The 72,089-nt window shown below is 45.8% G+C and overlaps 5 non-coding genes across 5 annotated transcripts; 2 read left to right on the plus strand and 3 right to left on the minus strand.

Moving 5' to 3' along the window:
- Nucleotides 1-7,974: 7,974 nt before the first annotated feature.
- On the minus strand, nucleotides 7,975-8,048 carry trnan-guu (transfer RNA asparagine (anticodon GUU)). Its single transcript has one exon. It is a non-coding gene; the product is annotated as a tRNA-Asn (tRNA).
- Nucleotides 8,049-14,981: 6,933 nt separating this feature from the next.
- Nucleotides 14,982-15,054, minus strand: trnaa-ugc (transfer RNA alanine (anticodon UGC)). The gene has a single exon. It is a non-coding gene; the product is annotated as a tRNA-Ala (tRNA).
- Nucleotides 15,055-30,290: 15,236 nt separating this feature from the next.
- On the plus strand, nucleotides 30,291-30,363 carry trnak-cuu (transfer RNA lysine (anticodon CUU)). Its single transcript has one exon. It is a non-coding gene; the product is annotated as a tRNA-Lys (tRNA).
- Nucleotides 30,364-42,132: 11,769 nt separating this feature from the next.
- On the minus strand, nucleotides 42,133-42,204 carry trnaw-cca (transfer RNA tryptophan (anticodon CCA)). Its single transcript has one exon. It is a non-coding gene; the product is annotated as a tRNA-Trp (tRNA).
- Nucleotides 42,205-48,346: 6,142 nt separating this feature from the next.
- trnak-cuu (transfer RNA lysine (anticodon CUU)) lies at nucleotides 48,347-48,419 on the plus strand. The gene has a single exon. It is a non-coding gene; the product is annotated as a tRNA-Lys (tRNA).
- Nucleotides 48,420-72,089: the final 23,670 nt, after the last annotated feature.

Consider the following 72,089-nt stretch of genomic DNA (forward strand, 5'->3'; position numbering starts at 1 on the left):
GCAGAGAATTGTTGATGCCAGTTCATTTGATATATTCCAGGGGGAATTAGCTGTGGCCTTTATGGCAAAAGGGCTCAATGGATCTGAAGAGAAAGTAGGAAAGGGGTACTGAGGTGAATGATCAGCCATGATCTTATTGGAATGTAGAAACATAGAAAATAGGTGCAGGAGTAGGCCATTCGGCCCTTCGAGCCTGCACCACCATTCAATGAGTTTATAGTTGAACATGCAACTTCAGTACCCCATTCCTGCTTTCTCGCCACACCCCTTGATCCCCCGAGTAGTAAGGGCTACGTCTAACTCCTTTTTGAATATATTTAGTGAATTGGCCTCAACAACTTCCTGTGGTAGAGAATTCCACAGGTTCACCACTCTCTGGGTGAAGAAGTTTCTCCTCATCACGGTCCTAAATGGCTTACCCCTTATCCTTAGACTGTGACCTCTGGTTCTGGACTTCCCCAACATTGGGAACATTTTTCCTGCATCTAATCTGTCGAAACCCGCCAGAATTTTAAACGTTTCTATGAGATCCCCTCTCATTTGTCTGAACTCCAGTGAATCCAGTCTTTCTTGATATGTCAGTCCCGCCATCCCGGGAATCAGTCTGGTGAACCTTCGCTGCACTCCCTCAACAGCAAGAACATCCTTCCTCAAGTTAGGAGACCAAAACTGTACACAATACTCCAGGTGTGGCCTCACCAAGGCCCTGTACAACTGTAGTAACACCTCCCTGCCCCTACACTCAAATCCCCTCGCTATGATGGCCAACATGCCATTTGCTTTCTTAACCGCCTGCTGTACCTGCATGCCAACCTTCAATGACTGATGTACCATGACACCCAGGTCTCGTTGCACCTCCCCTTTTCCTAATCTGTCAACATTCAGATAATAGTCTGTCTCTCTGTTTTTCAACCGAAGTGGATAACCTCACCTTTATCCACATTATACTTCATCTGCCATGCATTTGCCCACTCACCTAACCTATCCAAGTCACTCTGCAGCCTCATAGCATCCTCTTCGCAGCTCACACTGCCACCCAACTTAGTGTCATCTGCAAATTTGGAGATACTACATTTAGTCCCCTCGTCTAAATCATCAATGTACAATGTAAACAGCTAGGGCCCCAGCACAGAACCTTGCGGTACCCCACTCGTCACTGCCTGCCATTCTGAAAAGTACCCATTTACTCCTACTCTTTGCTCCCTGTCTGCCAACTAATTTTCAATCCACGTCAGCACACTACCCCCAATCCCATGTGCATTAACTTTGCACACTAATCTCTTGTGTGGGACCTTGTCGAAAGCCTTCTGAATGTCCAAATACACCACATCAACTGGTTCTCCCTTGTCCACTCTACTGGAAACATCCTCAACAAATTCCAGAAGATTTGTCAAGCATGACTTCCCTTTCACAAATCCATGCTGACTTGGACCTATCATGTCACCTCTTTCCAAATGCGCTGCTATGACATCCTTAATAATTGATTCCATCAATTTCACCACTAGTGATGTCAGGCTGACCGGTCAATAATTCCCTGCTTTCTCTCTCCCTCCTTTTTTAAAAAGTGGGGTTACATTGGCTACCCTCCACTCCATCGGAACTGATCCAGAATCTATGGAGTGTTGGAAAATGACTGTCAATGCATCCGCTATCTCGAAGGACACCTCCTTAAGTACTCTGGAATGCAGACCATCAGGCCTGGGGATATATCGGCCTTCAATCTCATCAGTTTCCCCAACACAATTTCCCAACTGATAAGGATTTCCCTCAGTTCCTCCTTCTTACTAGAACCTCTGACCCCTTTTATATCCGGAAGATTGTCTGTGTCCTCCTGAGTGAATACCGAACCAAAGTACTTGTTCAATTGGTCTGCCATTTCTTTGTTCCCAGTTATGACCTCCCCTGATTCTGACTGCAGGGGACCTACGTTTGTCTTTACTAACCTTTTTTTCTATACATATCTGTAGAAGGTTTTGCAGTCCATTTTAATGTTCCCTGCAAGCTTCCTCTCGTACTCTATTTTCCCTGCCCTAATCAAACCCTTTGTCCTCCTTTGCTAAGTTCCAAATGTCTCCCAGTCCCCGGGTTCGCTGCTATTTCTGGCCAATTTGTATGCCACTTACTTGGCTTTAATACTATCCCTGATTTCCGTTGATAGCCACGGTTGAGCAACCTTCCCTTTTTTATTTTTACACCAGACAGGGATGTACAATTGTTGCAGTTCATCCATGCGGTCTGTAAATGTCTGCCATTGCCTATCCACTGTCAACCCCTCAAGTATCATTCGCCAATCTATCCTAGCCAATTCACGCCTCATACCTTCAAAGTTACCCTTCTTTAAGTTCTGGACCATGGTCTCTGAATTAACTGTTTCATTCTCCATAGTGGTGCGGCTTGAAGGGCCGAATGGCCTTTGCCTGCACCTATTCATTTCTGCACGCAGAGGGTTGTGGGGGTCTGGACCTCACTGCCTGAAAGGGTGGTAGAGGCAGAAACACTCACCACATTTAACAAGTGCTTGGATGTGACCTGAAGTGCTGTAACCTGCAGGGTTATGGACCTAGATCTGGAAAGTGGGATTAGGCTGCAGAGCCTCTTGTTGGCCGACGCGAACACGATGGGCCGAATTGGCCTCCTTCCGTGCTGCAAACTTCTATGATTCTATGAACTCCTTCACAAAGAGTTGAGGTGCGTGTGGGGTTATTTGGGCACATCTTTACTCACGTGACAACATTACAAAAGTAACTCAACGGCTGTAAAGCGCTTTGGGGCGTTATGAGCTCCTGACAGACGCTGCAGAAATGCAAGTCCTTCTTTGCAAAAGTTCGATGCAAATTCAAAATTCACAGCAAAAATAAGGCTCGCCCGGGATCGCTCGCAAATTTCAAGCAACAACCCCAAATTGAGAATCATACAACTAGACCAACGAGCCAACTGCTTAGCAAATATGGAGATAAAGGCCTTACGAAGTGCTATCTGTTAATAAACCTCCAGTCAAATCTTCTCAGATTATTAAAAGCATTGCCAAAGGAAAAGCATGAGTTTTACCCGATATCTCAAGGGATATCTTGGTGACTGCAATCAAGAGTTGCCACAACAAAGTAGCACAAATAGAATTTTGATGGGAAGAATGTATTCGCACTACCGTTGTGGTGTCTTTAGACTGTAGAGGCTGCCCGAAGATAAAGTGTAACCATTATTGAAGCATTTTTAGTGTGTGTTGTTATTCTTGATCGGAGGAGCACATGAGACGGAATCAGTGACTTTGCCTTTTCGACATGTTTTCTGAAGTGCCGCACGGTCCCACTACTGCAGTCAATGAGCTGTTGGGACGTCAATGTATCCATAATCATCATCATCATCATAGGCGGTCCCTCGAAACGAGGATGACTTGCTTCCACGCTGAAAAATGATGAGTTCACAGGTGTTTCAATGAAGGACCCGAACAACATCCCGAAGGGTGGAAGATATCTGTGCGTGGATTGTTTTAAATTGTGATGACCGTTGCATCCCAGCCATCAAACGGGCTTGACAGAGCGAGGTCTTGGTCCAGTGGCAAGTGTTAAGCAGGTCGACTGGAGACCAGTTCTGCTGCACAGACCCAGTGCACACACATATCGCAATGTGGGCTGGCCCGTGCTGCCCCTGGGCTCCTAGCCCCGAACTCATGCCTCCCCTGGGCCCTGATCACATCCCTCTACAGTCTCTCGCCGCTCCTTCGCCCCGATCTCGCCGCTCCTGCGGTATCTGCCCACGTTCCAATCACTGACCTGGACCTTGATGACGTCACTCTTCGCTGCCGCCGCCCTCCTGCACCAGCTCGCGCTGCTCCCTGGAGTAATCTCCCGGGACCTCCAAGCTGCTCCCAGGGCCGCTCGCCGTTCCTTTTATGGCCCCGACCTGCCGCTGGTGTTCTCCCGTTAGTGTATCCAGGCTGTGGGTGGCCACCCAGAGCACAGCAGAGGGGTTTCTGCATTAGTTCTGGGTGGGGACAGTATCTTTCCCCTACTCTCTTCCTCTTGTCTTTATCCCTGTGCCTTTATTTCTCTATTTGTTCCCCCTGTCTTCGTTTCTAGTGTTTAAAAGGGAACAAAAGATGAAATGGGTGTCACTGTGGAACAATTTCTCTCACTCAAAGTTAGACGCACTATCGGTGCACCATGAGGTCTAGGTAGCTAGCCGTTGATATTCAGGTTCAAATAAGAATATATATAAATATATCGACATGTATCATAATTGTTCCCTGGTGGTTGAGGGGTTAAGATCCGGCGCACTAACCTGGTTTCAATTGTCGATCAATTCATCGCATAAAAATAATTGAGGTTTGTGAGATGATTAATAATTGCTGTAATCACCAGGAATACCAATACTTTCTGCGATAGACCGAGCTCACAGACTATCTGGCTTCTCCTGCCCTTTACCGGGCACGTGTTCGGGGTTTAATTTAGTAAACAGGGCGAGTTCGCTGATCGCGGGGAGACGGTAGGAGCCTCTGTGGCCACTCTGTGAGGATGTGGAAGTGAACACGGTGGCTGGGTGATCCGTGACATTTCTGTAAAGGGCAGTGGAGGAGAAGGATTGAGAACTTTCAGTGTGGGACAGAAGTTGTTTCAGGTGAGTCGACACATTCCTGATCAGCACAGAGGGAGCTCACTGGTCAGCTCCCCTCTGTTGTGCCAGCTGTGCCAGAGGTTTCTGTAGTGTAGTGGTTATCACGTGTGCTTATCACGTTTGCATTACACATGAAAGGTATGAGGTTCGATCCCGGGAAGGAGCATTATGTTCAAACTTGCTGTAGAGGAACAATCAGAGGCGAGTTTCATCTCCTGGCAAATGCTGCCTGACCTGCTGAGATTTCCAGCATTTGCTGCTTTTATTTGCTATTTATTCTCCTGGCAAAAGTGATCCCTTATTCCTTAAGTGCTCTTTATTTCACTTCAATAAATAGATAACTTTCAGTGAGAGAAAACGGATCCACCGGGGACCTTTCGCGTGTGAGGCCAACGTGATATCCGCTACACTGCAGCCCATCAAAGGGCGAGAAACCACTGAATATAAAGGATGAGCTCACAAATATCAGGGGCAGTGCAGTCTGGTCAACGTCCAACTCTCCTTTCTTATGCAGCAGAGGCATGAACGGGAGACAGACGCCACAAAGTTTAATTAAAGACACAAATGCAAGTAACACTTCCAAATGTTTTCACTGTAAAATTCTTAAACGTTATTTGAAATCCTACTGCGTTGAATCTGAAAATGAGCACCATGTGCTTTTATCTTCACTGCTGATTCTATTTTCTGTGCACGGTAGGATTATCCGGTGCTGTTAAATTTGACAAAAGTTGCCCCAGATTCCTGGCGTTATCGGCAATGAAGGTTTTGAACCAGAATCCTAAAATACAGTGTGTAAAATGGGTTAATATCCAAAAGAACATAAGAAATAGGAGCAGGAGTCGGCCATACGCCCCTCGAGCCTGCTCCGACATTTAATACGATTATGGTCGATGCGATCATGGACTCAGGTTCACTTCCCTGCCCACTCCCCAAAGCACAGGACAAATGATTGAAGTATCGACTGTCCCTCAGTTAGCATTTCTTTCATTGTGCAAAAAAAGGTGAGGGGTTAATTAATGATGCTTTCCCATGAAAGCAACACAAAAGTTTAAGAAAAAAACATACAGTGACTGGGAGGTGAGCGTTGCTTCTGACACCAGGTGGGAATGGGCGGAGATTTTAAAGCTCCTTGTATTGTGACACCTTCATATAGACGAACATCTGAGTCTTATGATGTAGACCTCGTGGCGCAATGGTAGCGTGACTGATTTCAGTTCCGAAGGTAGCGTGTTTAAATCACATCAGGGTTACTGTACTTTTAGATATTGTTCTTCCAGAATTAATATATTCTTTGCTGTTTGGCAATAACCAGCCCCTTGCTCCAAGGTTTGTCTCACTGTTTCCCCGGTGTCAGACAGAGATACGCCTGCTGCCCTCATTTATTTCATGTGACAGGACACAAAAGTTCAAAATCAACCTGCAGATGGCCACATGCAGCATTAAATAGTCAGGATGGCCGACCGGTCTCAGGTGCTGTGTTCAGGTTGCAGTCTTCTCTCGAGGTCTGTGTTTAAATCTGACATTTCTTATTTTTAATCATTAAGTGAAACTCATTGTTTGACACCACGATCAACTCCTTCAAAGTGGGATTCAGCAGTTCACCTGCTCGCTTAACATTTCCGTCTGACCTGGTGCTGAAAGTGGAGATGTTTCCGCAGTGTAGCGGTTAACACGTTCGCCTCACACGCGAAAGCTCACCGGGTGGGAATATTTTCTGGAGCTATCTCCTCATGCATGCTCAGGGGCGAGTTTGTTCTCCTGTGAAAGGTCATAAGGTCATAAACATGTAAGGATTAGGGGCCGGAGTCGGCCATTCGGCCCCTCGAGCCTGGTCCACCATTCAAGAAGATCCTGGCAGTTCCTTGACAGCAAGTTTAAACATCTGGGGCGGAGCCAACAGGCACCTGGCTGCAATCAACGACAAAAACGTCTATTTGGTCGAAGCCCCGTGAGAATAATCATTCGAGCATGAGAATATTAATCTCGAATTTGGGGGTTCGAGCCCCACGTTAACTGTTAAAGCATGTCCCAATTTGCACAGTGTGTTTTCGGTGTCTGGTTGAAAATGTTCATTGCTGGTACATCAACAGGAGACTGGGCAAACAGTGAGAAAGACTTTAGAGCAAAGGTCTGGTTATTGTGAAACACCAAAGGAAATATAAATTCAAGAAACATAAAAAACATAGAAAATAGGTGCAGGGGTAGGCCATTCGGCACTTTGAGCCTGCACCGCCATTCAATGAGTTCATGGCTGAACATGCAACTTCAATACCCCACTCCTGCTTTCTCGCCATAGCCCTTGATCCCCCTAGTCTGAAGGACTACATCTAGCTCCTTTTTGAGAAGAATAACCTCGAAAAGAAATGTGACCCCGACACCCAGGAAGAAGTGTTAAGGCAGAAGATTAAATGCTGCATTCCCCTGTTCAAAAAATTCCTTTCACAAACATTTCTCTAACCGCAACTGCACAAAACAAAAATGTTCCTTTCAAAGTCATTAAACTCTCCAATTTCCGCGCCCCCCGAATCTCCTGAATCAGATGCCTCTAGTTTTGCCGACTCAATCCATGTCCCTTTGCAATGTTCTGCTTCCACCCACACTATGAAATGTGCCACTAACTTATAGAATCATGGAATGGTTACAGCACGGAAGGCCATTCGGCCCGTCGAGCCCATGCCAACTCTCAGCGAGTCCCACTCCCCCGCCCTTTCCCTGTAGCCCTGCAGCTCACACTGCAGACACTGATCCAGCTCCCGTTTGAAAATAAGATTGAGTCTGCCTCCACCATCCTTTCAAGCAGTGCATTCCAGATCCTAACCACTCTCTGCTAAATGGCCATCTCCTGTTCCTATGTGTAAAGTCTGGGAAACACTCGATCAATTCCTGCCACACTCACAGCCTTCCTCAATATAGCACCATCACTCTATTCTCATAAAACCAAGTCCTGAAGTATAGGCCAGCTGTGTAGTTTAAAGCTCTGGTTATGTTCCGAACATTGCTGCAGTGTTTCCGTACTGTAGTGGTTATTAGATTCACCTCACACGCGAAATGTCCCTGGTTCAAAACTGCGCGGAGACATTTTGAAAACATGTTCAATTAAATATTTGAAGAAATGGATTTATTCATATTAGTGGTTCAATATTAACAAAAATCAATGTCCCACAACCTTGTTAAATTTTCTGATATCTCTGTTCAGTTCTGTATACAGTCAAACTGAATGCTCATAAAAATACTGGAGTGGGAACTCACTGGATAACAGCACAGCTGGCAATGTTTGTGGAATATATTCGCGCAGCCAAAACGCATAATGACAACCTGGAATCGTGCAGCACCGAATCCACAGGGAAAAACAGTTAAACGCTTCGTCCCTGGGTGGGCTCGAACCACCAACCTTTCGGTTAACAGCCAAACACGCTCACCCATTGCACCACAGAGACTGCCACAATTACATACTGCAAGACATCCCAAACCAGGGTGTCAGTCAGTTAAAGCTTCAGATTGCTCTGACCAGGATGGAACTTGTCCACTCTCAGTTGTACTTTTCCCAAGTAAAGGGTGGGACATTCATTGTGGATGTGTGGAAGCAGTCTGATCCCGCACACTGCAGACACTTCCATGTCACCACCAACCAGCTCTCCCACAACCTGAGTGATCTACCTTCCAGCCTTCCGGTGCCTTGTCTGTGACGAAGTATTCTGATTGTCCCGAAGCAGGTATTAGGTATTAATTCCTTTTCAGCTCCTGACTGCGGATATTGCTGTGATTAAATGCGAACACAATGCTAACAGGGACAGTTCGATTCACAGTTTCTTTGCTTGGTGAAATTTCAAAGATTGAAAGCGACGCACATCAACTCCAAACCTCGTCACCTACTCGCTAACTCGACAAAACTTTGCATTTTCTTTCCATGCCAAGCATTTTACATTAATACATTGCAATGCCAACGCACTTTTTAGCTGTCAAGACTGAAGTACAAGCTGTGATGAACAGTGTGAAACAGAAACAGCTACTTGTAAAACCATAGCCACGATGGCATCTGTGTGAATTGTTCTGCATCGATAATTAGCAGAGAGCAAAGAGAGGAAACTGATGGTGTGTATGAGAAAAGGCCGAGACAAAGTGTACTGTTGGAGATGATTTTGTTGTTTTTGAGAATTGTTTCAAAGATTTTACTGTGGTTGGTTCCATAGTGTAATGGAGAGCACACTGGGATCTGAGTTCAAATCTCGGTGGAACCTGATTCCTTGTTGTCCCAGCTGCTGAAAACTTGGGACAAACAAGTGAAAGACACCTGGTGCTGGTGGGCAGTTTTGTTGCCTTTGTCATTGATGCTTGATCTACAAGTCTAGTTATCAAATCGTGTGCTCAACCATCAGTTACCTGTTACAAAATGTTGTAAACGGCTGTCTTGCTCTTTTTGCTTCTTTGCTTTTAACCTCGAATTACCCGCACACATTCAGTTGTAGTAAAGGCAGGATCGGATCTTTTATTTAAACATTCATACCAAACAAACCAAGTATGAAAGTTACTGAGAACACTTCACAAAGGCAGCTTGCTTCGATTTCCGTGGCTGCTTGAGACACACACCTTCTGAATGTCCACTGTCTCTGGTGTCTGCGTGTGTGAGTCTCATCTTTGTACTCTTATTTCTTTACATTTAGACAATCACAGCTAACTGCTTTGTGAATTGTTTAACATACAGACTTAATATTGCTTGTTTAACCTACAGATGTCATTAAATAGTAACAAAGGTACAATCAAATATTTAACATACAGACAATGACCAGTTACTCATTTCAATGGCTGAAGGCACCACATTGTCTAACAGTCTCTTTCGATCCAAACTTCAATCTTCCTGTTTTTTAATTCAAACTTCAGACCACGTGATGAAGCCAAGAGTTCAGCAATGCGGGACTGTGCTCCCACATTTCCCCACTTCTTCTCCTCACCTCTCTGCAGGTCTTATCTTGGTAACATACATTTGCATGGTGGCTCGAGCTCGTTCAACAGCATTGTCCAGTTGTTGTCCTTGTTTTCCAACACAACATCCACAGTAAATCAAAATGACCAGCACGACCATCTGAACCAGCACCAGCATAAGGACAGGGTGTTTCATTGTGTTCATCACGCCTGTTGGCCTTCGGGCTCCATCCCAACAATGACTCCCACCAGCTTACATGTTCAATCTGGTCCAAATTTGTGTGAACCTTTTCGATTTCCGCAGTGTGATGGTTAATGTCCACAACGATTGCTTGATTCAAACTCTGCAGCTGTTGAAATGTTGTATTCCATTGCCGTATTTCCTTCTTCCAAATAGCAGCACGCTTCGGGTCAAAGTAGGTTTCTTGTAGATTCAGGTTCTCAGGATGCCATTTTAAAGTCCTTTAGTCTGTGATCACCATATCCATTTTTACTTAAAAGTCAGTTTTCAATAATTGATGTTTCCAACTGAATTCCATGCTGTTTACATTCAGAAATATAAACTCACAATCGGTGACTTCGACTCAGCCTGTTACCCTCTGCACAGCTTTTAACAATTTCCTCTGCTTTGTGGGAGAAGTGTAACAACAAACAGTAAAGGATGACGGAAATGCTGAATAGTCAGTCGAGAGACCCAGTCCTTCTTTCAGTTCACCCTTCGGAACTGCTGTAATTCACTCTCTCGACATTTGCAACAATCCAACTTCTATTTCGCATCCTTTAAGATCATGTTTGTAACTCCCACATTTGAGCTTTTCACTGAACATCTCATCAGTTCTGAGACAGCCCATTCCTGCAGAAACTTTAAATGTTTGTGAACAAGCTTCTCCCACTGCTTTCATCGCTGACTGTTCAGTAACTGCTCCTCGTGTATCTGGGGTGTTGGGGAACTGTCTCTGAAGAGGGAAATCCCCTTCCTGAGTGAGTAACAAAGATTGCAGCTATTATTCTACCAAGCATGAGACCGGGAAGTTGTTTCAAAACCTACTACCTTTCCCCGGTGATTCCCTAAAGCTCACAGAAGCATGTGAACCCTCGGTTTCTCTGATATGTTCCCAGACTGTCACCATCCCAGAATATTACACCACCACTGGGCAAACTTATTAAGATCCTGAAGGTTTGCGGGTCCCACTTCACTAAGGATAGCTCTCATGTCCTGTAACTTTACCCCTCCTCGCTCATACCAGGAAACCCCAAAACCACTTAAGGTCGTGTTCCCTCCACGAGCTCCATAGGGAGTAGAGGAATCATGATCCTGCTCTCGCCTTGTCCGCTCGAGCGTGCTTCCCCCACTCTCCACATTACCGGAAGGTCGTGTGTAATGTTGTGGGGTGTTAAGCGGCTGAGTAACCGAAGAGGCATTTAAGTGCTCCGCCTCCGATCCTAACGTTGCCACGTGAACCACACGGGTTCGAGGCTCCGAAGTAAGAGAAGACAAAGGAGCTGTGGATGGGAACGGTGGGCATTCTCCCTGTCCTTTAATTCCCTTTTCAACTCACAGACCCGGGGAATCCTCCGAATACCACCCAGCTTTATCAATTGTTGTCTCCGTTGGCAACCTAATAACACCATCTGCTGCAGCTTAGATATTCCTTTCTCTCGATCTTGATTACGCTTCAGTTCATCAGCAAGATGCTGATCCAGTGTCAGAACAGTCCTGGCTGCCCCGAGTGCCTGAAATCACCAATTCTCTACTTCTTTACTCACTGCTGTTAGCTGCTCTCTGCGTTCTGAGACTTCCCTATCTCGAGCCTCAGCCTCTTCTCCTAACGTTTGAATCCCCAGCATGAGACACTGCAACACGAACGCTTTTCTCTTTTTATCACTTTTTAACCCAAACACTCTAATCTTTTTTAACTGGACACTCTCCACTAAGGACTGCCGTGTCTCTCTCCATCCTCCTGTCATTGTTTCCTGTCTTATCCCATAAATTCCCCCTTTCGACTCAATCCACTCATTTAGAAATGGCTGGGGCTCAACTGGAATATCCCCTGAGCCTCCCATTACTAACTGAAGATCCCTTTAATCACGACAACTAAGAGAATGCTCACATCTCGAACTGATGTGTGGGAAACACTTCTCCCAAAAAATCAGCCAACTTTCTGCTTCATGTCGGGGACTTCGAATAAGCCAACGAACTTTTGAAAATCACTAAAATGTTGTAAACGGCTGTCTTGCTCTTTTCGCTTCGTTGCTTTTAATTTCGAATTACCCGCACACACTCAGTTGTCGTAAAGGCAGGATCGGGTCTTTTATTTAAACATTCATACTAAACAAACCAAGTATGAAAGTTACTGAGAACACTTCACAAAGGCAGCTTGCTTCGATTTCCGTGGCTGCTTGAGACGCACACCTTCCGAATGTCCAGTGTCTCTGCTGTCTGTGTCTCTGCAGTCCATAAAAGTCTCATCTTTATACTGAAAAAGCCTTTGAACTCTTATTCTGTCCATTTAGACAATCCTGACTAACTGCTTTCTGAATCTTTTAACAGACAGACTTAATGTTGCTTGTTTAACCTGCAGATGTCATTTAATAGTAACAAGGGAACACTCAAATACTGAATATAGTCAAATCGTTTAGTCCTGAGTTTCCATTATTCCCACCGTAACAAGGTACTCAAATATTTAACATCCAGACAATGACCAGTTACACATCTCACTGGCTGGAAGGCACAACATTGTCTAACAGTCTCTTTACCATCCAAACTTCAATCTTCCTGTTATTTAATCCAAACTTCAGACTGCGTGCTGAAGCAAAGAGTTCAGCAATGCGGGACTGTGCTAACACAGAGCACAGGATTTGACAACTAGACTTGGAGATCAAGCATCAATGACAAAGGCAACAAAACTGCCCCCCAGCACCAGGTGTCTCTCACTTGTTTGTCCCAAATTTTTAGCAGCTGCGACAGCAAGCATTCAGTTTCCACCGAGATTTAAACTCAGATCGCTTGATTCATGTCCAGAGTCCTCACCATTACACCATGGAACCAACGATGCCAAATTCTTTGAAACATTACTCAAAAATAAGATCATCTCCAACATTACACTTTGGCTCGGCCTTTTCTCATCCACACCGTCAGTTTACCCACTTTACGCTCTGCTAATTATCGATGCAGAGCAATTCACACAGATACCGTTAAGGCTGTGGGTTCTCAAGTAGCTGTTTCTGTTTCACACTGTTCATCACAGCTTGCACTTCAGTCTTGTCAGGTAAAAACTGCGTTGGCATTGCAATGCATTAATGCAAAATACTTGGCATGAAAAGAAAATGCAATTTTTTATTGAGTGCAAAACATGCAGTGCCTGCATTTCAAAAAACGTTGCTTTTATTCATCCTGCTGATTGCATATTGCACAGATAATCTCAGCACACATTGTGCAGGTAAATGCAGCATTAGACAACAAACTGATTTCTCCTCCGCTGATTTATAACAGGTAACTGCTGGTTGAGCACAGGATTTGACAACTAGACTTGGAGATCAAGCATCAATGATAAAGGCAACAAAATTGCCCACCAGCACCAGGTGTCTTTCACTTGTTTGTCCAAAATATTAAATTATTGACTCTCATTCAGTTAGCATTTCTTTAATTATGCAAATGAAGATCATCGGTTAATTAATGATCCATTGAATGCAGGATAACCTTGAACAAAAAGCCCCAACGTGGGGCTCGAACCCGCGACCCGAAGATTAAGAGTTTCATGTTCTCCCAATTGATCGAGCGGGGCTTCTGCCAAATGCGGGTTTTTGTCGCTGATTGCAGCCAGGCGCCTGTTGGCTCCGCCCCAGATGTTTAAACTTGCTGTCGAGGAACTGCCAGGATCTTGAATGGTGGACCAGGCTCGAGGGGCCAAATGGCCTACTCCGGCTCCTAATCCTTACATGTTTATCATCTCATGACTTTTCACAGGAGAACAAACTCGCCCCTGAGCATGCATGAGGAGAAAGCTACAGAAAATATTCCCGCCCGGTGAGCTTTCGTGTGTGAGGTGAACGTGTTAACCGCTACACTGCGGAAACTTCTCCACTTTCAGCACCAGGTCAGACGGAAATGTTTAGCGAGCAGGTGAACTGCAGAATCCCACTTTTAAAGAGTTGGTCGAGGTGTCAAACAATGAGTTTCGCTTAATGATTAAAGCAGAAAGTGTCAGACATTGGATTTGAACCCACTCCTCCACATGCAATTGCAATCCAAGCAAAGCACATTTGACCGCTCAGCCACCCTGACTCGGTGTTGCTGTGTTTGGCCCCCTGCAGGTTGATTTTGAACTTTTGTGTCCTGTCACATGAAATAAATGAGGGCAGCAGGCGTATCTCTGCCTGACACCGGGGAAACAGTGAGACAGACCTTGGAGCAAGGGTCTGGTTATTAAGACACAGTAAATAAAATATTGATTCCGGAATTATCCTAATGGTCAGGAACCCTGACATGATTTCGATAGCAATGTCCTCATCTCGAGTGAGATGTGTTACCGTTGCACCACTAGCTCTACACAACGAATATGAGATGTTTATCGATATGAACGTTCCTCAAAATAAGGGCTTTAATATCCCCGCCCATTCCCACTCGGAGTCAGAAGCAGCGCTCACTTGCCAGTCACCGTCCGTTTCTTTATTGAACTTTTGTTTTTATTTCACGGGAAAGCATCATGACTGAACCCACTGCCATCTTTTGCACAATGAAAGAAATGCTGACTGAGGGACAGTCGATACTTCAATCATTTCTTCTGTGTTTTGCATGTTAACTGTTAAACCAGATCCCATTTTACACAATTTTTGTCGGGGATTCTTTCAAAATCTTCATTGCTGATGACACCAGGAATCTGGGGCAACTTTTGTCAAATTTAACAGCATCGGTTATTCCTTCCGTGCACAGAAAATAGAATCAGTAGTGAAGATAAAATCCCATGGTGCTCATTTTCAGATTCAACACAGTAGGGTTTCAAATAAAGTGAAAGAATTTTACAGTGAAAGGATTTGGAAGTGTTACTTGTATTTGTGTCTTTAATTAAACTTTGTGACGTGTGACTCCCGTTCATGCCTCTGCTGAATAAGAAAGTAGAGTTTGACGTTGACCAGACTGCACTGCCCTGATATTTGTGAGCTCATCCTTTATATTCAGTGGTTTCTCGCCCTTTGATGGGCTGCAGTGTGGCGGATATCACGTTGGCCTCACAAGCGAAAGGTCCCCGGTGGATCCGTTTTCTCTCACTGAAAGTTATCTATTTATTGAAGTAGAATAAAGAGCAATTCAGGAATAAGGGAGCCCTTTTGCCAGGAGAATAAATAGCAAATAAAAACAGCAATTGCTGGAAATCTCAGCAGGTCAGGCAGCATTTGTCAGGAGACTAAACTCGCTTCAGATTGTTCCACTCGAGAAACTTTAAACATAATGTTTCCGCCCAGGATTGAACCAGGGACCTTTCGCGTGCAAAGCGAACGTGATAACCACTACACTACGGAAACCTCTGGCATAGCTGATACAACAGAGGGGAGCTGACCAGTGAGCTCCCTCTGTGCTGATCGGGAATGTGTTGGCTCACCTTGAACAACTTGTGTCCCACACTGAAAGCTCTCAATCCTTCTCCTCCGCTGCCCTTTACAGAAATGTCACGGATCACCCAGCCACCGTGTTCACTTGCACATCCTCACAGTGGGGCCACAGAGGCTCCTACCGTCTCACCGCGATCAGCGAACTCAAAATTAAACCCGGAACACGTGTCCAACAACGGGCAGGAGAAACAAGAGAATCCGGAAGCTCGGTCCGTAACAGAAAGTAATGGGGTTATTCATGGTGATGACAGCAATTACTAATCGTCTCACAGACCTCAATTATTTTTATTTGACAAATTGATCGAGTATCGTTACCAGGTTAGTGCACCGGATCTTAACCCCTCGAGCACCAGGGAACAGCTACGATGCATGTAGATATATTTATATATATTTGTATATGACCGTGAATATCAACGGCGAGCTGTCTAGGCCTCATGGTGCAACGGTAGCACGTCTAAATTTAAGTGAGAGAAATTATTTTCTACAGTGAAATCCATTTCATCGTTTGTTCCCTTTTAAACACTAGAAACGAAGACGAGGAATAAATAGAGAAATCAAAGCACAACGATATAGACAAGAGGAAGAGAGAAGGGGAAATACTGTCCCCACCTAGAACTAATTGCAGAAACTCCTCTGCTGCGCTCGGGGTGGCCACCCACAGCCTGGATACACTAACGTCCCAACAGCGCATTGACTGTCGGAGTGGGACCGTGCGGCGCTTCAGAAGACAGGTCGAAAAAGCAAAGTCACTGATTCGGTCTCATGTGCTCCGGCTACAAAGAATAGATACACACAATAACATGCTTTTATAATGGTTACACTTTATCGCCATTCTTGTCAAGCAGTTGTTTCGTTGGTCCAGGGGTATGATTCTCACTTCGGGGTTGTTCATGGCAATTTGCGAGAGATTCCACGTTTAAATACCGAATGAGACCTTTCAATTTGCATAGAACTTATGCAAACAAGTGTTCTATCTGTAAACCTGTAAATGCCTTGTTTAACCATCAGAGGGCTCATCCCCTGGAGTCCCAAGAGATCCCACAATCCCTTGGGAGCCCTTGTACTTAAGGAGGCCTCACAGGCTGGAGAAGCACTCTGGAGACCTGTAATAAAAGACTAAGGTCACAAATTACTTTGAATTCACAGTATCTGGACAGACTCTTTATTCATGCACTACATCTGGTGATGAGATACAGATGACGAACCCCACCACAACGATGCAGAGACCAATGGGCATCCTGGAGAAATTTTCGGAGGGAGATGATTGGGAAACCTTAGTGGAGCGACTCGACCAATACTTCGTGGCCAGCGAGCTGGAAGGAGAAGCGAATGCTGCCAAAGGAAGGGCGATTCACCTCACTGTTTGCGGGGCACCATCTTATGGCCTCATACAAAAGCTGCTTGCTCCAGCGAAATGCACAGAGAAATCGTATGTTGATTTGTGCACACTGGTCCGGGAGCATCTTAACCTGAAGGAAAGCGTTCTGATGGCGAGGTTCCGGTTCTACATGTGCAAAAGGTCTGAAGGCCAGGAAGTGGCGAGCTATGTCATCGAGCAAAGACACCTTGCAGGCATTTGGAATTTGAAGGACATTTGGAGCACATGCTCAGGGACTTCTTTGTACTTGGCATTGGCCATGAAGTAATACTTCGTAAACTAATTTTGACAGTCGAGACCCCAACCTTGAGTAAAGCCATAGCGATAGCCCAAGCGTTTATCGCCACCAGTGACAATACCAAACAAATCTCTCAGCACACGAGTGCTGTACAAGTACTGTGAACAAAGTAATGTTGTTTTCAAATCGTTACGTACAGGGCAGGCCTCACATGCCTGTAGCTGTACGTCTGCAGATGTCTGAGAGTCCACCATCAAGGGTGATGAATGCTACGCCATTAACATCTTGTTGGCGCTGCGGGGGTGATCATCGTTTCCATTCATGCCGCTTCAAAGGATTCGTTTGCAAGGGCTGTGGAACAATGGGACACCTGCAACGAATGTGCAGGCAAGCTGCAAACCCTGCTAATCCTGCAAACCACTATGTTGCAGAGGAGGGCAGATCCACGGCAGATCACAACGAACCAGAGCATCAGACCGAGGAGGTAGAGGTATATGAGGTGCATACATTTACCACAAAGTGCCCCCGATAATGTTGAAGGTTGAATTAAATGGACTCCCGGTGTCAATGGAGCGAGACATGGGCGCAAGCCAGTCCATTATGAGCAGAAAGACTTTCGATAAATTGTGGTGCAGCAAGGCCTCAAGGCCAGTCCTGACTCCCATTCGCACTAAACTGAGAACTTACACAAATGGACTGATTCCCGTAATCGGCAGTGCTACTGTAAAGGTCTCCTACGATGGAGCGATACACAAGTTACCACTCTGGGTGGTACCGGGCGATGGCCCCACGCTGCTCGGCATGAGCTGGCTGGGGAATATACGCTGGAACTGGAACGACATCCGAGTGCTCTCGCCCGTCAACAACATTTCGTCTGCCCAGGTCTTAAACAAATTCCCCTCGTTGTTCGAACCAGGCATCATGAATTTCCAAGGAGCAAAAGTGCAGATCCACCTAATTCCCCGGGGCGCGACCTATCCATCACAAAGCGAGAGCAGTACGGTACATGATGAGAGAGAGGGTGGAGATCGAGCTGGACAGGCTGCAAATAGAGGGCATCATTTTGCCGATCGAATTCAACGAGCGGAACAGTCCAATTGTTCCAGTCCTCAAGGGAGAGGGCACCGTCAGATTCTGTGGTGATGACAAAGTAATTATCAAATGTTTCTCCCTTCAGGATCAATACCCACTACCAAAGGCAGACAACCATTTTGCGACGCTGGCGGAGGAATGACGTTCACGAAGCTGGACTTGACCTCAGCCTACATGATGCAGGAGCTGGAGGAATCATCGAAGGGCCTCACCTGCATCAACACGCACAAAGATCTCTTCATTCACAACAGATGCCCATTTGGGATTCGATCAGCCGCGGCAATATTCCAGAGAAACATGGAAAGCTTACTGAATTCGGTCCCACGCACCGTGGTCTTCCAGGACAACATCTTGGTTACAGGTCGGGACACAGATGAGCATCTGCAGAACCTGGAGGAGTTTCTTAGTCGGCTTAATCGCGTGGGGCAAAGGTTAAAATGCTCGAAGTGCATTGTCCTGGCGCCTGAAGTGGAGTTCCTGGGGAGAAGAATTGCGGCGGACAGCATCAGGCCCACCGATTCGTAGATGGAGGCAATCGACAACACACCGAGGCCACAGAACGTGACGGAGCTGCGGTCGTTTCCAGGACTCCTGAAGTACTTTCCTCTCTTCTTACCGGGTCTCAGAACATTGATCGAACCACTGCACGCTTTACTGCATAAAGAAAACGAATGGGTATGGGGTAAAAGCCAAGAAAATGCCGTTGTAAAAGCTAGAAAACTGTTATACTCAACCAAATTGCTTGTGCTATATGATGCATGTAAGCCTTTGGTGCTAGCATGTGATGCGTCGTCATACGATGTTGAGTGTGTATTGCATCAAGCTCATGAATCTGGGAAATTGCAACTGGTTACTTATACATCCAGGAGTCTGTCTAAGGCTGAGAGGGCCTACAGCATGATCAAAAAAGAAGTGTTAGCATGGGTTTATGGAGTAAAAAAAAAGCACCAGTATCTGTTTGGGCTCAAATTTGAATTGGAAACTGACCATAAGCCACTTTTATCCCTCTTTTCTGAAAGTAAGGGGATAAATACAGATGCATCGGCCCGCATCCAGAGATGGGCGCCCACATTGTCCGCATACAACTACGCCATCCGCCACAGACCAGGCACAGAAAACTGTGCCGATGCTCTCAGTAGGCTGCCATTGCCCACCACAGGGGTGGAGATGGCACAGCCCCCAGATTTAGTTATGGTAATGGAAGCATTCGAGAGTGAGCAATCACCTGTTACCGCCCGACAGATTAGAACCTAGATGAGCCCGGATCCCTCATTGTCTTAGTAAAAAACGGTGTGCTCCACGGGAGTTGGTCTGGTGTTCCGTTAGAGATGCAGGAAGAAATAAAGCCGTACCAGCGGCGCAGAGATAAAATGTCCATACAGGCAGACTGTATCAAGTAGTGGTGCCAAAAAAGAGCAGGGACACTTTCATTAGTGATCTCCACAGTACCCACCCAGGCATTGTAATGACGAAAGCGATAGCCAGATCCCACGTGTGGTGGCCCAATCTCGATGCGGACTTAGAGTCCTGCGTTCACAGATGTAATACATGCACGCAGTTAAGCAATGTACGCAGGGAGGCGCTGCTAAGTTTTTGGTCTTGGCCCTCCAAACCGTGGTCTAGGGCACACGTCGACTATGCAGGCCCGTTCTTGGGTAAAATGTTCCTTGTGGTTGTAGATGCGTACTCCAAGTGGATTGAATATGAGATGATTTCCGCTGCCACCATTGAAAGCTTGCGGATCATGTTTGCCATGCACGGCCTGCCTAACGTTCTTGTCAGTGACAATGGGCTGTGCTTCACCAGTGCTGAGTTCAAAGAGTTCATGACACGCAATGGGATCAAACATGTGACATCTGCCCCGTTTAAACCAACATCCAATGGTCAGACAGAGAGAACAGTGCAGCAATCAAGCAGAGCTTGAAGAGGGTAACTGAGGGCTCACTGCAGTGTCACCTATCCCGAGTCCTGCTTAGTTACCGCACAAGACCCCACTCGCTCACTGCGGTTCCCTCCGCGGAACTGCTCATGAAAAGGGCCCTTAAGACAAGGCTCTCGTTGGACCACCCTGATCTACACAAACAGGAAGAGAGCAGGCGGCTTCAAGAGAATACATATCATGATCAAGCAAATGTGTCACGCGAAATCGAGATTAATTATCCTGTATTTATGTTGAACTATGGACAAGGTCCCAAGTTGCTTCCCAGCACTGTCGTGGCCAAAGAGGGGAGTCGGGTGTTCCTGGTCAAACTTTCATATGGACTCACCTGCAGGAAACACTTGGACCAAACCAAACTCAGATTCATGGACTATCCAGAACAACCCACAATAGACTCTACCTTTTTCACTCCTCCAACACACACACAAGTGGCACTCAACCCAGCGGTTGACCACGAAGCAGAACCCATCACCCGCAGCAGCCCAGCAGGACTCACTATGCCCAGCAGGCCAGCGAGGTCCCAACAAATGACTCACCAAAACCAGCATTTGCACCGAGAAGTTCAACCAGGGAAAGGAAGGCCACAGATTGACTCAAATTGTAAAGAGTTACACTACTGACTTTGGGGAGGCTGCGGGGAGCGGTGCGGGGGGAGTGTTGTTACATGTATAAACCTGTAAATACCTTGTTTAACCATCAGAGGGCTCATCCACTGGAGTCCCAAGGGATCCCACTATCCCTTGGGAGCACCTGCACACCAGGAGGCCTCACAGGTTGGAGATGCACACTGGAGACTTGTAAGAAAGGACGACGGTCACACCTTACTTTGAGTTTGCAGTATCTGGTCAGATTCTTTATTCAAGACATAACACTCTGTATTTAGGAGACTGATTTAAAATGTTTATTGCTCATGTGACAAGGAATCTGGGGCGACTTTTGTTCAATTTATTTCACAGCAAAAATAGTCTCAAAAATCACGTTCCGCCCGGGATCCTTTCGCGTGTGAAGCGAACGTGATAACAACGAGGCTACGGAAACACGGCGGTTCAAATGATGTTAGGAACATAACCAGATGTTTAAACTTGCTGTCAAGGAACTGCCAGGATCTTCTTGAATAGTGGACCAGGCTTGAGGGGCCGAATGGCCTACTCCGGCCCCTAATCCTTCCATGGTTATGATCTTATGACGTTTCACAGGAGAACAAACTCGCCCCTGAGCATCCATGAGGAGAAAGCTACAGAAAACATTCCCGCCCGGTGAGCTTTCACTTGTGAGGCAAACGTGTGAACCGCCACACTGCGGAAACATCTCCACTTTCAGCAACAGGTCAGACGGAAATGTGAAGCGAGCAGGTGAACTGCTGAATCCCAGTTTTTTGGAGTGAGTTGTGGTGTCAAACAATGAGTTTCACTTAATGATAAAAAGTAAGAAATGTCAGATTCAAATCCACACCTCCAGAGGAGACTGCAAACGGAACACAGCATCTGAGACCGCTCGGACATCCTGACTATTCAGTGCTGGGTGTGGCCACCTGCAGGGTGATTTTGAACTGTTGTGTCCTGTCACATGAAATAAATGAGGGCACCAGGCGTATCTCTGCCTGACACCGGGGAAACAGTGAGACAGACTTTGGAGCAAGGGTCTGGTTATTGCCAAACAGCAAAGAAAATATTAATTCTGGAAGAACAATTTCCAAAAATACAGTGACCCCGACATGATTTGAACACACAACTTTCTGATCTGGAGTCAGACGCGCTACCATTGCGACACGAGGTCTAGACCAAAAGCATGTGATGTTCGTCTGTATGAAGGTTTCACATACAAGTGGCTTTAAAATCCCCACCCATTCCCACCAGGTGTCAGAAGCAACGCTCACCTGCCAGTCACCGTATGTTTTTTTCTGAAACATTTGTGTTGCTTTCAAGGGAAAGCATCATTAATTAACCCCTCACCTTCTTTTGCACAATGAAAGAAATGCTAACTGAGGGACAGTCGGATACTTCAATCATTTGTCCTGTGCTTTGCGGAGCGGGCAGGGAAGTGGACCTGAGTCCATGATCGCATCGGCCATGATCGTATTAAATGGCGGAGCAAGCTCGATGGGGCGTGTGGCCGACTCCTGCTCCTATTTCTTATGTTCTTATGGATATTAACCCATTTTACACACTGTATTTTAGGATTCTGGTTCAAAACCTTCATTGCCGATAACGCCAGGAATCTGGGGCAAATTTTGTCAAATTTAACAGCACCGGATAATCCTACCGTGCACAGAAAATAGAATCAGCAGTGAGGATAAAATCCCATGGTGCTCATTTTCAGATTCAATTCAGTAGGATTTCAAATAAAGTGAAAGAATTTTACAGTGAAAAGATTTCGAAGTGTTACTTATATTTGTGTCTTTCATTAAACTTTGTGACGTCTGACTCCCGTTCATGCCTCTGCTGAATAAGAAAGGAGGGTTTGACGTTGACCAGACTGCACTGCCCCTGATATTTGTGAGCTCATCCTTTATATTCAGTGGTTTCTCGCCCTTTGATGGGCTGCAGTGTAGCGGATATCACGTTGGCCTCACACGCGAAAGGTCCCCGGTGGATCCGTTTTCTCTCACTGAAAGTTATTGAAGTGAAATAAAGTGCAATGAAGGAATAAGGGAGCCCTTTTGCCAGGAGAATAAATAGCAAATAAAAACAGCAAATGCTGGAAATCTCAGCAGATCAGGCAGCATTTGCCAGGAGAATAAACTCGCCTCTGATTGTTCCTCTATAGCAAGTTTAAACATAAAGTTCATGGCCAGGATTGAACCAGGGCCCTGTCTCATGTAAAGAAAACGTAATAACCGCTGTATGACAGAAACCTCTGTCACAACAACCGCAACAAAGGGGAGCTGACCAGTGAGCTCCCTCTGTGTTGATCAGGAATGTGTTGGCTCACCTGAAACAACTTCTGTCCCACACTGAAAGTTCTCAATCCTTCTCCTCCGCTGCCCTTTGCAGAAATGTCACGGATCACCCAGCCACCGTGTTCACTTCCACATTCTCACAGTGGGGCCACAGAGGCTCCTACCGTCTCTCCACGATCAGCGAACTCACACAGTTTGTAAAATTAAACCCGGAACACGTGCCCGGCAAAGGGCAGGAGAAGCCAGATAGTCTGTAAGCTCGGTCTATCACAGAAAGTATAGGTATTCATGGTGATTACAGCAATTATTAATTTTTTGAGGATGTAATGAACAGGGTGGATAAAGGGAACTCGTGGATGTGATGTATTTTGACTTCGAGAAAGCATTTTGACAAGGTGCCACATAAAAGGTTACTGCACAAGATAAAATTTCACGAGGTTGGCGGTAATATATTAGCATGGATGGAGGATTGGCTAACTAACAGAATACAGAGAGTCGGGATAAATGGTTTATTTTCGGTTTGACAATCAGTAATTAGTTGGATGCCGCAGGGATCGATGCTGGGGCCGCAACTATTTACAATCTATATTAATGACTTGGGAAAAGGGATCGAGTGTAACATTGCCAAGTATGCTGATGATACAAAGATGGGAGGAAAAGCAATGTGTGAAGAGGATACAAAAAATCTGCAAAAGGACATAAACAGGCTAAGTGAGTGAGCAAACATTTGGCAGATGGAGTACAATGTTGGAAAGTGTGAGGTTATGAACATTGGCAGAAAAAATCAAAGAGCAAGTTATTATTGAAGTGGAGAAGGATTGCAAAGTGCTGCAGTACAGTGGGACCTGGGGAAATTTTGCATGAAAAACAAAAGGTTAGTATGCAGGTACAGCAAGTGATAAGAACATAACATAAGAAATAGGAGCAGGAGTAGGCTATACGGCCCCTCGAGCCTGCTCCTCCATTTAATACGATCATGGCTGATCCGAACATGGGCTCAGGTCCACTTCTCTGCCCGCTCCCCATAACCGCTTATTCCCTTATCAGTTAAGAAACTGTCTATCTCTGTCTTAAATTAAATTTATGATCAGGAAAGCCAATGGAATCTTGGCCTTTATTGCAAAGGGGATGGAGTATAAAAGCAGGGAAGTCTTGCTGCAGTTATACAGGGTATTGGTGAGGCCACACCTGGAATACTGCGTGCAGTTTTGGTTTCCATATTTACGAAAGGATATACTTGCTTTGGAGGCAGTTCAGAGAAGGTTCACTAGGTTGATTCCGGAGATGAGGGGGTTGACTTATGAGGAAAGGTTGAGTAGGTTGGGCCTCTACTCATTGGAATTCAGAAGAATGAGAGGTGACCTTATCGAAACGTATAAGATTATGAGGGTGCTTGACAAGATGGATGCAGAGAGGATGTTTCCACTGATCGGGGAGACGAGAACTAGGAGGCATAATCTTAGAATAAGGGGCCGCCCATTGAAAATTGAGATGAGGAGAAATTTCTTCTCTCAGAGGGTTGTAAATCTGTGGAATTCACTGCCCCAGAGAGCTGTGGAAGCTGGGTCGTTGAATAAATTTAAGACAGATATAGACAATTTCTTAAACGATAAGGGAATAAGGGGTTATGTGGAGCGGGCAGGTAAGTGGACCCAGTCCATGATCGGAGCAGCCATGATCGTATTAAATGGCGGAACAGGCTCGAGGGGCCGTATGGCCGACTCCTGCTCCTATTTCTTATGTTCTTATGTTCTTATGTCCCTTTGTTCCTCTACACTTCTCAGTGTCCTACCATTTAATGTGTATTCCCTTTCCTGTTAGCCCTCCCAAAATGCATGACCTCACACTTCTCCAGATTAAACTCCATTTGCCACTGTTCTGCCCACCTGACCAGTTGATTGATTTCCTCCTGCATTCCGCAGCTTTCTTCTTCATTATCAACCACACCGCAGATTTTAGTATCATCTGCAAACTTCTCAATCATAACCCCGATATTCAAGTGTAGATCATTGATGTAAATCACAAAAAGCAAGGGTCCAAGTACTGAGCCCTGCGGAACCCCACTGGAAACATCTTTCCAGTCTCAAAAACACCCACCAACCATTACCCTTTGCTTCATACCTCCGAGCCAGTTTTGGAACCAACTTGCCACTTTGCCCTGGATTCCATGGGCTTTTACTTTTGTGATCAGTCTGCCATGTGGGACTTTTTCAAAAGCTTTGCTACAATCCATACACACTACATCATGTGCTTTGCCTTCATCAACCCTCCTGGTTACCTCCCCAAAAAATTCAATCAAGTTAGTCAGACACGACCTTCCCTTAACAAATCCGTACTGACTGTCGTTGATTAATCCGTGTCTTTCTAAGTGAAGATTTATCCTGTCCTTTAGGTTTTTTCCAATAATTTACCCACCACCGAGGTTAGGCTGACTGGCCTGTAATTACTCGGTCTCTCCCTTTCTTCCTTCTTAAACAAAGGTACAACGTTAGCAGCCCTCCAGTCCTCTGGCACCACACCTGAAGCCAGAGAGGATTGGAAAATGATGGTCAAAGCCTCTGCTATTTCCTCTTTTGCTTCACTTAACAGCCTGGGATGCATTTCATCCGGGCCTGGGGATATCCACTTTCACAGCTGCTAAATCTCTTAATACCTCATCTCTCACTATGTTTATTTCATCTAATATTTCACACTTCTTCTCCTCGATAGTAGTGTCTGCATCGCCCCTCTCTTTTGTGAAAACAGACGCAAAGTATTCATTCAGAACCATCTCCACATCTTCCGCCTCCACACACCGATTACCCTCATGGTATCTAATAGACCCACCCTTTGTTTAGTTATCCATTGCTCTTAATATATTTCTAAAACATCGTGCATATGCTGGAGAAATAAAGAGCTGATGTTGAATTGAGACCTACTCGACTCGACTCTTTAGTAGAACCAGAGGTGCTCTCGGTCGAAAAGCAACTGAGACAATGCGGGCACATTTCACCCGGACAAGGTCCGGTCTTTGAAGTGCTACATCAACAGTCCCTCTCTTTTGTGAAAAAGAGGCAAAGTATCGATTAAGAATCATAGCCACGTCTTCTGCCTCCACACACAGATTTCCTTTGTGGTCTCTAATAGGCTCCACTCTTTCTCCAGTTATCCTCTTACACTTAATGTCTTTGTGTTTGTGTTTTTCCTGATTTTACTTGTCAACATTTTTTCATGCTCTCTCTTTGCCTTCCTGATATATTTTTTAATTGCACCCCTGCGCTTCTTATTTTCCTTTAGAGCTTCTGCACTTGGTGGTCTCACAATTGTACAGTTGTAGCAGGATTTCCCTGCTTTTGTACTCCAACCGCCTTGTCATAAAGACTAACATTCCATTTGCCTTCCTAATTACTTGCTGTACCTGCATACTAACCTTTTGTGTTTCATGTACAAGGACCCCCAGGTCCCTCTGCACCGCAGCATTTCGTAATCTCTCCCCATTTAAATAATTATTTGCATTTTTATTATTGCTCCCACAGTGGATAACCTCATATTTCCCACATTATACTCCATCTGACAAATTTCTGCCCACCCACTGACCCTATCGATATCGCTTTGCAGATTGTTTGCGTCCTCCTCACAACTTGCTTTCCCACCTATCTTTGTATCATCAGCAAACTTGGCGACATTACAAACATGCAGAGCGCAGAACAAGTTATTGAAGGATTGACATTCTCTCAGTTAGCATTTCTTTCATTGTGTAAAAGCAGATGATTGAATCATTAATTATTTTATCCCATGAAAGCAAAATAAAAGCATAACGAAAATAATTGGCACATTTGAAAGGAACATTTTTGTTTTGTGCAGTTTCGGTCAGAGAAATGTTTGTGAAAGGAATTTTTGGCAGAAACGGATTCAGCATTTCAGCTTGTCACTGAACACTTCTCTCTGGGTACTGCACTAAGCAGCAGTTTCTTTAGTGTAGCGGTTATCTTGTTCGCCTCACCCGCGAAAAATCCCTGGTTCGAGCCCAAATGAAAATGTTATTTTTGTAACAAAAACTGATTTTAATTGTTCATTCCCTCCTTCCGTCCTGTAAACTTCTCTGATCCCATGGTGAGCAATCAACATTTAAAACCAGTCTCCTAAAATACAGAGTGTGTAAAATCAGAAAGGGAATAAAACTTCCTCAATGATTAAAGTTTCACAAATTATTAAAATAAAGTTGTTGAACTTTCGACTGACCCTCAGTGATCATGTTAGCATTTCTTTCATTCTGCTCAACAATGCTATCGGTTAATACCAGCAGATCTGAGCCGCATTTCAAACCCGGAAACAACTCATTCATTATTCACCCTTCCCAGTTCCAGTGCACAGAGGGTGATTTATACTCCATCCCAGAAACTCAAGTCCAACTTCTGACATTCCTTCTTTCTAATTATCAACGCATTTGTTTTGACAACACTCTGAAGTGCTTTGGGTCATCTGTGTAATTTAATTAAATTACTAAACTTAGTGGTAGCAAAATTACTTCCCTAACTGGGAATCGAACCCTGGTAACTGAAGCGATTGGAAAGGTTTTGTGAAGCATTTAAATATGCCCTGCAAAATTCTCGCACTGCTAATTTAAAAACACGGTTACAATTTGTTTCAGTGCGAAAGAAGGGGATTGAAAATGACAACAAAAACACCAGGTAGCAAGTGCATTCAGACAAATTCAAACTTTTCACAAAGTTGGTACGACGAAGCAACGGCTGAGCTAAATTGGGCACTGACCAATAGTTAAGAAACATCTCATTATAAACGATGAGCCCACAAATATCAGGAACAGTGCAGTCTGGTCAATGTCAAACCACTCCTTCCTTATTCAACAGAGACATGAATGGCAGACAGACGCCACAAAGTTTAAGTAAAGAGCGAAATACAAGTCACATTTAATTTCCAAATCCTTTCACTGTGAAATTCTTTCACTTTATTTCAAATCTTACTGCGTTGATTCTGAAAATGAGCACCATGTGATTTTATCTTCAATACTGATTCTATTTTCTGTGTACGGTAGGAATTACCGCTCCAGTTTTGAGCCCAATTTGACAAAAGTTGCCCCAGATTCCTGGTGTCGTCAGCAAAGAATATTTAGAACCAGACTCCTAAAATAGTGTTTTATTATATTAATTCACAGGATCTGGGTGTCACTGGCAAGGCCAGAATTTATTGCCCAACCCTAATTGCCCTTGAGAAGGTGGTGGTGAGCCATCATCTTGAACCGCTGCAGTCCGTGTGGTGAAGGTGCTCCCACAGAGCTGTTAGGGAGGGAGTTCGAGACTTTTAACCCATTGACGATGAAGAAATGACCGATATATTTCCAAGTCAGGATGGTGTGTGACTAAATCTAACAATGGCTGGTGCCGCAGGCACCAAACATTTTAAAGCAATGTCCTAAAATGCAGTGTGTAAAATGAGACAAGATAGTAATTCACAGAAAAATAGAAACAGAGAAAATAGGTGCAGGAGTAGGGCATTCGGTCCTTTGAGCCTGCACCGCCATTCAATGAGTTCACGACTGAACATGCAACTTCAATACCCCATTTCTGCTTCCTCGCCATACCCCTTGATCCCCCTAGTAGTATGGACTACATATAACTCGTTTTTGAATATATTTAGTGAATTGGCCTCAACAACTTTCTGTGGTAGAGAATTTCACTGGTTCACCACTGTCTGGGTGAAGAAGTTTCTCCTCATCTCGGTCCGAAATGGCTTACCCCTTATCCTTCGACTGTGACCCCTGGTTCTGGACTTCCTCAACATTGGAAACATTCTTCCTGCATCTAACCTGTCGTACTCCGTCAGAATTTTAAATGTTTCTGAGATCCCCTCTCATTCTTCTGAACTCCAGTGAATACAACCCACTTGATCCAGTCTTTCTTGATATATCAGTCCCGCCATCCCGGGAATCAGTCTCGTGAACCTTCACTGTACTCCCTCAATAGCAAGAATGTCCTTCCTCAAGTTAGGAGACCAAAACTGTACACAATACTCCAGGTTCGGCCTCACCAAGGCCCTGTACATCTGTAGTAACACCTCCCTGCCCCTGTACTTAAATCCCCTCCCTATGAAGGCCAACATGCCATTTGCTTTCTTAACCGCCTGCTGTATCTGCATGCCTACCTTCAATGACTGATGTACCATGACACCCAGGTCTCATTGCACCTCCCCTTTTCCTAATCTGTCTCTCTGATTTTACCACCAAAGTGGATAACCTCACATTTATCCACATCATACTTCATCTGCCATGCATTTGCCCACGCATGACATGCAAAGCAGGGAAAGTAATGTCTAAAATGGGGCTGTATAAAATTAATGTGAATATTATTCTGCCTGACAGGGTTTTGGAAGCAGATTTAATAGTAACTTTCCAAAGGAAAATATAGTTGAAAAATAAACATTTGCAGGGTGCTGGGTAATGGGACTAATGGAAATTTCTTTTACAGAGCCAGTACAGATAACAACATAAGAAATCGGAGCAGAAGTAGGCCATACGGCCCCTCAAGTCTGCTCCACCATTCAATGTGATCATGACTGATCGTCGATCTCAACTCCACTTTCCCGCTCGATCTCGCGATCCCTTGATTCCCTGAGACTCCAAAAATTATCGAACTCAGCCTTGAATATATTCAGAGACTCAGCATCGACAGGCCTGTGGGGCAGAGAATTCCACAGATTCATAACCCCCTGAGTGAAGAAATTCCTCCTTATCTCTGTCTTAAATGGCCGACCCCTTAACCTGAGACTGTGCCCCCTGGTTCTAGATACTCCAACCCGGGGGAAACAACATCTCAGCATCTACCCTGTCAATCCCCTTCAGAATATTGTGTGTTTCAATGAGATCACCTCTCATTCTTCTAAACTACCGGAGAGTATAATCCCATTCTACACAATCTCTCAACTTAAGACAGTCCTCTCATCCTTGGAATCAATCTGGTGAACCTCTGTTGTACCACCTCCCAGGCAAGTGTATCCTTCCTCAGATAAGGAGACCAAAACTGTGTGCAGTACTCCAGGTGTGGTATCACCAGGGCCCTGTATAATTGTAGCAAGACTTCCTTACTCTTGTACTGTGGGCTATATATTCGGTACTATGGGGCAACTGCAAACAGTGCTCCCTGGCAGTCCAGTGGTAAGGGTTTGGTGTTCTCATTGCTGTGGTCAGTGTTTGATTTTCGGCCAGGGAAAACATTGTTACAGAGCAAGTTCATTAAAAATAATTCAAGTCGGTGAAATACTGAATAATTGTTTCAATCAGCATTAATGTACCCACATGTATTGCACACTGAAGGAAATACAAATATGTTTGACCAGCGACTGTTGAATTTTAATAACTTTTTATACAACCGTAGAATCAGCAGAAAAACAGGATATTCGCCCATAGTACTTATCTAAGGAAGGATATACTTGCCTTGGAGATGGTGCAACAGAGGTTCAACATATTGATTCCTGGGATGAGAGGGCTGTCCTATGATGAGTGATTGTGTAGAATATGCCGATACTCTCTGGAGTTTCGAAGAATGGGAGGTGATCTCGTTGAAACGGACAATATTCTGAAGGGGATTGACAGGGTAGATGTTGAGAAGCCCGCCTAGCTCAGTTGGTAGAGCATGAGACTCTTAATCTCAGGGTCGTGGGTTTGAGCCCCGTGTTAGTCGATTACTGTTTCTTAAAATTTATGTTGCTTTCACGGAAAAACATCATTAATGAACCCATAATCTTCTATTATTTCGAGGGCACCTTTCAATGCTTCACAAAACCATTCCTTTCGCTGCAGCCACCCGGGATCGTTTCCCGGTTTGGGAATTAACTTTGATATCACCGTTTGTCATTGAAGTGGAGTAATTTTATGAAGTTCGATGGATTTCCCAAAGCACTTCAGAGTGGTGTCAAAACAAATGAGTTTGTAATTAAAAACACTGAATGTCAGTAGTGGGAATCGAATCCACACTACCAGAGCAGATTGCAACCTGAACGCAGCGCCTAAGACCACTCGGCCATCCTGACTGTTGGATGCTTCAGTTACAAGTTATTACTCGGGAAATTTTCAGACCGGACGCTTGTTCAGTGTTGCTGGAAGGCCCAGTGATCGGGATATCCTCTCCCCCGGGGTTTTCTTGAGCCTGTGCTCGGTGCACGAGGAGCTTTGCCCCGGGTCCGAGGTAGTTTGCATCCCAGGGATGGACAATAACCCTCTGAGCTCTGGAACTGGGGAAGAGCCAATAATTAATGAGTTGTTTGTGGGTTTCAAATGCATCTTAGATCTGATGGTATAAACCGATAGTGTTGTTTCACAGAATGAAAGAAAAGCGAACAGGGACAATCGAAATTTCAATAACTGAACTTTAATCATCAGTGAAACTTTAACCCTTGATGAAGTTTTATCCCCGATCTGATTTTACACACTCTGTATTTGAGTAGATTAGTTTTAAAACGTTAATTGCTCATGCGACAATGTATCTCGGACAGCTTTTGTTTAATTTTATTGCAGACAAGTTTTTGCTTCACAAATAATGTTTCCGCCCAGGCTCGAAACAGAGACCTTTCGCGTGTGAGGCAAACATGATAACCGCTACACTACGGAAACTGCTGCTTAGCTCAGTGCCCAGAGAGAAGTGTTCAGCAACAAGCTGAAATGCTCAATCCCTCTCTCTGCAAAACGTTCCTTTCACAAACATTTCTCTGAACGGAACTGCACCAAACAACAATGTTCTCCTTTCAAAGTCATTAAACTCCCCAATTCCCACATCTGCAATTTTAAGGACAAGGACTGAAAGCGCTTTGCGATCAGAAAATTGCAGGAAACCCCTGTGGTTAATGACAGGGCTTTTGATGGTTGATTTCCGTGCACACCTTGTGTTATGTATTTAACCCTTGCCGATCTGTATCACACCACCACCAGAGGGCCGACCTGTTGGAGTCCCAAGGGATTCCAGCATCCCTTGGCACCATGGTATAAAAGCACTCTGGAGTTTTATTAAAGGAGCTGATGTCACACTTACTCATTGGTCACAGTACTCAGTTTCATTCTTTATTATGAGCGTATCAATTGGCGACGAGACAATGAACAACCACGCGAAAATGCAAGTAACAGTTGGTATAACTTGATAACAGCACAGCTGACAATGGTTGCGTAATATATTCATGCAGCCAAAACGCACAATGACAACCTGGAACTGCACGGCACCGAATCCTCAGGGAAAAACAATTAAAGGCTTTGTCCCTGAATGGGCTACGATCCACCAACCTTGCAGTTAATAGCTGAACGCACTAATCCATTGCACCACAGAGACAGATAGATGCACATATTGCAAGACATCCCTGTGATATCTTCACAGAGCACAGCACACACAGCTTCCTAACACACAGGCTGCTCTCTCGGAACTCTCCAGAAAGAGCCTGTTCTGTTTAATGATTAACTATACAGTTGCAGTACACAATACGTCCACATCCACAGTGTGGAGCTACAAGCATTACATGCTGACAGACATTACAATCCCAAACCAGGGTGTCAGTCAGTTAAAGCTTCAGATTGCTCTGACCGGGATGGAACTTGTCCACTCTCAATTGTACTTTTCCCAAATAAAGGGTGGGACATTCATTGTGGATGTGTGGAAGCAGTCTGGTCCCGCACACTGCAGACACTTCCATGTCACCACCAACCAGCTCTCCCGCAACCGGTGTGATCTACCTTCCAGCCTTCCGGTGCCTTGTCTGTGACGAAGTATTCTGACTGTCCCGAAGGCGGTATCCTTTGTCAGCAATCGGGTTTTAAGTTGTTTCGGTAATTTTTACCTGCTGGACAGTCGAGGAACAAATTGTAGAGTGGAAAACTTGCGTGGATACCGGTTTTCTAGTGGTTGATTTTCCTGGTTGGGTCCGTCGGTCGCGGTGGTCCGGTTGATGCCTGTTACCAAGTCAGTTGGTATTGATGTTCCACTGATTGGTTTTTTGAAGTTCTTTTCTCCGATGTCGTGATGTCTCTTCCTGTGTTATCTCGCCGTTTGCTCTCGATCTTGATCGTGTTGTTCCAAAGTAATGGTCAGAAAAATAGGTTGCTCTTGGTACGATAGGCTCCCAGTTATACTCTGAGAGGCTGCTTAATCTTCGTGCCAAATCTAACGTTTCTTTTGTTTAAGTTTTGCTGCCCATTGATTTAAGTGTTCTTCTTAGTGTAAGTTTTGGCGGACTAGCTAACTGAGACTTGATTAAATGTTTTAATCTGGTGTTGATAGACTTTGGGATGGTGATACTCCTTATTTATGAACTGATGAACTCTTGTCCATTGTAATAGCACTGCTTTGGCTTCGCGAAGTCTGAGCTGAGCCAGATTATTCTATACATGTTGAAAAGGTATTGGAATATGGATGTGATATTTGGATCCTGTGGGTGGGGTGGATAATGTTTCTTCTGTGGTCGATTGTTTAAATGCTAATGTTTTCTGGGGGTCTGACTGTGGTTAAAGAGCTCCCCCAGACAAACTGATTATCTACAATATCCAAACTCTAAATCCCACCCCTCTGTCACTGCAGCTTTTAACCACAGGCCCAAACATGTCTTTTAAAATCCCAAATTTGGTTGAGAATTGTAGATTTCTTCCATATGCTTTTTACAATCCCAAACTTTATGTTTAATAGGTTTAAATCGAATTTCCTTTTCATTGAGTCCAAACACTGGGGGGTTTCCATGAATTTTGGAATCTACATTGGCAGTCCCTCGGAATCGAGGAAGACTTGCTTCCACTCGTAAAGTGAGTTCTTTCGTGGCTGAACAGTCTAATACTAGAGCCACAGACCCTATCACAGGTGGGACAGATAGTCGTTGAGGGAAGGGATGGGTGGGACAGGTTTGCCGAACGCTCTTTCTGTTGTCTGCACTTGATTTCTGCATGCACTCGACGTTGAGACTCAAGGTGCTCAGCGCCCTCTCGGATGGTCTTGGGTCAGGGACTCCTGGGTGTCAGTGGGGATGTTGCACTTTATCAGGGAGGCTTTGAGTGTGTCCTTGTAGAGTTTCTGCTGCCCACTTTGGCTCGTTTGCCATGAAGGAGTTCCGAGTAGAGCACTTGCTTTGGGAGTCTTGTGTCTGGCATGCGGACTATGTGGCCTGCCCAGCGGAGCTGATCGAGTGTGGTTAGTGATTCAAAGCTGAGGATGTTAGCCTGAATAAGGCCGTTGATGTTGGTGCGTCTGTCCTCCCAGGGGATTTGTAGGATCTTGCGGAGACATCGTTGGTGATATTTCTTCAGCAACTTGAGGTGTCGACTGTACATGGTCCATGTCTCTGAGCCTTACAGGAGGACAGGTATTACTACAGCCCTGTAGACCATGAGCCTGGTGACAGATTTGAGGGCCTGGTCTTCAAACACTCTTTTCCTCAAGCGGCCGAAGGCTGCACTGGCGCATGGAGGCCGTGTTGAATCTCGTCGCCGATGCCTGCTCTTGTTGATAGGAGGCTCCCGAGATATGGGAAGTGGTCCATGGTGTCCAGGGCCGCGCCGTGGATCTTGATGACTGGAGGGAAGTGCTGTGCGGTGAGGACAGGCTGGTGGAGGACCTTTGTCTTACGGATGTTTAGCGTAAGGCTCATGCTTTCATACGCCTCAGTAAATACATCGACTATGTCCTGGAATTCAGCCTCTGTATGTGCGCGGACGCAGGCCTTGGTGAGGCCTCACCTGGAATATTGTGTACAGTTTTGGTTTCCTAATCTGAGGAAGGACATTATTGCTATTGAGGGAGTGCAGCGAAGGTTCACCAGACTGATTCCCGGGAGGGCAGGACTGACATGTAAAGAAAGACTGGATCAACTAGACTTTTCTTCACTGGAATTTGGAAGAATGAGAAGGGATCGCATAGAACATATACAGGTCTGATGGGATTGGACAGGTTAGAGGCAGGAAGTATGTTCCCGATATTGGGGAAGTCCAGAACCAGGGGTCACAGTCTAAGGACAAGGGGTAAGCCAGTTAGGACCGAGATGAGGAGAAACTTCTTCACTCAGAGAATTCTGAACCTGTGGAATTCTCTACCACAGAAAGTTGTTGAGGCCAGTTCGTTAGATATATTCAAAAGGGAGTTAAATGTGGCCATTACGGCTAAAGGTATCAAAGGTATGAAGAGAAAGCAGGAAAGGTGTACTGAGGTGAATGATCAGTCATGATCATATTGAATGGTGGTGCAGGCTCGAAGGGCCGAATGGCCTAATCCTGCACCTGTTTTCTATGTTTCTATGTTTTTATGTTTCTATGTTTCTATGCAAAGCACAGAAAAAAATGGTTGAAGTATCGACTCTGCCTCAGTTAGCATTTCTTTCATTGTGCAAAAGAAGGTGACGGGTTAATTAATGATGCAATCCCGTGAAAGCAACACAAAAGTTGAACAAAAAAACATACGGTGACTGGCAGATGAGCGCTGCTTCTGACACCGGTGGGAATGGGCGGGGATTTGAAAGCCCCTTGTATTGTGAAACCTTCATATAGTCAAACATTTCCGATGTGCTGTATCGACCTCGTGGCGCAACGGTAGCGCGTCTGACCCCAGATCACGTCGAGGTCACTGTTCTTCAGGGTAATTCGGGAATTAATATTTTCTTTGCTGTTTGGCAATAACCAGACCCTTGCTCCAAGGTCTGTCTCACTATTTCCCCGGTGTCAGGCAGAGATACACCTGCTGCCCTCATTTATTTCATGTGACAGGACACAAAAGTTCAAAATAAACCTGCAGTTGGCCACATATAGCCCTAAATAATCAGAATGGCCGAGCGGTCCAAGGTTCTGTGTTTAGGTCGCAGTCTCCTCTGGAGGTGTGGGTTCACCTCACACTTCTGACACTTCCTGTTTTTAATCATGAAGTGAAATTCATTGTTTGACACCACGACCAACGCCTGAAAAGTGGGATTTTGCAGTCCACCTGCTCGCTTAACACTTCCGTCTGACCTGGTGCTGAAAGTAGAGATGTTTCCGCAGTGTAGCGGTTAACACGTTCGCCTCACACGCGAAAGCTCACCAGGCGGGATTATTTTCTGGAGCTTTCTCCTCATGCATGCTCAGGGGCAAGTTTGTTCTCCTGCGAAATGTCGTAAGATCATAAGCATGTAAGGATTAGGGGCCGGAGTACGCCATTCGTCCCCTCGAGCCTGGTCCACCATTCAAGAAGATCCTGGCAGTTCCTCGACAGCATGTTTAAACATCTGGGGCGGAGCCAACAGGCGCCTGGCTGCAATCAACGACAAAAAGGTGCATTTTGAAGAAGCCCAGCTAACTCAGTCAGTAGATCATGAGATTCTAAATCTCAGGGTCAGAGGTGCGAGCGCCACTTTTGGTGATTATTTTTCATAGAATTATATAATCAGAAGTTTACAGCATGGAAGGAGACCATTTCGGCCCATCGTGACCGTGCCGGCCAATAACAGGCTCTCCAGCCTAATCCCACTTTCCAGCTCTCGGTCTATAACCCTGCAGGTTACGGCACTTCAGGTGCACATCCAAGCACTTTTTAAATGTGGTGAGCGTTTCTGCCTCTCCCACCCTTTCAGGCAGTGAGTTCCAGACCCTCTGCGTGATGAAATTTTCCCTCAAATCCCCCCTACACTTTCTACCAATGACTTAAAATTTATGCCCCATGGTTGTTGACCCCTCTGCTAAGGGAAATGGGCCTATTCTGTCCACTATATCAAGGCCCCTCATAATTGTATACACTTCAATGATGCCTCCCATCAGCCCACTTTTTCCAAGAAAAACAACTCCAGCCTATCCAATCTGTCCTCATAGCTAAGATTCTCCACTCCCGATAACATCCTCGAAATCTCCTCTGTAAGTCTCCAGTGCAATCACAGTCTTCTTCCTGTATAGTGGTGACGAGAACTGCACGCAGTACTCCAGCTGTGGCCTAACCAGTGTTTTATATTCAAGCATAATCCACCTGCTCTCTTATTCTAGGCCTTGGCTAATAAAGGCCAGCATTCTGTATGTCTTCTTAACCAGCTAATCCACCTTGCCTGCTACCTTAAGGGATCTGTGGACATGCACTCCCAGGTCGCTTTGTTCCTCTACAATTCTCAATGTCCTACCATTTAATGTTCAATCTCTTTCTATTGTGTCTGTAAGCACTCAAGTAATGACTCCAAGAGGCAAGGTATTGTACTTGAACTGTGGTGACATTAGTCCATTTATTGCAGTTTCTGAGTGAGGGTACAGTATGGTGAGCTCCGTTTTATACCTGGTTACCTGTCGTGTTCCGGTGATCCCTAGGTCTCCACCAGTTGCACTCTCTGGTGGTACAGGCATAGTGTATATAATGTGAAGGTACATCCAGTAGTCTTTTGTAACTGTACATTGAGTGTGCAGGGAGTATACTTATATTATATATACACAACATCACTCTCCCCTTAGTCTTGTGCCACTGGCCTTTGCATTGTGTGCTCTGGCCCGAGACCCAAAGCCCTTGCACCTTGTCTATGCTTTGGCTTGGTTCTCTCCCTGTGGACCCCCAAGTCCTTATTGCCACGACATTGGGAAATGTTCAGCAGTGGATGGTTGGAGGTTGCAGTGGGGGTTGAGTGGGTTCTGGGTGTGATCCATGTGTGTCCATGGCTACATACATCCATTCAGCCCCCCCATACATAGACCATGTGTGTGGCTCAACACCTGCAAGTGCAGACCTGTACAGAAAGAAAGAACAAAAAAACATCGGATTAGTTACATCACTGTTTGGGTTCTACAGTAGTGGAACAAGTACATTTTACAGGTAAGGTACATACGTGGTATCACAGCCTTGCCCCTGGGTTGTGTAGGTGCAGGTGGGTGAGGACACTAGTTCCAGAGTAACCAGACTGTGTCCAGGTTGTCTGATGGCGGCGCTGTGTCCCCTGCCAGCTGGGTGGGCTCAGATCGCTCACCTGGCTGAGTCTCAGAGCCTTTGCCGTTGCCTCATGATGGGCAGAGCCACAGGAGTGTGTGGCCTCCCTGTCCTCCTTTGAAGGCTGCATTGTCTCCCTGCTGCTCTTCAGCGATAGTGGGAGCCTGGTCATCCCAGGTCCCGTTGGGAGGGCAGGAGGGTGCTATCCGCTCGCTCCCAGTACTGGCCCTGGTGGCCAGAGAGGGGGCAGGGTACCGGTAATGGTGCCTTTGCCGTCCGCTGATCACTGGGCCTGCAGCTGGTATGCTCCCTCTGTGTGTGGCCACACTCCCTGGGGTATCACATTGGTCCCGGAGGGGCAGGCTACATGATCGCTGGACCTGGGTGCTGACGGGAGGTTGCCCTTGGTTTTGTCGGCATGCTTGTAAATCCCACCATCGCACGTCATCACTTCGTTGACTCTCACAATACTTTGGTTCTGACCGCAATCGCCTGACTTATCATGATTAGTTACATTTACAAACTTGAAATTGTCAGTTACATCTTTTACATATGTATCACCATCATCGCTGCATAAAGAGTGGAACTGTCCCTTTAATTGTGATGGGTTGCCGGTCTCCTTTAAGAGGGTCTTGCAATCTTTACCCCAATCCGGTTCGCCACTCGGCATCACGTGTTGCTCCCTTGTGGTCTGGCTGTCGCCATCTTGACTTCAGGCCCTTCACCTCGTGGTTCGGACGCCATCTTCTTTCTCTCCATGAGGTAGGCTGCGGTGATCCTTTTCTCCCCAGGTTCTGCCACGGAAGCCGGGAAGTTACCTTCTGCGTGAATTTTCTTCCTCTGGAGTCCTGCCACTGGAGCCTGGAAGGTGAGGTCTGGTTGTTTGGGCTGGATCATCTCTCCGTTGGGTTGAGCGGTCTGTGTCGTCGCCTCACAGTCGAGTTGGGTGGTTGGTTTTTCAGGTGTTGTGCTGGATCCAACTTCGGGGCCATGAGGGATGTCGATCGCTGGAGGTTGGAGCTTTTCCCAGCTCCAAGTGATCTTTTTCTTCCACCTTCTTCCTAATAGCTTTGGACAATCCCCAGCAACGATCCACAAATGTAACCTGTGCATCTCGCCGCCATGGGACACCTGGACATCCACGCTGCCAACGACTGGGATGTATCGTTTGTGTAGGTGAGCAGTTTCACTTCGATCGGGATCATTTTAGGTCGTTCGATTGGATTGTCCCAGAGTTTCTCAAAGGCCGCCTGATTCATCAGTGACTGGCTAGCCCCTATGTCCACCTCCATCGTGACTGGAACATCGTTGATTTCAACTTCCATTTTCAACGGGGAACTCTCGGTGGTGCAGGTAAACACTCCGTACACCTCATCGTCGCTGGACTCCGGATGATCAGCCAACTCTTCATCGACTCGGTGAGTACGATTTCTCTTGCATATTCGCTGGAGGTGGCCCTTCATGTTACAGCCTTTGCAAGTATAGTGTTTATAGCGGCACTGGTGGTCCCTCTGATTTCCTCCACAGCGCCAGCATGGGGTTGGCCGGTTGGCCCCATGTGGCGGACTCAGGATTCTGTGACTCGGTGTTCTGTTCTCTCTTCCCTGAGAGAGACTGCTAGCAGCAGCCCTGCCTCTAAAAGGCAACTTTCAGTTCACAGTACTTGCTGGGTTAGAGTCCTGGGGATGAGACATCCACTTGGAATCGCAGGCCGAGATCATGAACGCCTGGCTCACGTTAATTGCCTTCTGCAGGGTGACCGTGATGTCCGCAGAGCGGAGCCTGTGGAGAAGGCCCTCGTGACCGATTCCAGTAACAAAGATGTCCCTTAGTGCTTCGGTGAGGTGATCGCTAAAATCACATGGTGCAGCCAATCGTCTCAGGTCTGCAGCATATTTTGCGATTTCTTGGCCTTCGGATCCACCGGTGGGGAGAGAACCGGTGTCTGGCTGTGAGGATGCTCTCTATAGGTTTGAGCTGTTCCTGTATCAGCGTTACGAGCTCCACATATGTTATTGTCTTCTCTGGGACTAGCAGGTCCCTGACAAGGCCATAGACGGTGGGCCCACAACTGCTGAGCAGGATAGCTCAGCACTTATCAGCCAGCGATGTCGGGTCTTCTTCCCCCACGTCATTCGCAATAAAGAAGTGTTCGAGCCTTTCCACAAAGGCCTCCCAAACTTCCCCATCGGCGAATTGTTCAAACGTGCCAAGGTTAGCCATTGTCACATGGAAATTCGTATTCTCGTCACCAGTTGTTGTGTTTGTAAGCACTCTAGTAATGACTCCACGAGGTAAGGTATTGTACTTGAACTGTGGTGACCTTCGTCCACTTATTGCAGCTCCTGAGTGAGGGTACAGTACTGTGAGCTCCCTTTTATACCTGGTTACCTGTCGTGGACAGGTGACCCCGAGGTCTCCACCAGTTGCACCCTCTGGTGGTATAAGCATAGTGCATACAGTGTGAAGATGCATCCAGTGGTCTTATGCAACTGTACATTGAGTGTACAGGATGTATACTTATTTTATACATACACAATAAAGATCATCAGTTAATTAATGGTGTTTTCCCGTGAAAGCAGGATAAAATTTATCAATGATTTAATTTCTGCATTTAGAAAGACATGGGTTAATCACAGATAGTCAGCATGGGTTTGTTCAGGGAAGTTTGTGTCTGGCTCACTTGATTGAATTTTTTGAGGAGGTAACCAAGTGGATTGATGAGGGCAGTGCGTATGATGTAGTGTATGAGGATTTTAGCAAAGCTTTCGCCAAGTTCCCACATGGAAGACTGGTCACGAAAGTAAAAGCCCATGGGACCAGGGCAAAGTGGCAAGTTGGATCCAAAATTGGCTCAGAGGCAGGAAGCAAAGGGTAATGTTTGATGGGAGTGTTTGGGACTGGAAGGATGGTTCCAGTGGGGTTCCACAGGGCTCAGTGCTAGGTCCCTGGCTTTTAGTGGCAACATCAATGATCTTAACCTAAATATAGGAGGTATGATTAAAACGTTTTCAGGTGATACTAATTTAATCCAGAGAAGTGTGAGGCTGTGCATTTGGGGAGGGCAAACAAGGAAAGAAACACACATTAAATGGTCGGACATTGAGAAGTGTGGAAGAACAAAGGGACCTTGGAGTGCATGTCCACAGATCCCTGAAGGTAGCAGGCCAGTTGGATAAGGTGGGTAAGAAGGCGCACGGAATGCTTACCTTTATTGGCTGAGGCATGGGATAGAAGAGCAGGTTGGTTATGCTTGAAATGTATAAAACACTGGTTCGGCCACAGCTGGAGTACTGTGTGCAGTTCTGGTCACCGTATTACAGGAATTATGTGATTGTACGAGAGGGTACAGAGGAGATTTACGAGGATGTTGCCAGGCGTGGAGAATCTTAGCTATGAGGACAGATTGGATCGGCTGGGTTTGTTTTCATTGGAACAGAGGAGGCTGAGGGGAGACAACATTGAGATGTATAAAAATATGAGGGGCCTAGATATAGTGGATAGCAGAGGGGTCAACAACCAGGGGGCATATATTTAAAGTAATTGGTATAAGGTTTAAAGAGGATTTGAAGGTAAAATTCTTCATGCAGAGGTTTGTGACGGTCAGGAACTCGCTGCCTGAAAGAATGGCGGAGGCAGATACCACATGTAAAAAGTATTTGGATGTGCACCTGAAGTGCCGTAACCTGCAGGGTTATGGACCCAGAGCTGGAAAGTGGGATGAAGCTGGATCGCCTCTTGTTGGCCGGGGTGGAAGTGATGGGCCAAAATGCCCTACTTCTGTGCTGCAAACTTCTATCATTCTATAATTCTATGAAAAATGTAAATGTCCAATGTTGGTGTCGAAACCACGACCCTGAGATTAAAAGTCTTATATTTCACTGACTGAGCTCGCCAGGCTTCTGCCAAACATACCGTTCTCTCACTGACTGCAGACAGGTGCCTGTTGGCTCTGCCCCAGATGTTCAAACTTGCTGTCGAGGAACTGCCAGGATCTTCTTGAATGGTGGACCAGGCTCGAGGGGCCGGATGGCGTACTCCGGCCCCTAATCCTTACATGTTTATCATCTTATGAACTTTTCACAGGAGAACAAACTCGCCCCTGAGCATGCATGAGGAGAAAGCTACAGAAAATATTCACGCCTGGTGAGCTTTCGCGTGTGAGGTGAACGTGTTAACCGCGACATTGTGGAAACATCTCCACTTTCAGCACCAGGTCAGACGGAAATGTTAAGCGAGCAGGTGAACTGCTGAATCCCAGTTTTAAGGAGTTGGTCGTGGTGTCAAACAATGAGTTTCGCTTTATGATTAAAAACAAGAAATGTTAGAAGTTGGATTCAAACCCACACCTCCAGAGAAAACTGCGATCTAATCACAGCACCTTCGACCGCTCGGCGGTGTGTGTGGCCACCTGCAAGTTGATTTGGAACTTGTGTGTCCTGTCACATGAATTAAATGAGGGCAGCAGGCGCATCTCTGCCTGACACTGGGGAAACAATGAGACAGACCTTGGAACAAGGGTCTGGTTATTGCCAAACAGCAAAGAAAATATTAATTCTGAAAGAACAGTGACCCCGACGTGATTTGAACACGCAACCTTCTGATCTGGAGTCAGACGCGCTACCGTTGCGCCACGAGGCCTACACAATGTGTCTGAGATGTTCCTCTATATGAAGCTTTCACAACACAAGGGGCTTTAAATTCCCTGCCCATTCCCACCAGGTGTCAGAAGCAACGCTCACCTGCCAGTCACCGTATGTTTTTTTCTTAAACTTTTGTGTTGCGTTCATGGAAAAGCATCATTAATTAACCCGTCACCTTCTTTTGCACAATGAAAGAAATGCTAACTGAGGGACAGTCGATACTTCAATCATTTGTCCTGTGCTTTGGGGAGCGGGCAGGGAAGTGGACCTGAGTCCATGATCGCATCGGCCATGATCGTATTAAATGGCGGAGCAGGCTCGAGGGGCGTATGACCGACTCCTGCTCCTATTTGTTTTGTTCTTCTGTTCTTCAGCATGTTAACCCATTTTACACACTGTATTGCCGATGTCACCAGGAAACTGGGGCAACGTTTGTCAAATTTAACAGCACCGGTTATTCCTTCCGTGCAGAGAAATTAAAATCAGCAGCGAAGATAAAATCCCATGGTGATCATTTTCAGATTCAACGCAGTAGGATTTCAAATAAAGAGAAATAGTCTTACAGTGAAAAGATTTGGAAGTGTTACTTGTATTTGTGCCTTTAATTAAACTTTGCGGCGTCTGACTCCCGTTCATGCCTCTGCTGAATAAGAAAGGAGTGTTTGACGTTGACCAGACTGCACTGCCCCTGATATTTGTGAGCTCCTCCTTTATATTCAGTGGTTTCTCGCCCTTTGATGGGCTGCAGTGTGGCGGATATCACGTTGGCCTCACACGCGAAAGGTCCCCGGTGGATCCGTTTTCTCTCACTGAAAGTTATCTGTTTATTGAAGTGAAATAAAGAGCAATTCAGGAATAAGGGAGCCCTTTTACCAGGAGAATAAATAGCAAATAACGACAGCAAATGCTGGAAATCTCAGCAGGTCAGGCAGCATTTTCCAGGAGACAAAACTCTCCTCCGATTGTTCCCTTATAGCAATTTAAACATCATTTTTCTACCCAGAATCAAACAGGATACTTTTCACGTATAAAGCAAATGTGATAAACACTGCACTACAGAAACCTCTGGCACAACAGCCCCAACAGAGAGCAGCTGACCAGTGAGCTCCCTCTGTGCTGATCGGGAATGTGTTGGCTCACCTGAAACAACTTCTGTCCCACACTGAAAGTTCTCAATCCTTCTCCTCCACTGCCCTTTACAGAAATGTCACGGATCACCCAGCCACCGTGTTCACTTCCACATCCTCACAGTGGGGCCACAGAGGCTCCTACCGTCTCCCCGCGATCAGCGAACTCACCCAGTTTACTAAATTAAACCACAAACACGTGCCCGGCAAAGGGCAGGAGAAGCCAGATAGTCTGTAAGCTCGGTCTATCACAGAAAGTATTGGTATTCATGGTGATTACAGCAATTATTAATCGTCTCACAAACCTCAATTATTTTCATGCGATGAATTGATCGAGAATTGAAACCAGTTTAGTGCGCCGGATCTTAACCCCTCGACCACCAGCGAACGGTTATGATACATATAGATATATTTATATATGAACCTGAATATCAACGGCTAGCTACCTAGACCTCATGGCGCAACGGTAATGCGTCTATCTTTGAGTGAGAGAAATTGTTCCACAGTGATACCCATTTCATCATTTGTTCCCTTTAAAACGCTAGAAACTGAGACAGGGGGAATAAATAGAGAAATAAAAGCACAGGGATGTAGACAAGAGGAAGAGAGAAGGGGAAAGATACTGTTCCCACCCAGAACTAATGCAGAAACCCCTCTGCTGCCCTCGGTGTGGCCACCCGCAGCCTGGATACACTAACGGGAGAACACCAGCGGCAGGTCGGGGCCATAAAAGGAACGGTGAGCGGCTCTGGGAGCAGCTTGGAGGTCCCGGGAGACTCCTCCAGGGAGCAGTGCGAGCTGGTGCAGGAGGGCGGCGGCAGCGAAGAGTGACGTCATCAAGGTGCAGGTCTGTGCTTGGAGCGTGGGCAAGTACAGCAGGAGCGGCGAGATCGGGCCAAAGGAGCGGCGAGATACTGTAGAGGGACGTGATCGGGGCCCAGCAGAGGCATGAGTTCGGGGCCAGGGGCCCAGGGTTAGCACCGCGATATGTGTGTGCATTCGGTCCGTGCAGCAGAGCTGGTCGCCTGTCGTCTTGCTTAACCCTTGCCACTGGACTAAGACCTCGCTCTGTCAAGCTGGGGTGCAACGGACACCACACGTTTAAAAAATCCACGCACAGGCATCTTCCACCCATCGGGATGTAGTTCGGGTCCTTCATTGAAACACATGTGAACTCATCCTTTTTCGGCGTGGAAGCAAGTCATCCTCGTTTCGAGGGACCGTGTATGATGATGATGATGAAGGATACATTAACGTCCCAACAGCTCATTGACTGCAGGAGTGGGACCGTGCGGCGCTTCAGAAGACATGTCGAAAAGGCCAAGTCACTGATTCCGTCTCATGTGCTCCTCGGATCAAGAATAGCAACATACACTAAAAATGCTTCAATAATGGTTACATCTTATCTCCACAGTTGCTAAGCAGGTGGTTTGTTGGTCGAGGGGTATGATTCTTGCTTCGCAGTTGTTACTTGAAATTTGCAGAAAGATCCTGGCTTCAAATTCCAGATCAGCCTTGAGATTGCATTGAAATTTTGCAAAGAAGGACTTGGATTTCTGCAGCGTCTGTCAGTAACTCATGACGCCTCAAAGCGCTGTACAGCCGTTAAGTACCTTTGAAATGTTGTCATGTGAGGAAAGATGTGCCCAAATCACCTCACACGCAGCTCAACTCTTTGCAAATGAGTTCATAGAATCAAAGAAGTTTACAGCACGCAAGGAGGCCATTTCGGTCCATCGTGTCCGCGCCGGCCAACTAGAGGCTCTCCAGCCTAATCCCACTTTCCAGCTCTAGTTCCATAACCCTGCAGGTTACGGCACTTCAGGTGCACATCCAAGCACTTTTTAAATGTGTTGAGGGTTTCTGCCTCTACCACCCTTTCAGGCAGTGAGTTCCAGACCGCCACAACCCTCTGCGTGAAGAAATATCCCCTCTAAACTTTCGACCAATTACTTTAAATTTATGCCTCCTTGTTGTTGACCCCTCTGCTAAGCGAAATAGGTCCTTTCTATCCACTATATCTCGGACCCTCATCATTTTATACACCTCAATGAGGTCTCCCCTCAGTCTCTGTTCCATGGAAAACAAATCCAGCCTTTCTAATCTGTCCTCATGGCGAAGATTCTCCACTCCCGGCAACATCCTCGTAAATCTCCTCTGCACTATCTTCAGTGCAATCATGCCCTTCCTGTAATATGGTGACCAGAACTGCACGCAGTACTCCAGCTGTGACCTAACCTGCCCCACCGACCCCATTTCTTGTATTCGATGCCTCGGTTAATAAAGGCAATCATTCCATATTTCTTCTCAACCACCTTAGCTACCTGGCCTGCTACTTTCAGGGATCTGTGGACATTCACTCGCTGGAGTCTAGGGAGGACCCAGCAGATTGGAAAACTGCAAATGTAATGCCCCTATTTAAAAAAGGAGGCAGACAAAAAGCAGGAAACTATAGACCAGTTAGCCTATCATCTGTGGTTGGGCGAATGTTGGAATCCATTATTAAAGAAGCAGTAGCAGGACAGAGAAACATCGAAACATAGAAAATAGATGCATGAGTAGGCCATTCGGCCCTTCGAGCCTGTACCACCATTCAATAAGATCATGGATGATCATTCAGCTCAGTACCCATTTCCTGCTTTCTCTCCATACCCCTTGATCCCTTTAGCTGTAAGGGCCACATCTAACTCCCTCTTGAATATATCTGACAAACTGGCATCAACAACTCTGCGACAGAGAATTCCACAGGTTAACAACTCTCTGAGCGAAGAAGTTTCTCCTCATCTCACCAGGGACCTGTACAATTGTAGCAAAACTTCCTTACTCTTGTACTGTGGGCTATATATTAGGTACTATGGGCCGAGTGCCCTGTTTTGTTGCTGATTCGACGGTTGTATAAAAAGTTATTAAAATTGACAGTTGCTCGGCAAACATATTTGTATTTCCTTCAGTGTACTCCTTACTCTTCAAGGGCTAGATTTTCCCCAAGCAGTTTTGTCGGCGCACTGACCTCAAGCGCACCGACTTTGCGCGCTGGAAACGGCGTGGGGAAAAACTCACCCCATCCTGGCCGCTGTGTACAGTCCCCGGAGTCCTGGCATGGTGTCGATGGTGAAGTGGGGGGCGGAGCCAAATGCCTGCGCCGAAAACACTGCTGGCACCTTCGCGCATGGGCAGTAGGGAGAGAAAACTTGGCACTCTGCCATTTTTAAACAGTGTCAAACCCGATGAAAAGCACAGCAGCTTCTCAGCTTCTCCGGTCGCTCCCCCCGTCCCTCCCCGATCAAACGCACAGCTCCAGCAGCTGCAACTTCTCCGGTCCACAAGCTCACACTTCTCCGGTGTGTCTTCCCTCCCCTATCCCAGGGATATAGGGACCGAGTGCAATGGAGCCAAGTTTGCTGATGGTACAAAGATGGGTGGGAATGTAAATTGTGATACAGCAAAGTAAATCTCAATTCCGGAAGAACAATATGGAAAAATACAGTGACCCCGACGTGATATAAACATGCAGCCTTCTGATCTGGAGTCAGACACACTACCGTTGCACCACGAGGTCGACAATGCAGAGTGCCCATGTTTGTATACATGAAGGTTCCTGAAACACAGTTTCATTTGCCCTGCATTGGTGCAATGAAAGGGCTTTAAAATCCCCGGCCACTCCCACCGTGGGTCAGACAGCATCAGAAGCAGTGCCCACTTGTCACTCACCCTCTCACGCCCGCTTTCATCAACTGCTGCCCGCGGACTGCAGCAAATCCAGTTCATCAGCATCATAGGCAGTCCCTCGAAGCGAGGATGACTTGCTTCCACGCCAAAAAAGGATGAGTTCACAGGTGTTTCAATGATGGACCTAATATTCCAGGTCCCGAACTGCATGTTGAAGGGTGGAAGATACCTGTGCCTGGATTTTTTTAACATGTGGTGGCCGTTGCACCCCAGCCATCACACGGGCTTGACAGAGCGAGGTCTTGGTCCAGTGGCAAGGGTTATCCAAGACGACTGGAGACCAGCTCTGCTGCACGGACCAAGTGCGCACACATATCGCAGTGTGGGCTGGTCCGTGCTGCCCCTGGGCCCCTGGCCCTGAACTCACACCACCCCTGGGCCCCGATCACATCCCTCCACAGTCTCTCGCTGCTCCTGCGTTACCTGCCCACGCTCCAATCACCGACCTGGACTTTGATGACATCACTCTTCGCTGCCGTCGCCATCCTGCACCAGCTCGTGCTGTACCTTGCCGTGGTATACCACCACGCTGCTCCCAGGCCACCGCTCACCGCTCCTTTTATGGCCCCGACCTGCCGCTGGTGTTCTCACGCAGGTCGGGGCCTCCACGCTGCTCCCAGCAAATCCAGTTACATCCCGTGTCACCGCACAATTCTCAGCTGTGATTGTAAGCTGACTATATTTAAAGCTATCGCAGAGGCTGCAAGCAGTGTTCCCTGGTAGTCTAGTGGTTAGGATTTGGTGTTCTCACTGCCGTGGTCTGGGTTTGATTCCTGGTCAGGGAAAGCATTTTTACAGAGCAAGTTGACAAATATAATTCAAGTCTGTGAGATACTGAATAATTGTTTCAATCATCATTAATCCACCCACATGTGTTGCACACTGAAGGAAATACAATTATGTTTGCCGAGTGACTGTCGAATTTTAATAACTTTTTATACAACCGTAGAATCAGCAGAAAATCAGGATATTCGGACCATAGCACCTAATATTCCGCCCATAGTGCAAGAGTAAGGAAATCTTGCTCCAATTGTACAGGGCCCTGGTGAGACCACACCTGGAGTACTGCGCACAGTTTTGGTCTCCTTTTCTGAGGAAGGATACACTTGCCTTGGAGGTGGTACAACGGAGGTTCACCAGATCGATTCCTGGGATGAGAGGACTGTCCTATGGTGAGAGATTGTGTAGAATATGCCGATGCTCTCCGGAGTTCAGAAGAATGAGAGGTGATCTCATTGAAACGGACAATATTCTGAAGGGGATTGACAGAGTAAATGTGGAGAAGCCCGGCTAGCTCAGTCGATAGAGCATGAGAATCTTAATCTCAGGGTCGTGGGTTTGAGCCCCACGTTGGGCGATTACTTTTCATTAAACTTTTATGTTGCTTTCGCGGGAAAATATCATTAATGAACCCATGATCTTCTTTTGCACAATGATAAAAATGCGAACTGAGGGAGAGTTGATAATTTAATCAAACAATGAAAGCAGTGCCTCAGACCGCTCGGCCCTCCTTACTGTTAGATGCTCCAGTTACAAGTTATTACTCTGGAAAGTTTCAGACCGGGCGCTTGTTCAGGACTGCTGGAAGGCCCAGTGACCGGGATAACCTCTTCCCTGGGGTTTTCCTGAGCCTGTGCTCGGTGTACGGGGAGCTTTGGTCCGGGTCCGAGGTAGCTTGTATCCCAGGGATGGACAATAACCCTCTGAGATCTGGAACTGGGGAAGAGCGAATAATTAATGAGTTGTTTGTGGGTTTCAAATGCAGCTTCGATCCGCTGGTGTAAACCGATAGTGTTGTTTCACAGAATGAATGAAATGCTGACAGGGACAGTCAAAACTTCAAAAAGTGAAATTTAATAACTCATGAAACTTTAATCCTTGATGAAGTTTTATCCCCGATCTGATTTTACACAATCTGTATTGGAGGAGACTGGTTTTAAATGTGCATTGCTCATTCAACAAGGTATCCAAAACAGCTTTTATTGCAGACAAGTTTTTGTTTAAGAAATAATGTTTCTGCGCAGGCTTGAACCGGGAACTTTTCACGTGTGAAGGAAATGTGATAACCTCCACACGACTGAAACTGCTGCTTAGCTCAGTGCCCAGAGAGAAGTGTTCAGCAACAAGCTGAAATGCTCAATCCCTTTCTCTGCAAAATGTTCCTTTCACAAACATTTCTCTGACCAGAACGGCACCAAACAACAATGTCCTCCTTTCAAAGTCATTAAACTCCCCAATTTCCACGTCTGCAATTTTAAGGACAAGGACTGAAAGCGCTTTGCGATCAGAAAATTGCAGGAAACCCTTTGCGGTTAATGACAGGGCTTTTGATGGTTGATTCTGTTCACATCTTGTGTTATGTATTTAACCATTGACAACCTGTGCACACCATCATCAGAGGGCCTACCTGTCGGAGTCCCAAGGGATCCCAGTATCGCTTGGGAGCACGGTATACAAGCAGGCCATCCATGAGGTACCTGTACTCTGGAGTCTTATTAAAGGAGCTAAGGTCACACTTACTCAGTGTTCACAATACTAAGTTTCATCCTTTATTATGAGCGTATCAATTGGCGACGAGACAATGAACAACCACGCAAAAATGCAAGGAACAGTTGGTATCCTGCAGAAGTTCTCAGAAGTGGACGATTGCGAAGCCTTTGTGGAGATACTCGACCAATACTTCGTGGCCAACGAGCTGGAAGGCGACGAGAACAATGCCAAATGAAGGGCGATCCTCCTTACCGTCTGTGGGGCAACAACCTATGGCCTCATGAAGAATCTTCTAGCTCTGGTGACACCAACAACTAAATCCTATGAAGAATTGTGTACGCTGGTCTGCGAGCATCTACATCCTAAAGAAAGCGATCTGATGGCGAGGTATCGGTTCTACACGTGCCAACGGTCGGAGGGCCAGGAAGTGGCGAGCTATGTCTCCGAATTAAGGTGCCTCGCAGGACATTGCGAATTTGAGGGATTCCTAGAACAAATGCTGAGAGACATTTTCATGCTAGGCATTGACCATGCGATAATTCTTCGCAAACTGTTGACTCTCAGAATCGGATCAAAGCCATAACGATCGGTCAGACAATTTCCACCAGTTCCTTTAAACACAATAACGTAATTTATTTCTCGTGGACTGGATGGAGGACCATGGTCCATGTAAAAAATTGTTATCGTTTTCCATGAACTAAATGTTCATAAAAGTATTCGAGTGGGAACTCACTGGATAACAGCACAGCTGGCAATGTTTGCGGAATATATTCATGCAGCCAAAACGCACAATGACAACCTGGAACTATGCGGCACTGAATCCTCGGGGAAAACAGTTAAAGGCTTCGTTCCTGGATGGGCTCAAACCACCAACCGTTCGGTTAATAGCTGAATGCGCTAACCCATTGCGCCACAGAGACTAACTTAAATGTAGACTGCAAGACATCCCAAACCAGGGTGTCAGTCAGTTAAAGCTTCAGATTGCTCCGACCGGGATGGAACTTGTCCACTCTCAGTTGTACTTTTCCCAAATAAAGGGAGGGACATTCATTGTGGATGCATGGAAGCAGTCTGGTCCCGCACACTGCAGACACTTCCATGTCACCGCCAACCAGCTCTCCCGCAACCGGTGTGATCTACCTTCCAGCCTTCCATTGCCTTGTCTGTGACAAAGTATACTGATTGTCCCAAAGCCAGTCGTCGGTTTTAATTACTTTTCAGCTCCTGACTGCAGATATTCCTGTGATTAAACCTGAACAAAAGGATTACAGGGACAGTTGGATTCATCATTTCTTTGCTTGGTGAAATTTCAAAGATTGAAAGTGACGTACATCAACCCCAAACCTCGTCACCTACTCGCGAACCGCTGCACGCTGCTCCCGTGAGATGGAAGCCTAGTTGCTGTTTCAAGCTTGAATACAGGTACAAGCAGAACTCATTCAAAGAAAGTCCAAGTCCCTGATTATTTGCACCGAACTCCTTCGCAAAGAGTTGAGGTTCGTGTGGGATGATTTGGGCACATCTTTCCCCACACTACAACACTTCAAACATAACTCAACGACTGTAAAGCGCTTTAAGGCACCATGAGTTCCTGAAAGGTGTTGCAGAAATGCAAGTCCTTCTTTGCAAAAATTAGATGCAATTTCAAAATTGGCGGCAGAATAGTGGGCTCGGCCGGGATCTCTCGCAAATTTCAATTAACAACCCCGAAGCGAGAATCATACCCCTTGACCAACAAGCTAACTTTTTGACAAACTTGGAGATAAGGTGTAACTTTTATAAAAGCATTTTTTGTGTGTAGCTATTCTTGGCAGAAGGAGCACATGAGATCGATTCAGTGACTTTGATTTTTAGACCTGTCTTCTGAAGCGCCGCACAGTCCCACTCCGACAGTCAATGAGCTGTTGGGACGTTAGTGTATCCAGGCTGTGGGTGGCCACCCCGAGCGCAGCAGAGGTGTTTCTGCATTAGTTCTGGGTGTGGACAGTATTTCCCCTTCTCTCTTCCTCTTGTCTGTATCGTTGAGCTTTGGTTTCTCTATTTATTCCCCTGTCTCAGTTTCTAGTGTTTAAAAGGGAACAAAAGATGAAATGGGTCTCACTGTGGAACAATTTCTCTCACTCAAAGTTAGATGCACGACCGTCGCGCCATGAGGTCTCGGCAGCTAGCCGTTGATATTCAAGTCCATAAATAAATATATATTTTTATATTTATACAAATTATCGAAGCTGTTCTCTGGTTGAGTGGTTAAGATCTCGAACATTAAACTTCTTTCCATTCTCAATCAGTTCATCGCAGAAAAATAATTAAGGTGTGTAAGAGGATTAATGATTGCTGTAATCGCCGTTAATAACCCCACTACTATCTGTTACAGAATGAGCTTACACACTCTCCCGCTTCTCCTGCCCTTTGCCGGACAGGTGTTCGGGGTTTAATTTTACAAACTGAGCGAGTTCGCTGATCGCGGGGAGACGGTAGGAGCCTCTGTGGCCCCACTGTGAGGATGTGGAAGTGAACACGGTTGCTGGATGATCCGTGACATTTCTGTAAAGGGCAGTGGAGGAGAAGGATTGAGAACTTTCAGTGTGGGGCAGAAGTTGTTTAAGGTGAGCCAGCACATTCCCGATCAGCAAAGAGGGAGCTCACTGGTCAGCTCCCCTCTGTTGGGGCTGCTGTGCCAGAGGTTTCTGCAGTGCAGGAGTTGTTACGTTTACTTTATACGTGTAAGGTCCCTGGTTCGATCCCAAGTGGGAGCATTATGTTTAAACTTGCTGTGGATGTACAATCAGAGCTGACTTTCGTCTCCGAGCAAATACTGCCTGACCTGCTGGGATTTCCAGCAGTTGCTGTATTTATTGATTAAAGTATCGACTCTCCCTCAGTTAGCATTTCTTTCATTGTGCAAAAGAAGGTGATGGGTTAATTAATGATGCTATCCCGTGAAAGTAACACAAAAATTTAACAAATAAACATATGGTGACTGGCAGGTGAGCGCTGCTTCTGACACCCGGTGGGAATGGGAGGGGATTTTAAAGCCCCTTTTATTGCAGAACCTTCATATCGACGAACATCTCAGACTCAGTGTTTCGGCCTCGTGGTGCAGCAGTGGTGTGTCTGCCTCTTGATCAGAAAGTTGCGTGTTTTAATCATGTTGAGGTCCCTGTCCTTTTGAGTAATTACAGAATTAATATTTTCTTTGCTGTTTCGCAATAACCAGACCCTTGCTCCAAGGTCTGTCTCACTGTTTCCCCGATGTCAGGCAGAGATACGCCTGCTTCCTCATTTACTTCATGTGACAGGACACAAAAGTTCAAAATCAAACTGCAGGTGGCCACACATAATATTGAGCAGTCAGGATGGCCGAGCGGTCTAAGTTGCTGCATTCAGGTTGCAGTCTGCTTTGAAAGCGTGTGTTCCGTAGTGTAGTGGTCATCACATTCGCTTAACATGCTAAAGGTTCCCGTTTAAAACCAGCTGAAAACGTGCTCAATTAAATATGAGAAACATTGAATAATGTGCATTTCTGGTTCAGTATTAACAAAGCACAATGTCTCCCAGCCCTGCTATATTTGCTGAATACCCTGTACAGTTCGGTACACATTCAAACTCTACAGTTTCCAGCCCTGACGGTGCAGAAAGCCTCTTTCAAAGCTGCACATTCCAGCTGCTTTCAGTTGAGTTGTGAGAGATTATTGACAGATCCTGCAGCTGTGAAAAGGAATGATGTGTGAGAGGGGTCATCAAACGAGGCCATGTGGGTTGAATTAAAGAACAAAAAAGGGGCGATCACACTACTGGGAGTGCACTATATACCCCCGGGCAGTTAGAGGGAGATAGAAGAACAAATATATGGGCAGATTGTTGAGAAGTGCAAAACCTACAGAGCTGTAATTGTGGAGGATTTTAACTATTGACTGGGAAAATGATAGTGTGAATGGTACAGATGGTGGAGAATTCCTAAAATGCATTTAGGAGAACTTCTTTATCCCATATGTAACAAGCCCATCAAGGAAGGGGCGGTTCTGGACTGGGTCTTGTGATTGAAGAGAGGCACGTAGAAGGGGTATCAGTGGGAGAGCATTTTGGTGCGAGTGATCATACTCAGTAAGGTTTGAGTAGTTATGGAAAAGGACAAAGTGGACCAGGAATAAAAGTTCTCAATTGGGGTAAAGCCAATTTTGCTGAGCTGAGATGGAATTTCGCCAAAGTGGACTGAGAATGGCTACTTGCTTGTAAATCAGTGTCAGAGCAGTGGGAGGCATTCAAGGAGGAGATCCTGAGGGGACAGAGCAAGTATGTTCCCTTAAAACAAAGGTGGGAGTAACAAATCTAGAGCTCCCGGGATGTCAGGGGACATGCAGGGAAAGTTAACGAAAAAAAGGGAAGCTTATGACAGATACCGATAACTCAATACTGTAGAAACTCTAGAGGTGCAGAGATGCAATTAAAAAATATATCAGGAAAGCAAAGAGAGAGCATGAGAGAATGTTGGCAATTAAATCTGGGAAAACCCAAAGATGTTTTACAAATACATTAAGAGCACGATGATAAAAGATAAAGAGTGGGGCCTATTAGAGTCCATAAAGGGAATCTGTACGCGGAGGTGGAAGACTTGGGTAGGATTCTTCATGAATAATTTGCATCTGATTTCACAAAAGAGAGGGGCGATGTGGACTTTGCAATGAGGGTGGAGAAGTGTGAAATATTCGATGAAATAAACATAGTGAGAGAGGAAGTATTGGTGGCTTAGCAGCTTAGAAAGTGGATAAATCCCCAGGCCCGGAAGAAATATATCCCAGGCTGATAAGAGCAGCAAAAGAGGAAATAGCAGAGGCTCTGACCACCATTGTCCAATCCTCACTGGCTACAGGTGCGGGGCCAGAGGATTGGAGCACTGCTAATGTTGTACCTTTGTTTAAAAATGGAGAAAGGGATTGAGTAAATACAGGCTGGCCAGCCGAACCTTTTACAATTATTTGTAAAAATCCTGAGGGACAGGATAAATCTTCATTTGGAAAGACATGGATTAATCAAGGATAGTCAACATTAATTTGTCAAGGGAAGGTTGTTTCTGACTAAGTTGATTGCATTTTTCGAGGAGGTAACCAGGAGGGTTGATGAGGGCAGTGGTATGATGTAATGTATATGCACTTTAGCAAAACTTTTGATAATGTCGCACTTGGCAGACTGGTTACGAATGTAAAAGCCCATGGGATTCAAGGGCAAAGTGGCAAGTTGGGTCCAAAATTTGTTCAGAGGCAGGAAACAAAGCGTAATGGTTGATGGGTGATTTTGTGATCCAGTGGGGTTCCGCAGGGCTCAGTGCTGGTTCCCTTGCTTTTTGTGGTATACATCAATGACTTGGACTTCATTGTTGAGGGTATGAGTAAGAAGTTTGCAGATGACGCTAAAACAGGCTGAATGGTTGATAATGAAGAAGAAAGTGGCGGACTACAGGAAGATATCAATGGATGTCTCAAGGCGCTTTGCAGCTAATGAAGTACTTTTTGAAGTGCGGTCACTCTTGCCGCCAATTTGCACACGGCAGGCTCCTATAGGCAGCAGTGTGATGATGACCAGATCATCTGTCTCTGTGATGTTGATTGAGGGAAAAATAATGACCAGGACACCAATCCTGGCCACATTGATCCTCCCACCACTTCACACTGTTCTCCGAGGGACCAGCGCGATGATACTAAAACAACAAGCGAAGTTGGTAAGCTATCCATGCAGTCCATTGGAATCCAGCCACACCACCTTATACCACGGGTAACATCTCTCCATGGATTCTGGAATCTGGATCAACAAACCATAATCCCATCTTATAAGGAATTCCGGGAGGTGCTTCAAGCTTTATTCCATATATGTGAACATTTTTAAGGTATTTAAACAAATACCGACATTTTTGAAATGGGCGTCTGGGTGATGTCATCAAAACCCTAGTCGTCATTTTGGAGCGTGAGCAGGAACATCGGCAGGGCCCAGGTAGAGAGGAGTGGGAAGGTCGGGCCGGATGAGCGGTGAGTGTTTGTGGCGAGATGCGGTGAATGTTTATGGTGGAGGAGCGGCGACAGATCGTGGAGGAGGTGCGACAGATGAGGGAACGGGGCCCAGAAGAGCCGAGGGCCCAGGGGCAGCACGGACCCAGCCCACACTACGATATGTGTGCGCTAAGTCCGCGCAGCAGAGCTGGTCTCCTATCGTCTTGGTTAACCCTTGCCACTGGACCAAGACCTCGCTCTGTCAAGCCCGTGTGGTGGCTGAGGTGCTACAGTCACCTCACGTAAGAAAAAATCCACACAAAGGCATCTTCCACTCACTCAATTGGATTCAGGACTGGAACATCGGGTCCTTCATCGAAACACCTGTGAACTCATGGAAGCAAATCGTCCTCGATCGAGGGACCGCCTATGATGATGATGATCAATGTACTGGTCAGGTCGGCAGAACTGTGGTAAATGAAATTTAATCCGGATAAGTGTGAGGTAATGCATTTGGGGAGGTTTAACAAGGCAAGGGAATACACATTAAATGGTACGACACTGAAAAGTGTAGAGGAATAAAGGGACCTTGGAGTGCAGGTCCGCAGATCCCTGAAGGTAGCAGGCCAGGTAGTTAATGTGGTTAAGAAGGCATATGGAATACTTGCCTATATTAGTCAAGGCATGGAATACAAGAGCAAGGAGGTTATGCTTGAACTGTACAAAACACTGGCTGCACCACAGCTGGAGTACTGCGTGCAGTTCTGGTCACCACATTACAGGAAAGATGTGATTTCACTGGAAAGGGTGCAGAGGAGATTTACTAGAATGTTGCCTGGAGAATTTTGTCTATGAGGATAGTTTGGAGATGCTGAATCTGTTTTCTTTGCAACAGAGGCTTCTGAGCAGAGACCTGATTGAGGTGTATAAAATTGAGGGGCCTGGATAGAATGGATAGGAAGGTTCTGTTTCCCTTGGCAGAGGGGTCAACAACCAAAGGGCGTAGAATTAAAGTAATTGGGGGAGGTTTAGAGGAGATATGAGGGGACATTTCATCACCCAGAGGGTGGTGGGGGTCTGGAACTCAATGCCTGAAAGGGTGGTAGAGGGAGGGACCCTCACCACATTTAAAAGATATGTGGATGTGCACTTAAAGTGCCGCAACCTACAGAGCTCTGGACCGAGAGCTGGAAAGTGGGATTAGACTGGATAGCTCTTGGTCGGCCGGCGCGGACACGATGGGCCGAAATGGCCTCACTCTATGCTGAATCTTTCTGATTCTATGATTCTATTAATATAGATATATATATATATATAATATATACCATTATCGACATTTTTCCTTGGTGGTTGGGTGGTTAAGATCTCGAGCACTAACCCTCTTTCTATTCTCAATCAGTTTATCACATGAAAATAATTGAGGTCTGTGAGAGGATGAATAATTGCATACCTCGGGAGCCTATTATCAGCGAGGGCAGGCATCGACGACGAGGTTCAACACTGCCTCCAGTGCGCCAGTGCAGCCTTCGGCCGCCTGAGGAAGAGAGTGTTCGAAGATCAGGCCCTCAAATCTGCCACTAAGCTCATGGTCTACAGGGCTGTAGTGATACCTGTCCTCCTGTATGGCTCAGAGACATGGACCTAATACAGTGGGCACCTCAAGTCGCTGGAGAAATACCACCAATGATGTTTCTGCAAAATCTTGCAAATCTCCTCGGAGGACAGATGCACCAACGTTAGCGTCCTCGATCAGGCCAACATCCCCAGCATCGAAGCACTGACCACACTTGACCAGCTCGGTTGGACGGGCCACATTGTTCGCATGCCTGACACAAGACTCCAAAAGCAAGCGCTCTACTCGGAACTCCTGCACGGCAAGCGAGCTCCAGGTGAGCAGAGGAACCATTTCAAGGACCCTCAAAGCCACTTCATAAAATGCAACATCCGCACCAACACCTGGGAGTCCCTGGATAAAGACCACCCTAAGTGGAGGAAGAGCATCTGGAGGGTGCTGAGCATCTCGAGTCTCATCGTCGAGAACATGCAGAACACATGCACAGGCAGCGGAAGGAGCGTGTGGCAAACCAGTCCCACCCACCCTTTCCTTCAACCACGGTCTGTCCCACCTGTGACAGAGACTGTAATTCCTGTATTGGATGGTTCAGTCACCTGAGAACTCACTTTTAGAGTGGAAGCAAGTCTTCCTCGATTTCGAGGGACTGCCTATGATGATGATGAATTGCTGTAATCACCGTTAATAACCCCGTTACTTCCTGTTACACACTGAGTTTACAGACTCTCTGGCTTCTCCTGCCCTTTGCGGGACACTTGTCCCGGGTGTAACTTTACAAACTGGGTGAGTTCGCTGATCGCGGGGAGACGGCAGGAGTCTCTGTGGCCCACTGTGAGGATGTGGAAGTGAACATGGTGGGTGGTAATTACGTGACATTTCTGTAAAGGGCAGCGGAGGAGAAGGATTGAGAGCTTTCAGTGTGGGACAGAACTTGTTTAAAGTGAGCCAACACATTCCTGATCCTCCTCTCTTCTTCTGAGGCAGTCCCCCGGAGTCGAGGATGACTTGCTTCCACATCAGCATCGGTCCCGATCAGCACCGAGGGAGCTCACTGTTCAGCTCCCCTCTGTTGTGTTCCTTGTAACAGAGGTTTCTGTAGTGTAGTGGTTATCACGTTTACTTTACATGTGAAAATTTCCTGGTTCTATCCCGGGCGGGAACATTATGTTCAAACTTGCTGTGGATGAACAATCGGAGGCGAGTTTCGTCTCCTGGCAAAAAAGCAGATGCTGCCTGTGCGGTACCAGAACTGAACACAGTCCCCCAAGTGAAGTCTAACCAGGGCTTTGTGCAGCTGCACATAACATCTGTCCCCTTGTGTTCCAGTTATACGAACATAAGAAATAGGAGCAGGAGTCGGCCACACCGTCCCTCGACCCTGCTCCGCCATTTAATAAGATCATGGCTGATCTGATCAATGACTCAGCTCCACTTCCCCGCCCGCTCCCCATAACCCCTTATCCCCTCATCGTTCAAGAAATTATCGATTTCTGTCTTAAATATATTCAATGTCCCAGCTTCCACAGCTCTCTGAGGCAGCGAATTCCACAGATTTACAACCCTCTGAGGGAAGAAATTTCTCCCCATCTCAGTTTTAAATGGGCGGCCCCTTATTCTAAGATCGAGTTCTAATCTCCCCCACCAATGGAAACATCCTCTCTGCATCCACCTTGTCGAGCCCCCTCATAATCTTATACATTTGGATAAGATCACCACCCAATCTTCTGAATTCCAATGAGTAGAGGCCCAATCTAAACAACCTTTCCTCATAAGTCAACCACCTCAACTCCGGAATCGACCTGTGAACCTTCTCTGAACTGCCTCCAGAGCAAGTATATCCTTTCGTAAATAAGGAAAACAAAACTGCACGCAGTATTCCAGGTGTTGCCTCACCAATACCCTGTATAACTGTAGTAAGATTTCCCTGCTTTTATACTCCATCCCCTTTGCAATAAAGGCCAAGATTCCATTTGCCTTCCTGATCACTTGCTGGTAATCGAGTTCGCGAGATATGAAGGCCAGCTTAACATTAGTTTTATTTGATTATTTTCTGTACCTGCCCATGACATTTACATAAAACCATGTTGACTCTGTCAAATCATGTTATAATTTTCAAAGTGCCCTGACACCACTTCCTTAACAATGGATTACAGCATTTTCCCGATGACTGATGTCAGACTAACTGTCCTGTAATTCCCGGTTTTCTCTCTCCCTCCTTTCTTGAATAGCGATGTTACATTTTCTACCTTCCGATCCGCTGGGACTGTTGTAGAATCTGGATATCGTGGTGCAACGGTTACGGGTCTAACTACCGTTCAGGAGGCTGCGTGTTCAAATCAGTTAATTTAGCTGTTGTTCTTCCGGAATTGATATTGTGTTTGCTGTTTCACAATAACCAGACCCTTGCTCTAAAACCTGTCTCACTGTTTCCCCAAGGGCACGTTCATGTTACAATGAACATTCTGAATCAGATGCCTGAAGTACAGTGTGTAAAATGGGATATGGTTTAACAGTTAACATGCAAAGCACAGAACCAATTATTCAATTATCGACTCTCCCTCAGTTAACATTACTTTCACTGTGCAAAAGAAGCTGATCGGTTAATTCATGAAATTTGCCCGAGAAAGCGGCATAAAATTTAACAATAATGATTCACCCAACATGGGGCTCAAACCCACAACTCTGAGAATAAGAACCTCATGCTGTATCTACTGAGCTAGCCAGGATTATGTAAATCCCATGTCCCTGTCGGTGATTGCAGCCAGGCGTCTGTTGGTTTCGCTCCATTTCCCGGTGTTTCCCGTTCCTGTCTGTCTCTCTGGCTCTGTTCAATCAGTGTGTGGCCACGTCCAGTTTGATTTTGAACGAATACCTGTGTTTGTGTATTCAGTAAAAACAGAAAATGCTGGAAACACGCAGCAGGTCGGGCAGTATCTGTGGAGGTGGGGAAGTGGGAATAATCGATGGGTTTGTTTGCGGCTTTGATCTGTTGCTGGGAAGTGAGGCAGCGCTGCAGGATGCTTTTTTTCGAGGTGTAAGCAGAGGTTTTTGTCGTGTAACGGTTATCACCTTCGCTGCACATGTGAAATATCCTCGGTTTGAGCATGGACAGAAACATTATTTTGGAGAATATTGTTCTGTGGAATACATTTTAAAAAGTCGCCCCAGGTTTCTTGTATCATGAGCGATGGGCATTTTAACTCACTCTCCTAAAATACAGTGTGTGTAAAATCAGATAGGGGATAAAACTTCATCAATAATTAAAGTTCCTAAACTCAGTAAAGTTCAGTTATTGAAGTTTCCATCGATGCATTGCATAAACATAATTGAGGTGTGTGAGAGGATTAATAATGGGCTTTAATCGTTAATGAGCCCATTACTTTATGTTATAGACCCAGGTTACACACTTTCTTGCTTCTGAAAGAGTTGAGACGCATGTGGGGTGATTGGGGCACATCTTCCCCCACATTACAAGGCTCCATTGGTACTTAATTGACTTTAAATCACTTGGGGATATCCTGAGTTGTTGAAAGGCCACATAAAAATCCAATCATTCTTTGCAAAAGTTCTAACCGCAAGTTCAAACTTCGCCGGCAAATGGAGGCTCACCCAGAATTTGTTCTGACACCACGACAACGTCCTTAAAAGTGGGATTCAGCAGTTCAGCTGCTCGCTTAACATTTCCGTCTGACCTGGTGCTGCAAGTGGAGATGTGTCCGCAGTGTAGCGTTTCACATGTTCGCCTCACACACGGGAAAGCTCACCGGGTGGAAATATTTTGTTAGAACTTGCTCCTCATGCATGTTCAGGGTAGAGATTGTTCTCCAGTGAAAGGACATAAGATCATAAGAACGTAAGAATTAGGAACAGGAGTCGGCCATTCGGCCCATTTTAACGTTTTCAAAATGATTCCACGCGGGGACCTTTGGTGTGTTTGGGGAACATGATAACCACGACACTACAGACACACGGTGGTAGATGTTGTCTTCGGAACATAACCAGAGCTCTAACCAACACAGCTGGCCGATACTTCAGGAGCTGGTTTTACGAGAATAGAATGATGGTGCTATATTTAGGAAGGCTGTGAGAGTGGCAGGAATTGATCTCGTGTTTCCCAGACTTTATACACAGGAACATAGGAACAGGAGGAGGCCATTTGGCAGCGAGTGGCTAAGATCCGGAATGCGCTGCCTGAAAGGGTGGCGGAGGCAGAATTAATCTTATCTTTCAAAATGGATTTGGATAAGCATCTGAAGGAAAAATATCTTCGGGGTACGGGTAAAGGCCGGAGGAGTGGGGCTAGCTGAGAGTCGGCACGGGCTCGACAGGCCGAACGGCCTACTTCCGTGCTGTAACCGTTCCATGATTCTATATTATGTTTAAACTTGCTGTGGATGAACAATCGGAGGCGAGCTTAGTCTCCTGGTAAAAACGCTGATGCTGTCTGACCAGCTGAGATTTCCAGCAATTCTGTTTTTATTTGTTATTTATGGATTGAATCGGTACATCTAGAGCTTTCTGATTCAGAAGATTCGGGGGGCACGGAAATTTGGGAGTTTAACGACTTTGAAAGGAACATTTTTGACTTGTGCAGCTTCGGTCAGAGAAATGTTTGTGTCATGATTTTTTCACAGAAAGGGATTCAGAATTACACCTTCTGGCTTACACTTCTCTCTGGGCAGGAAGTTAAACAGGGGTTTCTGTAGTGTAGTGGTTATCATGTTAGTCTCTCACACACAAAAGTTACCCAGTTCAAGCCCAGGCAGAAATATCATTTTAGAATATATTTGCTGTGAAATAAATTGAACATCAGTACCCCAGGTTCCTTGTCTTATGAGCAATGAACATTTTAAACTAATCTGAAATTATTCCAGTTCAGTTTATGAAATATCGACTGTAAGTCTGCAAAGCAATTCGGGTGGGAATATTGGCCCAAAAATTCCGGTTGGAGGCTTCCCACGGGCAATTCCTTTCCGACCGGAGATGTTTTACGAACCTACCTGGTGGTCTAGGAGGCACCGTGGATTCCACTGGGGAGGCCTTCTCTTCCCGCGCTGCGAAGCACACTCCCGTCCGGAGGGATCCCACGTGTGACTGCTCAGCCAATCAGGTACGTATTCCACAGCTTTCCCATTAATAGCAATGAGACTCGCGTATCTGCGGGTTCTCAGTGCTATTCATGAGAACAAAAAACACACACACACTGAGAAATAATAAAAAAGCAGACCTCACATAATTAAAATTAATTGAAATTAAAGTTAATAAACGCATGAGAAAAAAACAAGATTGTTCCAATTTTTTTTAAGCTTTGTAATTTGGGTTAAAAATAAACTTACCTTAGTTGGCAGAGTTTTTTTTTATTTGTGTTTATTTTATTTTATTTTATTGTGGTTATGAGTGTTTTTAAACACTTGCGCCTGTAAAATTACACTATGTGCTTGCTTTTTCAGCTGCAAGGTTTTTGAGGATATTTGCTGGGCAAGATATGCGTAAATCCCGCAATCCGTAGAAACTTTGTACGGGCCCAGGACGTTGGAATTTCCCGAAACTTACTGTGGATGAAGAATCGGAGGCAAGTTTAGTCTCCTGGCAAATGCTGCCTGACCTGCTGAGATTTCCAGCATTTGCTGTTTTTATTTGCTATTTATTCTCCTGGCAAAAGAGCTCCCTTATTCCTCAATTGCTCTTTATTTCACTTCAATAAATAGATACCTTTCAGTTAGAGAAAACGAATCCACCGGGGACCTTTCGTGTGTGAGGCCAACGTGATATCCGCGACACTGCAGCCCATCAAAGGGCGAGAAACCATTGAATATAAAGGATGAGCTCACAAATATCAGGGGCAGTGCAGTCTGGTCAACGTCAAACCCTCCTTTCTTATTCAGCAGAGGCATGAACGGGAATCAGACGCCACAAAGTTTAATTCAAAACGCAAATACAAGTAACACTTCTAAATCTTTTCACTGTAAAATTCTTTCACTTTATTTCAAATCGTACTGTGTTGAATCTGAAAATGAGCACCGTGGGATTTTATCTTCACCACTGATTTCCTGCATTGTTTCACATTGCAACATTAAGTTGTGAAAATACTGGCAAAACTGAGCCCCTGATTATTTCACGTCGGGGTCACTTTGCTTTTGGATAATTCCAGAATTAATATTTTCTTTGCTGTTTGGCAGTAACCAGACTCTTGCTCCAAGGTCTGTCTCACTGTTTCCCCGGTGTCAGGCAGAGATACGCCTGCTGCCCTCATTTATTTCATGTGACAGGACACAAAAGTTGAAAATCAACCTGCAGATGGCCACATACAGCATTAAATAGTCAGGATGGCCGAGCGGTCTCAGGTGCTGTATTCAAGTTGCAGTTTTTTCTGGAAGTGTGGGTTCAAATCCCATTTCTTCATTGTTGTCATTAAGCAAAACCCATTTGCTTGGCACCACGACCAACTCCTTAAAAGTAGGATTCAGCAGTTCACCTGCTCGCTTAACATTTCCGTCTGACCGGGTGCTGAAAGTGGAGATGTTTCCGCAGTGTAGCGGTTAACACGTTCGCCTCACACGCGAAAGCTCACCGGGTGGGAATATTGAATATTTTCTGGAGCTTTCTCCTCATACATGCTCAGGGGCGAGTTTGTTCTCATGTGAAAAGTCATAAGATCATAAACATGTAAAGATCAGGAGCAGGTAAAAATACATCTCCTCACCCCACATCCCCCGCCCCGGATTTTTCCTTTTAACAATTATCTTATGTCTTTGTCCTCTGATTATCGACACTCCTGCCCGTGGAAGCAGTTTCCCCATAATTCTGAAAACCTCTATTAAATATCCCCTTAACTGTGATTACTGGGGTTCAATGTTGGGAAGGGTCAGTTCATCCACTTTACACCGAAGAATGATCGACCAGTGCATGATCTAAAAACATAATTTCAGAGAAGATTTTTTCTGTGAAATAGCCGGTCCTGTTAATTTTAACAAAAGTTGCACCGGGTTCCTGATGTCATAAGTGATACGCCCTTACTGTACAGTATAAATGCACACGAGGCCCATGCTTGAGAGAAGGTCAGTCTGTGACCTGTCCCTTATTCCTTTGCATTCAAGTGATGAAAGTGAGTGGAGCTTCCCCTTTTATACCTGAAGGTCCAGGTTAGCAGTGTCTCCCACAAGTTCACCACCTAGTGGTCATTGTTCTCACAATGTACAACTTGTCAGTTTTTACATGGGTTATAATGCTGGTTGAATACATGACATCACCTCCTACCCCAAAGTCTTTTTGGGATCACAAGTTGAGTCTTTCTGGTGGTTTACGCTCTTTTGTAGAGCACCTAAGTTGGGGCTCCGGTTGTTGGGCGCTGGCCTGTGTGTCTGCTGTTTGCAGTGCCTCAGGCCTATCTGGACTGCCCACAGTGACTGGGCTCTCCTCCCGTCGGTTCCGGTGTTCGGTCACCTGTGCTGGAATGAACTCTATATCGTGTTCTTCCTCTGCTTCTTCTATGGGGTTGCTGAACCTCCTTTTTGTTTGATCCACGTGTTTGCGGCAGATTTGTCCATTGGTAAGTTTAACTACCAGAATCCTATTGCCCTCTTTGGCATTCCCAGTGCCTGCGAGCCATTTAGGCCCTGCAGTGTAGTTGTGGACAACAACAGGGTCGTTTACACCAATATATCGTGCCCTCGCATTCCTGTCATGGTAGTTATATTGTGATTGGCGCCTGCTCTCAACAATTTCTTTCATGGTGGGGTGTATAAGGGATAACGGGTGTTGAGCTTCCTTATCATTATCAGCCCTACGGGTGGAACTCCTGTGAGCGAGTGTGGTCGGGATCTATTGGCCAACAGGAGGCGTGATAATTGGCTTTGTAGGGAACCCCCTTGTATTCTGAGCATCCCCTGTTTGATTATCTGCACTTTTCGTTCTGCCTGGCCTTTTGAGGCTGGCTTGAACGGTGTCTTTCTGACATGGTTAATTCCATTGCCTGCCATGAAGTCCTGGACCATTGTCGCTGACCAAGATGTCTGGTAGACCGTGGGCGGCGAACATTGCCCGTAGACTGTCTACCGTGGCAGAGGATGTGCTTGAATTTACAATGTCACACTCGATCCATTTGGAGTGGGCGTCTACTACAACCAAAAACATTTTTCCGATGAAAGGACCTGTGTAGTCATCATGGATGCGTGACCAAGGCTTGGCGGGCCATGGCCAGGGGCTAAGGGGAGCTTCCCTGGGCGCATTGCCCAGCTGGGCACACGTGTTGCACCTGCGAAAACAAAGTTCCAGATCTGCATCTATCCCTGGCCACCAAACGTGTGACCTGGCAATTGCCTTCATAATGACAATGCCCGGATGCTCATTGTGGAGTTCTCTGATGAACATCCCTCTGTCCATCTGGGGCATGATTACGTGGTTTCCCCACAGTAGGCAATCAGCCTGAATCGAGAGTTCATCCCTGCCCCTTTGAAATGGTTTAAATTCCTCAGGGCATGCCCTGTACTTGGCTGCCCAGTCCCCATTCAGGACACATTTCTTGACCAGAGACAATAGCGGGTCTCTATTTGTCCAGACTTTAATCTGACGGGCTGTCACAGGTGAGCCTTCGCTTCCGAAAGCTTCAACAGCCATGACCATCTCAGCAGCATGCTCGGTTGCCCCCTCAGTGGTGGCTAGTGGGAGCCTGCTGAGTGCATCGGCGCAGTTTTCAGTGCCCGGTCTGTGCCGAATTGTGTAGTCATAGGTGGCTAACGTGAGTGCCCACCTCTGTATGCGGACCGATGCGTTTGCATTTATGGCCTTGTTGTCGGCCAAAAGTGACGTTAGGTGTTTGTGATCTGTCTCCAGCTCAAATTTCCTGCCAAACAGGTATTGGTGCATTTTCTTTACCGAATATACATATGCGAGCGCCTCCTTTTCTATCATCTCGTAGCCCCTTTCTGCCTGGGACAGACTTCTGGAGGCATAAGCTACCGGCTGTAACTGACCCTTGGCATTGACAGGCTGCAACACACACCCGACACAATAGGACGACGCATCGCACGTTAACACAAGTTTCTTACATGGGTCATATCGCGTTAACAGATTGTTGGAACATAACAAATTGTGTGCTCCATTAAAAGCCCTTTCCTGGCTGTCCCCCCAGACCCATTTGCGACCTTTGTGTAGGAGCACGTGTAGCGGCTCCAGCAGCGTGCTCAATTTGGGAAGAAAGATACCAAATAGTTGGGGAGCCCCAGGAACAAACGCAGCTCCGTCGTGTTACGGGGACTGGGTGCTCTCTGGATCGCTTCCGTCTTGCACGCAGTAGGGCTCATCCCATCTACTCCTACCCTCATCCCCAGGAATTCTACCTCTGGAGCTAGGAAGATGCACTTCGCCTTTTTCAGTCGCAGCCCTACCCGGTCCAGTCTGCGCAGCACCTCCTCCAGGTTGTGGAGGTTTTCTTCAGTATCGTAACCCGTGATGAGGATGTCGTCCTGAAAAACCACCGTCCCTGGAATCGACTTGAGGAGGCTTTCCATATTTCGTTGGAAGATCGCGGCGGCCGAGCGAATCCCGAACGGACATCTGTTGTACTCAAACAACCCCTTGTGTGTCGTGATGGTGGGCAGCTTCTTCAACTCTCTCGCCAGCTCCTGGGTCATGTAAGCTGAGGTCAGGTCCAATTTTGAAAAAAGTTTGCCACCGGATAGCGTCGCAAAGAGGTCCTCCGCTCTCGGTAGCGGGTACTGGTCTTGGAGTGACACCCGATTGATGGTGGCCTTGTAATCACCATATATCCGGACCGACCCATCCGCCTTGAACACCGGTAAAATCGGGCTCGCCCAGTCACTGAATTCGACTGGCAAAATGATACCTTCCCTCAGCAGGCGGTCCAATTCACCTTCTATCTTTTCCCGCATCACGTATGGCACCGCTCTGGCCTTGTGGTGTCCTGGCCTGGCTTCCGGGTTTATGTGAATCATACCTTGGCCCCCATGAAAATGCCAATGCCGGGTTGAAATAATGAGTCAAATTTGTGCAGGATCTGTGAGCATGATACTCGCTCCACAGAGGAAATAGCATTGACATTGCCCCATTTCCAGTTCATGACAGCAAGCCAACTCCTCCCCAGTAGTGCGGGACTGTCCCCCGGGACAACCCAGAGTGGCAACCAGTTCTCCGAATCTTTGTGGGTCGCGATTACCGTGGCGCTGCCAAGCACCGGAATGATCTCCTTGGTGTATGTCCATAGTTGTGCGTCAATCGGTGATAATTTTGGCCCTACTGGCCTTGGACGCCCACAACTTTTCAAACTATTTGATACCCATCAGGGACTGGCTAGCCACCGTGTCTAGCTCCATTGATACTGGGATGCCACTGAGGAGCACTTTCATCATTATCGGTGGCGTCCTGGTGTATGAACTGTATACGTGCTCCACATGAACTAACTGAACTTCAGCTTCCAGCGATTTCCCCCAGCATTCATTTCTGCAATTTCTGTAGGCATTTTGCTCATCTCTGCAAACTCCGGCTGAGTTTGTGCCTCCATGCCTCCAACATGAGCTGTTGTTGGAAACAAAAGGTCCCTTGCTAGTCAATCGTCCCTGACAACCCCTGTGACTGTCCTTGAGTGTGCCATTTGCAAGTGTTGATGGCCCCATTACTGGCCACATTGTACCTTGCAATGGCGTGAATCGCCGTTCAGCTTGCCATTATCTCTGTCGAACTCCCCCTCTGGGTTCGACTACATGTTGGGGCATGCCCGATTGCCCTTGTCTGCCTGGAGAACTGTGTTCTGCTTCAACAATGTTGATTCTCTGTCCCAACCATTCCTTAACACAGTATCTCTCGTCTCTTCTGCTAGCGGCCATGCTCACATGGTTAAAATCCCAATTTCTTGTCGCCATTGATACATCCGTACTCTACAGTACAAATGCACACGAGGCCCATGCTTGATAGAAGGTCAGTCTGTGGCCTGTCCTTTGTTCCTTTGCACTCAAGTGATGAAAGTGGGTGGAGCTTCCCCTTTTATACCTGAAGGTCCAGGTTAGGAGTATCTCCCACAAGTTCACCTCCTAGTGGTCATTTTTCTCACAGTGTACAACTGAGGTCAGATTATATATGGGTTACAATGTTGGTTGAGCACATGACAATAGCACTTAAAATTTTAAACCATTCTCCTAAAATACATTGTGTAAACGAGATAGGGATAAAAGTTCATCACACGGAAAGAGAAAATGAATGATTGAAGCTCGTAAAAGATCCTCTCGGAATGAGTGATCACAATATGGTTGAATTTGTAATATAGATTGAGGGTGAGGAAGTAGTGTCTCAAACGAGCATACTATGCTTAAACAAAGGGGACTACAGTGGGATGAGGGCAGAGTTGGCTGAAGTAGATTGGAAACACAGACTAAATGGTGGCACAATTGAGCAACAGTGGAGGACTTTTAAGGAGCTCTTTCATAGTGCTCAACAAAAATATATTCAAGTGAAAAAGAAGGGCGGTAAGAGAAGGGATAACCAGCCGTGGATAACCAAGGAAATAAAGGAGAGTATCAAATTAAAAACCAATGCGTATAAGGTGGCCAAGGTTAGTGAAAATATAGAAGAATGGGAAAATTTTAAACGACAGCAAAGAATGACGAAGCAAGCAATAAAGAAAGGAAAGATAGATTACGAAGGTAAACTTGTGCAAAGCATAAAAAGCAATAGTTAAAGCTTTTACTGATATCTAAAACGGAAAAGAGTGACTAAAGTAAATGTTGGTCCCTTAGAAGATGAGAAGGGGGATTTAATAATGGGAAATGTGGAAATGACTGAGACCTTAAACAATTATTTTGCTTCGGTCTTCACAATGGAAGACACAGAAACCATGCCAGAAATTGCTGGTCACAGGAATGTGGGAAGAAAGGAACTTGAAACAATCACTATCACTAGGGGGTAGTGCTGGACAGGCTAATGGGACTCAAGGTAGACAAGTCCCCTGGTCCTGATGAAATGCCAGGGTAGTAAAAGAGATGGCGGAAGTTATAGCAGATGCATTCGTTATAATCTACCAAAATTCTCTGGACTCTGGGGAGGTACCAGCGGATTGGAAAGCAGCTAATGTAACGCCTCTGTTTAAAAAAGGCGGCAGGCAAAAGGCAGGTAACTATTGGCTGGTTAGTTTAACATCTGAAGTAGGGAAAATGCTTGAAACTATCATGAAGGAAGAAATAGCAGGACATCAAGATAGGAATAGTGCAATCAAGCAGACGCAGCATGGATTCATGAAGGGGAAATCATGTTTAACTAATTTACTGGAATTCTTTGAGGATATAACGAGCATGTTGGATCAAGGTGTACCGATGGATGTGGTGTATTTAGATTTTCAAAAGGCATTCGATAAGGTACCACACAAAAGGTTACTGCAGAAGATAAAGGTACGCGGAGTCAGTGGAAATATATTAGCATAGAAAGAGAATTGGCTGGCTAACAGAAAGCAGAGAGATGGGATAAATGGGCCCTTTTCAGGTTGGAAATCGGTCGTTAGTGGTGTGCCACAGGGATCGGTGTTGGGACCACAACTGTTTACAATATACATAGATGACCTGGAAGAGGGGACAGAGTGCAGTGCAACAAAATTTGCAGATGACACAAAGATTAGTGGGAAAGCAGGTTGTGTAGAGGACACAGAGAGGCTGCAAAGAGATTTAGATAGGTTAAATGAATGGGCTAAGATTTGGCAGATGGAATACAATGTCGGAAAGTGTGATGTCATCCACCTTTGGAAACAAAACAGTAAAAGGGAATATTATTTGAATGGGGAGAAATTGCAACATGCTGCGGTGCAGAGGGACCTGGCGGTCCTTGTGCATGAATCCCAAAAGGTTAGTTTGGAGGTGCAACAGGTAATCAGGAAGGCGAATGGAATGTTGGCCTTCATTGCAAGAGGCATGGAGTACAAAAGCAACTTATAAGGTATTGGTGAGGCCGCACCTGGAGTACTGCATGCAGTTTTGGTCACCTTACTTAAGGAAGGATATACTAGCTTTGGAGGGTGTACCGAGAAGATTCACTCGGCTGATTCCGGAGATGAGGGGGTTATCTTATGATGATAGATTGAGTAGACTGGGTATTTATTCGTTGGAGTTCAGAAGGATCTTGTAGAAACATTTAAAATATTGAAAGGGCTAACAAGATAGATGCAGAGAGATTGTTTCCACTGGTCGGGGAGACGAGAACGAGGGGGCACAGACTCAAAATACGGGGGAGCCAATTTAAAACCGAGTTGAGAAAGAATTCGTTCTCCCAGAGGGTTGTGAATCTGTGGAATTCTCTGCCCAAGGAAGCAGTTGAGGCTAGCGCATTGAATGTATTCAAGTCACAGATAGATAGATTTTTAACCAATAAGGGAATTAAGGGTTATGAGGAGCGGCGGATAAGTGGAGCTGAGTCCACGGCCAGATCAGCCATGATCTTGTTGAATGGCGGAGCAGGCTCGAGGGGCTCGATGGCCGACTCCTGTTCCTAATTCTTCTGTTCTTATGTTCTTATGTACCACTATCCCTCAGTAACCATATTATCATTTCTTTAATTCTGCAAAAGAAAGTTATCGGTTAATTGAACATGATTAAATGATTTCATTTTTTCACATTTGCTGCATGTTGACATTTATATAGGGCTATTAGTTTGAAAACTGTGTTGTAAATTTTATCTCCCTGACCAAGAATCGAACTTGTGTTGCGGTGGTACAAGGGGTGGATTCAGTGAATCATTTGAATGTGATCTCAAGTGGCGTGAATTTCAGATCACGTTTACTGTCGGCACCTTTAATAATGGCTCCACCAGGCAGGGTATGATACTTAAACTGTGTAGATGTGTAGTCCTTTATTTGAAGCTCCTCGATTGAGGACACCAAGCTGTGAGCTCCTTTATATACTGGGTTGCAGGTAACCTTTCGGTCTCAAGCAGCAGCATCCTCTGGTGTAGATCAGGTGTGTACAGTGTAAGAGTACATTCAGTGTTGCATAGCAGTGTTACAGACATCACACAGTAAACAGGCATGCATACACAACAGTTACAATCTGTTTCGGTGTGAATCAAGTGAACTGAAAATGACAATAATGTCATTAACTAGAAAGATGCAGCAATAAAAAGGTATATCGGTCCCTGGTTGTCGAGTGGTCAGGAGTCGATGCTCTCAACGTTGTGTTCTGGGTTCAATTCCCACCCTCGGAAGTTGTACTTTTAGTTCAAAACCTTAGAAAAAAAAAGAGATCATTTATTTTACAGATCTAAATGCAAATCATGTAGAAAAAATAAGAATCATTGACTTGAACATCATTAATTAATACATAAATTATTTTGTAAATCTTTTACCATTTATTTTGCCATGAGCATGTGAGGAACTTTTATTCCGATCTCATTGGGTTCAATTGTGGTACAAATGACGAACCGGGGGCTGGGTTCAGGAAAGGTTTATGTAGTGTAGCCGTTATCATGTTCACCTCCCACATGAAATGTCCCTGGTTTGAGCCTGGGCGCGTGCTTTATTTTAGAATATATTTACTGTGAAATACATTGAACAAAAGTAGCCCCAGGTTCCGTGTCTGATGAGCAATGAACATTTTAAACCAATCTCCTAAAATACAGGGTGAGTAAAGTCAGATTTATGGATTGAGTCAGCACAACTAGAGCTTTCTGATCCAGAAGATTCGGGGGGTGCGTTAATTTGGGAGTTTGACGACTTTGAAAGGAACATTTTTGACTTGTGCAGCTTCGGTCAGAGAAATGTTTGTGATAAGATTTTTTCACAGAAAGGGACTCAGAATTACACCTTCTGGCTTAACACTTCTCTCTGGGCACTAAGTTTAGCAGTGGTTTCTGTACTGTAGCGGTCATTGCGTTTGTCTCAGACACGAAAAGTCCCAGGTTCGAGCCGGGGCAAAAACATTATTTTAGAATATAATTGCTGTGAAATAAATTGAAAAAAGTACCCCAGGTTCCTTGTCTTCTGAGCAATAAACAT

The sequence above is a fragment of the Pristiophorus japonicus genome, unplaced genomic scaffold (assembly GCF_044704955.1).
Source record: "Pristiophorus japonicus isolate sPriJap1 unplaced genomic scaffold, sPriJap1.hap1 HAP1_SCAFFOLD_147, whole genome shotgun sequence".
NCBI lineage: Eukaryota > Metazoa > Chordata > Chondrichthyes > Pristiophoridae > Pristiophorus > Pristiophorus japonicus.